The sequence below is a fragment of the Brassica napus genome, chromosome C4 (assembly GCF_020379485.1).
Source record: "Brassica napus cultivar Da-Ae chromosome C4, Da-Ae, whole genome shotgun sequence".
Classification (NCBI taxonomy): Eukaryota; Viridiplantae; Streptophyta; class Magnoliopsida; order Brassicales; family Brassicaceae; genus Brassica; species Brassica napus.
Window position 1 is genome coordinate 24,711,550 of NC_063447.1, and position 70,155 is coordinate 24,781,704.

Sequence of the window (70,155 nt, forward strand, 5' to 3'; positions counted from 1 at the left end):
AACTCTTAAATGTAGTAGCTTAACTTAAAGATTTTTATTCTTAGAAGCTTGCACTTTTAGGATAACCGTTCTAGTTGCTCAAAAAAAAGGATAACCGTTCTCAATCAAGTTGCACTAGCATTATTTAAGGAGTTCAGTGATCAATCTTACCTTTGGTGCGGAAATGGAAAAATTGCTAAACATGACATACAACAAGATTCAAGCTAATAGATTTGATTAGAAAAATGAAACTAAAATTTAAGGAATTGCTATTGTATAAATGGATGTAGTCTTGGACGTATGTAAGGAAGAAGGGAAGCACATGGTATCAAGTGATAAAGAAGCCTATGAGGCTGTGTAGAGATAGAGTGATCTCTTCCATCTACCACACTTCAATTATGTGGAGAGAAAAAAGTGAGAGTGATGGAACATATGAGAATTAAAAATGTCTCCTTTGTTGCTTAAAACTTATAGTGCTGTGACTAAGATTTGGGGCCATGTGCACTTGGTGGCACACTAACAGAGATTTATGGACCGATTGGTTGTAATTGTTGACCTTTTGTCTCATTTGAAGTCTCTAAAACTTTATAACCAAATCGAAATAAATATGAAGATTGAGAGAATGGGAGAATGTAAAATTTACAACCTCATGGCTGACTAAATAGTCAATTTCCATCCTTGATTTATTTTACAATTTTAACTAAACATATAGTCATGCCCACGTGGAAGAATCAGATTGGGCAACACACTCACGTGGAAGAATTTAGCTCCTTGGAAGATTTGTTTTCGTCAACAGAGAAGAGACCATTGGAGCGTTGAGACAGAGAAGAATCCTCATCGCTTGTGTCCAATACAAACATTGGTTGTGTTGGCTTAGGAAGATCCATTGTGGAAGTCAGCATCGACATAACTTGTTTGATGGTTGGTCTATCAATAGCTTGATGTTGAACACAGAGCAAACCAATATGAACACATCTCCCTACTTCAACTGTATCAACCGAATCATCATAATCAACAAGATCTTCATCCAGTAGATTCACTCCTCCAGTTTCACTCCAAGATTCCCATGCCTGTTACAACAAATCAAAAACCCGCGAAAGCATGTGAGAATTTAGAATCAAATCTAGACCCTGCAAAGTGTTTAAGACATGTTCTTACATATGAGAGAAGGTTTTTGCCATCTTTTCCGTAGCTAAAGCTCGAAATCTCCTTTCCGGTGATGATTTCGAGCATCAGAACTCCGAAGCTGTAAATGTCGGATTTCTCAGAGAACGTCCCTGTCCAAGCATATTCGGGAGACATGTATCCTCTGTTCACATATCAATTTACAAGTTAGTCAAGTTAAACATAAAGAAAGAGTTTTTACTGAGCATGTCGGAAGATTAGGATTGGTTTCTTACAGAGTTCCTACAACACTGCCAGTGCTGTCTTGATGTTGCTTTCCATGAAACATCCGAGCCAATCCAAAATCCGATATCTTAGGGTCCATTTTCTCATCCAAGAGAATGTTGCTGACCTTCAGATCACGGTGAACAACTCTGAGTAATGAATCGCGGTGGAGATAGAGAAGTCCACGAGCAATTCCTTGAATGATATTGTATCTCTTAGGCCAATCAATCTCAACCTTCTTCTTCAAATCTGTTACAGCCAAACTGATCAGAATAAAGAACTTTCTATTATCATGAGCAAAGAGGAGGCTTACCAAAGAGAAAAGTATCAAGGCTTTTGTTCACCATATATTCAAAGACCAATAACTTCTCTTCTCCATCGATGCAGCATCCCAAAAGCCGAACCAAGTTTCTGTGCTGTAGTTTTGAGATAAGTTTTATCTCATTCATGAACTCCTCTTTACCCTGAACAGAGCTGGTGGAAAGACGCTTTACAGCTATTTCCTTCCCATCGTGAAGCTTCCCCTGAAGTCAACATAGTTGCAGACAGTCATATAAAGAAGCAAAAATATCAAAACGAGGAAGAGCTTCTTACTATATAGAAGGAACCGTATCTCTTACCTTGTAAACCGTACCGAACCCACCCTGACCAAGTTTATTCGACGCGCTGAAATTGTTTGCGGCGGTTTGTAAGGTTTGAATCTCAAAGAAGTTTAAACCTGAGACATGTTGTGATTCCAAATCACTCTTCCAAGAGCCTTCTACATTTTCCTTGGAGACAAGACTTGAATCTAATAAACATAAGCAACGATGTGTTAGCACCAATGTATTGAGCTAAAGCTCAAATAGACGCCTGAAAGCAAAAGCAGAAGGAAGTTATTTGTATTCTCACCATTTTGTTTCATTCTGTATCTCCAACACCCATATGCAGCAAGCACCAAGATCAAGCAAATAGAGAGGCTGAGAGTGGCAATAGTAATAACCTTGATTCGCTTGCTTCCAGCTGAAAGGGAAACACAACAACATTGTTAAGACTCAAGACAGTTAAGAGATTACAAGAAAGGCTCTTTATGAAGGCTTACTCAATTCAGAATGTGCAAGACGAAGGGAAAGAGTCTCTCCTCCGGCAGCAAATTTCACGGTGTCTAACAGCTCCCGGTCCCAGAGCAAACATCCTATTCCTTTAATAAATGAAAAGGCTGTGCAAGAACAGTTCCTTAGACAGCCCTGGTGGCACTGTTCTTCATTGCTAAAGCTTGCTAATTCGTAAGAATCTGGAGGCTTTACGTTGGCAACATGATAGAAGAGGTCTCTTTCTTTCCCCTGTGTTTCTTCAGAAGAGTTCTCTCGGCAAGATAAGTCCGTGCGCCTCGCACACCCACGGCTCCAGTTCCCGCTTCTCCACTCCTCATCTGACTTTGGCTCAAACCCTTTCAAGCACTGGCACGTTGGAGTCTCGGACCTCACACACAAACCAAAAGGTCCACATGTACCGTAAAGATCACACGAGCTCACCGGACCTTCAAAGTGCTTAATCCATTTGGTTCCCTCATAGCGTTGAATCCTCAACGATCCCTCTGACGTTAGCTTGATGGATGACAAATTGAAATTTCTCAGTACACAGAAAGCGAAAACACCAGTGCCGTTGACTACATCTTGAACCATTCCCAACGGATTTATATATGATTCATCCATTTCAGGTATCCCAGTGAACCTCGTTCCCGCCCATGGTCCGCTTCTCCAATAAGGCGACGAGCCTTTCCATATAACGCCTTGCGAGGGAACTTGTGGTGTGATCTCAGCTACAAAATCCCCAGGTGATGGATCAGTCTCACTTCTCCAGGAAGTCAAAACACGTTTCTTGTTGTGAGGAGTATCATACATCAGAGACGTGAGTGGTAGCATAGTATCACCAAGATGCTCAAAACTCTGCCACAAATACTCTCCAGTAACGTTATCCACGAGGACGAGATTCCCGGTGTCTAAAAGCTCAGCACGACACTTGTTTGAAGTGAGATCTCCTTCTGATGACCACACGTGATCTTGCTTGCCATCGAACAAGACAAGACTTCCGTTGCTACTGATTGTGAGACTCGCCATGGGGCTGGAGACTGGCTTCTCTCTGTTAGCCACCCAAACAATAACACGAGGAGTGACTTTCTGGAACCAGATTCCAACATACTGGTTCCTTGAATTGTTGGTAGTGAAGAAGCCTAGCTCAAAAGATCCACCAGGAGAGCTGAGAGTTTGGCCTACTGACAAAGGACTCGAAGAGGTTATAGCTGCATAGCCAGAGTTGAAGAACAAGGTTGTTATCAAGAGCAAGCATACAACCATACCCATCTTGAGATATGAACAAATAAATTTTATTTTGGTGGAATTTAAAGAACAATCCTCCTATAGAGTTTGATCTATAAACGTAGAAACTGATGTCTTCTTCTGCTACTTAAAGAGACACCTAAAGTTGACCAGGTTTTTAGATCGCAATACTTGACTTTTTCAAAGTTTCCTTTAACTTTGTATGGTGCAATAATGTATCACTATCAATAATCTATTCTTCAAGTTGCTTTCTATTTTCTACAATTAAACAGAAATAAAGAATGAGAGGTTGAAACAATCCATTTGCGCTAAGTCTACATAGAAGTCAAAATTCTCTCCAAGCGCTGAAAAATATTTTTCAAAATTCACACTCACTTTCCATGAAAGAGGGTCCATATGCAGAAGTTACCTGGATGCTACGGAACCTTTGCATATCTGAAATATTTCCTTCAAACTATCATTTAAATCACACAAATTGAAATTGCAATAATAATAATAATAATCGCGCATAGATAAATCAGCTTGAATAACTCAAGTACATAACTATATACGTCGGATCAAACAAGATTTTGGATTTCTTGCAAGAACACAACTAAGAGAAATCTAAAGTACCTATATTTTCACGAAGTCAAAACTCCGTCAGTCATTTCGTCAAACATAAACACTGCGCCCCTCCCTTATTGAAGAAGCGGTCAAGCAGAGACCCAAAGGAAAATCAAAAAAGTTTAAAAAAGTAATTGTGATTAGTCATACTGAGATCATCTGGGCGTAAGCGTTTGGATCAAAAGTTTGCGACTTTAACTGAGAAACTTGCGTAAACAAACCACACAATTTTTGATGACGCGAGAAAGCAGGAAAAAGAAGAATTTTGAAGATGATGATATTTTGCAAGGCCGTGAACAACACTCTGGATTTGTCTCTTTTCTTTGAATATCTGAGCCATTAAGCCTTCTCTGTCTCTGGCGTAGACACAAAAAAAGTCAAAAACACGTGCGGTTTGGACATTGAAGCCGTACTTCTTTGGCCATGTTAAAAACAATGCGGCCGCCTCGCCTTTGATATGGGTAAGACCGCATAATTTCCGTGCATAATTTCTGCCTAGACTTTTTAAGTTTTTTTTTCTGTCCGTGTAAAATTGAAACACGGTTGATTATTTTTTACTCATTATTGACAGATTTTGTATAATTATTCATTAATAAATAATTACAATTAGCTATCAAACCCAAAACAAACACATAATTATTTCATTTAAGAATTTTTTCGTACCAAATACACCATAATCTAGATGTTCGACGAATCAAAAAGAATCTGTTTAAAATTATATATAAAAAATTATATAATTATTTCTAAGAACATGTGTCATCGTGTTTAAAATAACTAAATATATTATAAATATATTTAATTGTATTTAAAATTAGGTCCCGCGTAATATTCGAGTATTCTTCGAAAAATCGGTAACTCACTAGGTTCGGGGTTGTCGTCCGACTAGCGCCTACCGTAGTTCCGAATAGGTTCCTGCTTAATCTCCCTCTCTCCGTCGTAAAATTAAATGGCTTTTTTTGGGTCTTCTAACGTTTTTTTTTTTGTTTTCCACTTATGTTCGTTCTTGTTTGTCTTGTTATATTAAAATATCTTAAATCAAGATGACATTTGGCATACATCAAAATGTAAACGAAAGGTGAAGTTTCTACTTCATAGTTTTATAAGACCCTAAAATTCTTTTATTTTAAACATTTTTTAATTTCTTGTGTTAATTCACTTTAAAAAATCAGACTCCAAGAGTGGCAGGCAACAAACAACAAAACTTAGTGTTTTAGGTGATTCAATACATAACCAGCTTATATTAAGCACCAATATCTTCACAATCGTTTCAATTTGTAAACATGGTTTATCATTTGCAAAAGCAATGTTCTTTTATCTACCAAATATAGCACTTTGTGTTATTATCATTCATAGGAATTGTAAAGCGAAAACAGGTTGTTTTGGTCTCAGAAGATCCATTGTTGTAATAAGAAGCATTGACATGAATTGTGCAATGTTGGGTCTATCCACAGCTTGTTGTTGAGTGTAGAACAAACCAATATGTATATATCTCGGTACTTCGGTGTCAGAACCGGAAATGGATATATTTTGAAATTTGATAAACACAAACATATAAGAAACATTTGATCCGTAAATCAAGATTTAAGAACGATAGAAAAAGTAATTTGACGTACATAATCGAGAAGACTTAATTTGGCCTTCCTCTCCAATAGTGAAGTTTTCGAAATCCTCTTTCATGTTATGGTTTCCAGTACTATAACTCCCAATGCATAGATGTAGGATTTCTCAAAGATCATTCATGTTCATTCATACTCTGGAGGCATATATATGTACCAAACTACTTACTCGGGTTGATAATGTAAGAAAGTAAAGAGTTTGTTTGAGATGTTATCCATATAAATAAAGGAGGCATATAGATACATACAGATTTCCAACAACTCTGTGAGTGTTGGCTTGATGTTGTGTTCCTTAGAACATCCGAGCCAACCCAACACTCGCAGAGTGACTGGCTTTTCACTATCAGTAGCAATGGGAGCCTTATCTTGTTCTTCTCCTCATGTAAAATAAGGCTCTCATTTCTACTGATAGTGAGATTCACGCTTGTTTTTGTGACTTGCTTATCTCTATTAGCAACCTAAACAACGATCTGAGTAATGTTCTTGAACCAGATCCCAACATACAACTGAGGTTTCCTAACTCATAAGGATTTGCTTTGGATATAGCTGCATAGCCATTACTTGGGAATATGATCAGCAAGAAGAGAAAGGAAGCAAATAAAACAATATCAATCTTGCCCCATACGTACAAGAGCTTTTCAACAGATTTAAGTTTATGAAAAAACCATCTAGACCACATTGACCTTCTAGAATCACTCTCTTTCCATTCACACCAAATAAAACAAAAAACATATTTATATTTTCCGTATTTTATATTCCATGTTGCCTTGGCAGAGAACTTTGAATATTATTCATAATAGAATAGAAGCCAACAACTTTCCATCTAACCAATCACATCAGAAATAAAGCATCAAAAATAAAGCAAAAACAAAACAGAGCTAGATTTATGCAACATCCTACTTGCATTATTCAAGGATTCAACAATATTAATCAGCTCTGACACATAAACCAATACGTTTCAAGTGATTTAAAAATTCTGAAAGCGTAAGCAGTGGAATTTGGAAGATCAAAAAATCATTAAAAATCCTCACCTTATTGCTGATAGTGGAGGTATGACTTTGATGGGCGGCTTCAACAATTGGTCCCTACTGCTAGACTTCAAAACTTGACATCTCATTCAGGCAAGATAAGATGATATCAACAAGTACAAAAATGCCTGTGATGCACAATGAATAACAGTATTAACCTGTTTTGAGTATTGACCAAGTCAACGAAAGGATAACAAAACATGAGATCTCAAAATCTTAGGCTCATGAATTATATATAATAAGAGCTTTTATCGTCCTTGGATCACAGAGTGTGTCAAGTCATTGACAGAGAAAAGATATTTAGACGATGACACATCGTTAGAAGTTTCCATTGAGTTTGCACCGCAAATATTGGCTGCTTTGGAATTGGAAGATCTGTTGTTGAAGTAATCATAGACAGTACTTCAAGAATGTTTGGTCTAGCTGCAGCGTCCTGCTGAACACATAGAAGACCAACCTGAACACATCTTGCAACTTCAATGGCGTTGCAAGAATAATCAAGATCTCTATCCAGAAGATTAGTTCCCCCGGACTCGTACCAAGATTCCCAAGCCTGAATATACTAATAACAAATTTGTAAGGGTGCCTGGAAATGTCTACAATTGAAGAAAAATCAAAATCATTTTTACTTACATATGCAAGAAGGCCTTTGCTCTCATCACCACCAAAGGCGAACCTTGAAATCTTCTTTCCGCTGATGATTTCCAACATCAGAACTCCGAAGCTATAGATGTCAGACTTCTCAGAGAATAACCCTGCCATTGCATACTCTGGAGAGTGGAGACATATATCCACTGTTCAAATATCAAACAGTTTCACCAGATGTTGATTATAGGATGATAAAGAACGAATCCTTGTTAAGGTTTTAGCTGAAGACAGGTTCTTACAAAGTTCCTGCAACCCTTAGAGTGTTGTCCTGAAACTGGGTTCCCTGGAACATCCGAGCCAATCCAAAGTCCGATATTTTTGGGTTCATCTTCTCATCCAGAAGAATATTGCAAACCTTCAGATCTAGGTGAATGACCCTAAGGCGGGAGTCACGGTGGAGATAGAGGAGTCCACGTGCAATACCTTGAATGATGTCGAATCTCTTTGGCCAATCGATCTCAAGCTTTAGAGTTGAATCTAGCCAATAACATAGACTAATATTAGTGACAGTAACACACCAACTATTACCATATAATGAGAAGGAAAAGAGAAATGAAATAAAGGACAGACCAAAGAGGAATATATCAAGGCTTTTGTTCACCATAAACTCGGAAATCAATAGCTTCTCTTCCCTTTCTATGCAGTATCCCAAAAGCCGAACCAAGTTTCTATGTTGTAGTTTTGAGATTAATGTTATCTCATTCATGAACTCCTCTGTACCCTGACCAGAGCTACTAGAAAGGCGTTTAACGGCTATTTCCTTCCCATCTAGCAGGTTTCCCTGGAAGAATAGTTTAAGATAAAATCTGGAGAAGAAGAAATATAGAGAGGAGAAGCAAATAGAACAGAATATAACATACCTTGTACACTGGACCAAATCCACCTTGACCAATCGGAAAGAAATTTACACCTAATATATCTTGTGGCTCGAAATCATTCTTCGATGCATCTTGCACCAGTTAGTGTAAAGCTGATTAAGAACAAAATACTGGGACATGGAAAGAGAACGAGAGAAATAAAGCTGCTAAGGTTTTCACTGTCTCACCATTTTTCCCATTTCTGTATCTCCATAACATATATGCGGCAACAACCAATATCACGAAAATGGAAAGGCTTGAAGCAGTACCAACAATAATCCTGGCTAAACTGCTTTCAGCTGGTACATAAAATTATAAAGAAAGTTGAATCTTCAAAGTAATAACATCTCTAGAAGAAATATGTTTGATTCTAACCCAATTCCGAACGTGCAAGACGGAGGGAGAGAGTTTCCCCACTAGACAAAAAATGAACTGTGTCCAGTAGCTTTCCATTCCACACTAAGCATCCAATCCCACTTATATAGGCAAATGCTGTGCAAGAACAGTTGCGCAGGCAACCTTGGTAGCACATTTTGCATCGAGGAAGCTTGCAAATTGGTGCATATCCGGAGTCTTTACATTGGTCATACGATAGAAGCCGTCTGTCTCTTTGGCTTGAGAGTTCGCCTGGCAAGATAACTGTTTACGTCTCACACACCCACTTGTCCATTTCCTTCTTCTCCACTCCTCATCTGACTTGGGTACAAACCCTTTCATGCATATACACTTCGGGGTACTGGATCTCACACACAAACCAAAAGGCCCGCAGGTACCGTCTAAATCACAATGGTGTTCTGGTTCCGCAAGGTGATGCATCCATCTTTTGCCTTGATCCCAGTATATCTTCATCTCCCCCTCTGATGTTAGGGTAATATACGATAGATTAAAATTTCTTAGCGTGGAATAAGAGAAAGATCCTGTGCCGGTTGCTAAATCTTGGACAACCGTGAATGGACTTACATATGTTTCATCAAACTGTGGAAACCCAGTGAATCTTGTTTCTGCCCATGGACCAGTTCTCCAGTAAGGCAGTGAGTCTCTTCTTATAAGGCCTTGCAAGGGGACTTGTGGTGTAATCTCCGGTGAGAAACTCCCAGGAGATGGATCGCTATTACTTTTCCATGAAGTCAATACACGCTTCGTGCCATGGGAAAGATCATACATCAACGATGAGTGAGGCAGCATAGTATCACCAAGATTCTCGAAGCTTTGCCATATCGTTGTTCCTGAAACATCATCAATAATGAAAAAACGCTGCGTTTTGGTGAGAGAAAAATAAGGCGATTTTGAGTGCGACTGCGATTTGGGTTTTTTAGTTACGATGGAGACGGCGATTCCGCCGGATCTGACGGTTGTTCCGGAAGGAGTTCGGGGGGAAGAGACTGCGGAGGTTGGTAGATCTCAGATCGAGAAGAAATTGGATCAAAGCTGGGTATCTGTAGCTCAAGATAAGAAATCGCTGCGAAAATACGAGGTTGAGATATCGACTAAAGGGGGGAAGCAAAAGGTGGAGATTCCGGATGCGGTGGTCACTGATTCGACGCCGCTGTGGGATGATTTCGTTATAGGAAAGTTTCTGGATCTGGCTCCTCATCTTGCCAAGGTCCACATGGTCCTTAACAAAATTTGGCGATATGGTGATCTATCTGCAAAGGTTGAAGTATACGAAGTAATGCGACAACGATGCAATTCAAAATCTCAGATCCTAAAGCTCGAGAGAAGATTCTAAGGCAGGGTATGTGGAATATTGCAGGGGTTCCGATGGTAGTAACAAAATGGAATCCAAGAATAGAGGAGGAGAAACATGAAGAGGAGTCGATTCCCATGTGGATTCATCTCACAAAGGTCCCTTTGAATATGTTCTCTTGGGAGGGTCTCAGTCTTATTGCTAGTCCTGTGGGAGTTCCAGTAAAGCTACACCCTGAGACAATTGCTTGTTCGAGTTTCAAAGTCGCAAAAGTTTTTGTGAATGTGGATGTGTCTAAAGCATTACCGAAGGAGATGAACTTCTCAAGCAAAGGGAAGGAGTTCATGGTGGAGTTTCACTATCCGTGGCTTCCTTCAAGATGTCAACACTGTGACAAATGGGGTCATGGTGAGAAAGTCTGTTCTCTGAAGAGGAAAGGAAAAGAGAAGGAAGCTAGTTCAGCTTCTAAATCGAAGGAAGTAGAGGGAAGTAAAGAGGTAGTAGATGTTGGAGATACATGTAAGGAAGGAAAAGAGGTTATGATGGGGGAGTCCTCTACTTATAGGGTGGAGGAAGCAGCTCTGAATACAAGAACAGATGATGTGGTGAAATGGCTACAGGTCTCTCCGGGAAAGGTTGGTAGATCGGCTCCGAAGATAGATGACTCTAAAATCCAAATCTCGGCATCAAAGTTTACAGTGTTGAGCATCAATGATGAGTAAGAAGGTGAAATTCCTGAAGAGGCACAAGATTTTGAGACTGATGATTTGGAAGTGGGTGATGAGAAATTGGAGATATTTGAAGAAGAGATGCTGGAAGATAGGTTATTGGAAGGAAGTACAAGAAAGGATAAAGCAAATATGCAGAGAGGTAGAAAGAAAGGCCAGAAGGCTAAAGCTCGTGATGAAAATCCTATTAAGAGCAAAAGGTCTTCTCGACGGAAAAACTAATATGGAGGGGTTCTTCTGGAATGTGCGCGGATTCAACAAATTTTTGAAACATACCATCTTCAAAGAGTGGGTTAGAAGCAGTGATATGAAGTTTGGATGTGTTTTGGAAACTAGGGTGAAAGAAAGGAAAGCGGGAGAAATTTTGAATTCGGTGTTCAAGGATTGGTCAGCAATGATGAACTATGAACATAGTCAGGGAGGAAGGATTTGGCTAGTTTGGAGAGAGTCAGTTCGTATGACTCATGTGTACAAGTCAGACCAACTTATTACTTGCTCGATAGGGTTTCAAAATGAGGAAGAGTTTTTTTGCTCCTTTATCTATGCGAGCAATGGGGCAGAAGAGAGAAAGGTCTTATGGGGAGATCTATGTGACCATCATTCTTCTCCAATGTTCAAAAACAAAGCTTGGCTGTTAATGGGTGATTTTAATGAGATTCTTGATGGTGAGGAGAGTACTGGGTTCACAAGATTGCTTAGGCCTCCGAGTGGAATGAGAGATTTCCAAAGGATGGTCCTAGATTGTAATCTCTCTGACATGGGATATCAGGGGCCGCTTCATACTTGGTACAACAAGAGGGAAGAGGGTGTGATCTGCAAGAAGTTAGATAGAGTTTTGATGAATAATGCGGCTCTCAATAGGTTCCCAAATGGATTTGCAAAATTTGAGCCAGGGGGATGTTCTGATCACTTAAGATGCAAGATCCATCTGATGCCATCAAGTGAAAAAATAAAACGGCCATTCAAGTATGTGAATGCTATTGGGAGTCTACCGAGTTTCATCCCTAATATTGGGAATCTACGGAGGTGCTATTTCACTCAACTTCTGCTATATTCAGATTCTCCAAGAAACTCAAAAACCTTAAGCCTCATATAAGAGAACTGGGAAGAGAGAAGCTAGGGAATCTAACATTGAGAACCAAGGAAGCTTATGGTACCTTATGTGAGAAGCAGAAGAATACTCTGGTGCAACCTACAGAAGTTAGTGTTCATGAGGAAGCGGAAGCCTATGAGAAATGGCTACATATTGCGGGGTTGGAAGAAGAACACCTAAAGCAGAAGGCAAAGCTTCATTGGCTGGAAGTGGAAGACTTAAATAACAAAACATTCCACAATTCTATTAGAGCTCGCAAAGCTCAGAACACCATTCGAGAGATAAGAAGCTCAAATGGAGTTGTTCTTAGAATGCATGAGGAGATAAAAGTGGAGGCAGTGAGATATTTCTCGGAGTTTTTGAACCTGAGCCCGGATAATCATCAAGAAGCTACTGTGGCAGAGTTAAAGGAGCTAATGAAATATAGATGCACGAAAGAAGATTGCAGACAATTGGAGGGTGAGGCTTCAGAAGAGGAAATAAGGAAAGTGTTGTTCTCCATACCTTCACATAAATCTCCAGGGCCCGATGGGTCTCTGAGTGAATTCTTCAGAACTGCTTGGCCAGTCATCGGAGCTGACTTCATTGTAGCAGTTCAATCTGTATTCAAGTATGGGTTCCTGCCAAAAGAAGTCAACTCAACCATACTTGTCTTAGTTCCCAAGAAAGTTGATTCCATGGAGATGAAGGACTATAGGCCCATTGCCTGCTGCAATGTGTTGTACAAAGTGGTGTCAAAGATCTTGGCGAACAGACTGAAGAAGATATTGCCTAGTGTAATAACAAAGAATAAATCTGCTTTCATCAAAGGGAGATTGTTGATGGAGAATGTGCTTCTGGCTTCGGAATTGGTGAAAGACTACCATAAGGATTCTGTTACTCATAGGGGGTGATGAAGATAGACATATCCAAAGCTTTTGATTCTGTTCAATGGACATTTGTTTTGAGGAGTCTAGAAGCTTTGGGAATTCCGGAGAGGTTCATTAGATGGATTAGGTTGTGTATCACCACTCCATCATTCTCGGTGCAGGTGAATGGAGACTTGGCTGGCTACTTTCAAAGCTCAAGAGGTTTGCGCCAAGGATGCTCACTTTCTCCTTATCTCTTTGTGCTGTGTATGAATGTTCTGTCGCTAAAAATCGATCAAGCAGTGGCAGAGAAGAAGTTCAAGTTTCATCCTCGTTGTAAGTTGCTTTCTATAACTCACCTATGCTTTGCGGATGATATGATGGTGTTTGTGGAGGGGTCAAAAGAGTCTGTTTAGGGAGCTCTATCAGTATTTGATAAATTTGCTGAGTGGTCTGGTCTGAATATAAGCATAGTGAAATCTACATTATATTTAGCGGGGGTCTCTGAGGTGGAGGAAGGGAGAATACTGTCAAATTTTCCATTTGCAAAAGGAGAGCTTCCTGTTAGATACCTTGGTCTTCCTTTGATGACTAAAGCTATGCGTAAACAAGACTATTTCCCGTTGGTTGAGAAGATCAGGGGCAGAATCAGTACCTGGACAAGTAGATTTCTCTCTTATGCCGGTAGACTTCAATTGATTAAATCGGTATTATTGAGTTTGGTGAATTTCTGGGCCACTGTCTATCTTCTTCCTAGTAAGTGTATACAGGAAATAGAGAGTCTTTGTGGGGCTTTTCTCTGGACAGGACCTGAGTTAAAAGTCACGGGAGCTAAGGTGGCTTGGAGTGTTGTATGTCAGACAAAGTATGAAGGAGGATTGAGAATCCGAGCTCTTAAGGTTGTCAATAGAGTTGCTTACATATGCAAGAAGGGTTTTTCCTTATTCGCCATAGCTGAATCTTGAGATTTTCTCTCCACTAATGATTTCTAACAGTAGAACTCCGAGGCTGTAGATGTCTAACTTCTCAGAGAACCTCCCAGTCTATGCATACTCATGAGCCATATATCCTCTGTGCAAATATAAAATTTCTGAATCAAGTTTGATATATTATTATGACTATGAATGTTTTGGAAATGGATTCTTACAAAGTTCCTACAATCCTGCGAGTGTGGTCCTGATATTCGGTTCCCTGATACATCTGAGCAAATCCAAAATCTGATATTTTTGGGTTCATCTTCTCACCAAGAAGGATATTGGCCACCTTCAGGTCTCAGTGAATGACTTTGAGGCATGAATAACGGTGGAGATAGAGAAGTCCGCGGGCAATACTTTGGATGATACTGAATCTTTTCGGGTAGTCAATCTTGAGCTTTCTTCTTGGATCTAAGAGTACGGTGTTAAAAATATCAGAATTCTATACAAAGTGGAAAACTGACGAAAGTAAAGGAATGAGGCAAAAATGGATCATGCAAAGAGAAAAGTGTCAAGGCTTTTGTTCACCATAAACTCATAAATCAACGGCCTCTCTTCTATCTCTCCCCCCTCTGAACCCACTGCTCCAAATCAAAATGGACCGCAACCTACGGCCTAGACTCCCCAACCTAAGAATCCAGAAACAACCCAGGCCCAACCAACACCACAAACAGAAAACTAGGCCCAATCAATAACAGAAGACCCGGCCAAAGTCTCACAACCTATAATTCATTGCCCATCCCCTCTTCTTCGTCATCATCCTCTTCGCCATCGTCCTCAGCTCAACCATTAAACAACCCAGAAATTGAACCAAATCAAAACAATATCCATCTAATGCTGACTCGCGCCAAAGCTGGAATTCGAAAACCCAATGAAAAGACCTCTATGCCTCCAACCTAACCCAAAACACTGAACCCAAAACGATTAATCAAGCTCTAGCGGTTGAAAAATGGCGTCAAGCAGCCATGAAAGAATTCAATGCTCAAATCGCGAATCACACGTGGGAGCTTGATCCACCACCATCACAGAATGTTACCATTGTTGGTAATCGATGGCTCTTCACGACAAAATACAACCCTGACGGTACGGTTCATTGTCCCAAAGTTCATCTGGTAGCCACAGGCTACAATCAACGTCCAGGCCTCGATTATGCTGAGACACTCAGCCCCGTCATCAAGTCCACGAATATACGAATAGTTCCCAGGGTAGCGGTTGATGCAACTGGACAATTCGACAAGTAGACGTCAATAACACTTTTCTCCAAGGTACTTTGTCAGATGAAGTTTACATGTCACAATCTAAAGGCTTTGTTGATATTGATAGACCGCACCATGTTTGCTGCTTATGCAAGGCCATTTACGGTCTCAAGAAAGCGCCCATAACGTGGTATGTTTAACTCCAAGCCTATCTCATTCAGTCTGGTTTTATTAACTATGTTTCCGACACGTCGTTTTTTATCGTCAACCTTGGGAAATCAGTGGTCTATGTTCTAGTGTATGTTGACGACATACTTGTGACTGGAAATGATAACAACCTCATCCAACAAACACTTAATGCTCTTGCTCAACGGTTCTCAGTCAAAGATCATGAAGAGCTACACTATGTTCTTGGCATTGAAGTCAAGCGTAACAAGAAGGGTAGGCACTTATGTCAGAGACGCTACATGTTGGATCTCTTGGAACAAACCAACATGCTCAACGCAAAACCCGTCACTACTCCAATGGCAACATCTCCAAAGTTGACTCTGTTCTCTGGCAAACATATTTTGGATCTTACAGAAGAGCGGCGGGTGGTTGGAAGTCTGCAATATCTAGCATTCATTCGTCCGGATCTCTAGTATGCGGTTAATCGACTTTCACAGTTCATGCATGCTCCAACCGTCGATCATTGGAATGCAGTTAAGAGAACTCTGCGATACTTAGCAGGCACTACAGATCATGGCATTCTACTCTGCTGCAACAACTCCATGGTTCTTCATGCATTTTCAGATGCGGACTGGGATGGTGATGCTGATGACTACGTGTCCACAAATGGGTACATTATTTACATTGGTCATCATCTGGTCTCTTGGTCCTCCAAGAAGCAGAATACGATTGCTCGATCATCTATGTAGGCAGATGATACCACTCATATTACCCTAGGGAGTGAATTACTCTCTCAAATAAGAGGTTTAATTGCAGTACTTAGGGATTGAATCCACAAGGAGCTAGGGAACCTATTAAATCTAGTAAATTATTAATTCTGAGTGTTTGTTGTTTTATGGTTTAAAAGTAAATAGCAATCCTAATTGAGCAAGTCTATTGCTCGACTAACAAGATGATTGGGGTGTAACTTATTTGAAGATATTAGATGCAGGGTTTCTATTCAGGTGTTGGAGATTATAATCCTATAGATGCCGAACAGTTGCATGCATGATATATTAGAGCTCAACTCCATAATCACAGTGATCAGCGATGACAATGTTTCATTGGTTAACTAACTAGATCTTGGATCTCAACTGTCGTCTTTTGATCACAAGAAAGTGTCGATCGATGGTCCTATAGGGATATCAATCGATACACCTTTCGCAAATATCGATCGATTGCCAGAAGACAATATCGATCGATGCTTCTAGTTAAGCCCTAGGCGCAGGTTGATAATGCTCACTAGTGTGGGAACCGAAATTCGCACTGTCGATTTCCGTTTAAATTAGGAAAATTAAGAAAACCTTAATTTCCCAGAGGTCCCGGATATCTGTTAAACCACACGCCAAGCAAGACGAAAAGAAATAAGAAATCGTAAAAGAGAGCAAAAGGAGTTTTATTCCGAATTCGCGTATGAGCGTTACAACAAGGTAGAAGCCTCGGCTATGAGAGCTGTCGGCGAGATTCCTAGTTCTAATAACCTAAGACTGCAAAACCTAGTTGAGTCGCAGCTCGAAATAACAAAAACGGAAAGTTGCCTAATTGCTCCAAGTGCTAAGTTTTCTCTGAAAAAGTCTCTCTCCATGCTTCTCGCCTAGGACTCCTTATATACTGGATCCTAGGTCGGTTTGCGTTTTTCTTCTTCTGCCCTTAAGCCGTCATAGCGTAAAAATGGAGATATTCCATTTTTTCTGATCTTCGTAATTATCATCAAAATTTCGTATTTATCCGCGGAAACTTGACATTTATCTTTTCTTTGCGAACCAAGCGTAAAACGTCATGAGGCTTACGGGCTGTTGGTTAAAAAATCATAAGTTGGGCCTCGAGTCATGTCTTAGGTCCCTTTGGGCCGTCTTCTGACTCGAAGCGTTTATTACGGCTTCTTTCGATAAAGAACGAACTTTCAGCGGTTTTTACCGTAAAGTTTGATCGATGACTTAGAATGGCGGAAAACATGAAATGGGTTCGCTACGGTCTTCGGGAGATAGCATCGAACGGTAGACGAGAATGCATGGACTAATGTCGTATCAACGTTTCGGAAGAGCTCGGTCGCTACGTAGCGACCGAGCGGAATGGACGCTCGGTCGCTACGACGCTCGGTTGCTATGTAGCGACCGAGCTTTGGCGAGCTCTGTCGCTACGTAGCGACCGAGCGGAACACGCGTTCGGTCGTTGTGTAGCGACCTTTTTCGAGCTCTTGTCCGATGTCTCGTGTTTCCTCTGCAAAGCTTTTCGTAAGAAAGAATCTATTTCGAAAAAGTATTTGTCTAAGAAATTTCTCATTTTCTTCGGACGTTTTGAATGTTAACTTCGTCGTAACCGATTTAGACCCCAACAGTTAGCCCCCAGCTCGTTAGAACCATGACCTTCTAGCGTGAGGTTTTAGCGAGTATCTTGGCAAGTTAGGTGAGTTAGGCAGAATTAATGGTCGAAAAGGTCCGTGGTAAGTGGTCTTCTCGCTCTTCTAAAAGTAGAACGCGATAAGATTGGGGCTGCGCCTTATGACGGCTGCCTACGTAGCCTTGTTGAAGGGATCAAGCCTTTCGTAGTTCGTCTTGGAGTTAAGGTTCGTTTGACTAGTTTTCTAGCGAGACCTTTACGGTCTAGTTTTTATGTAGAGGTTATCAGGCGTGTTGCTGCCGATGGCATTTTATATGGGTGTAGAAGGAAGACTATGAGTTGTCATCTTGTAATCTAACTCTATGTGAACTGCTATATCCGTGATCTATTTCGAGAGTTTTCCGCAGTGTGCAAACTTGCGGGATTTCTGAAGACGCTCGAATATTGGCAGAGACAAATTTTGGGATCTCGTATCAAGGTTTTTAATACTATGCCTAGAGATGTTAGAGACCAGTGCGCTGGGTTTAATGCAAGACCTAGGTTTACTCCTGGTTTTAGAGGGTGTGATAACTAATTCGACTTACGTATCCCGTTTCAGTTTCATCCTGATTCCATACCGATTTAAAGTCCGCGATAGGTTCTTGGCTTATACGACTTGTATGGTTGGAACCGAGCATCTCTCCAAGGACAATTTTTAAGCCTCCTGGAAGTGCTGACCACAAATTTTGCTTTTTTTTATGGCGCTATTATCCTTGTGTCGGATGTACGAGAGTCATCTCTACGAGATGGCTAAGTCTGTTTAGGACGTTAAGAGTTTGTTGTGATCAGCAACAAACTTAATGGTTAAAATTATCGTTTCGAAGACGGATATATTTTGAGAAGATGTTAGTGCGTATGACTGTCTGGTCTTCCAAGAAAGTGTTTTTATCGAGGAAGAAAATTTCGTCGAAGAACGAATCTTCATGCGTCTGCGACGTCTCGCGATGCTGAAGATTTGTTATTCTTTCGTATGTCGCGTTTCGTGCTTGAAATGTTCGCGGGCTTGAAGATGTTTCGCGATGTTGCAAGGGTTTAGTCTTAGCCCTGCGTTTGAGAAACATTCTGGTTTGACTACGGATGTTTGCAGCCAAAATTGTTGTTCTTGTTTGGATGCTAATAATTTGATTTGCGATCGACGAATTAGGACTGAGGTGTCGCGTAAATTTGTCTGTGGGAAGAAGCTTTTTCCTTCATAGTGCTTTGTGAAGTGTTGTCCTCCCGAGATCTATTTCGTGCATTTTTGAGGATATTTCGTATAGCTCGAGAAGCTTGTTACAAATTCTTCCTTACATGCCGCATATTATGGGTAAAACATAGCGGGCTTAAAGTGAATTGTAGAATGTATCGAACTTGGTCGATTGTCGACAAGTTTTGGTTTTCCGTTAACCGTTTGGTTGTTAGAACTGAGTTTCGTTACGAAAAATTTATCATATGATTTCCGACCGTGGGTTGTACGATAATTATTCTCTTAAAAGTCTCACGACGTTTTTAGACAAAATCGTAGATTGTCGTTTAGCCGTTAAGTGATGGAGCGATGGTTTCTCAAATAATTTAGCTTGGCATGAAGGATGTGTTTTCTCAGATAGCCAAGGATGTTGTAGGTCGATGATTAAACCATGGTTATGTTAGTTTACGATCGTCCTTAAAGGGGATGGCAAATTCTGGCTTGGACCTTTACTGGAAGGCGTAATTGACCGAGGGCCAAAGAGCGCTTGTCGAGATTGATAGGCCAAGTTTGCCAGAGTTATTTGTGCTAATATGGCCGATAGTCGTAGAAAATGATTCTATGCTTTAGGTTTCAGTTATTTGATGAATGTTTCGTATAATGTTACCTATAGTCTTATGAGAATTGATTCGTTTTTGTCTGAGGAAGACGTAGCCTAAGAGGTTTGATACAGAACCAGTGCGGAGTCAGTTGCGGGACGATTGCCTGCTCGGATGTGACCGAGGGGAACGAAACGCAGAAGCCAGTGAGCCGCATGGCTAAAATACGAGATATGTTAAATCGTAATGCAAAGATCTCTCTCTTTAGATTGGTCAGTCAGATTTTACAGCTTTGTATTTGCTATACAAAATATACTTCTTCGTAAAACCAGTTATGTTTACTTTCTGTTTACTTTCAAAAGTTTATTCGTAAGACTTGGTCTAATTGTACGAAGGATTTTCGTGTAAGTAATCGGGACCGGTTTTACGAATATTGTAAATCGGTGATATGTATACACATGTCAAAGTAGCGTTGTTTCCGCGGGTTTTACGAGAAACGTTTATGCTGTGATTTCGATTTTAGGTGAAAGTTGCTTGGAGTTACTCATGGAGTGTTACCGAAGTTTATTTCACTACGATCTAGTCGCATAACGTTTTTCATAGGCTTTTTGAGAGAATTCTCATGACACATTCATTTCTGGAACGAATTGGTAACCCTGAGGTACATCTAGCCAACGATCGGGAAGAAAGTGTTCCCTTTAATGTGCTCGATGCTACATTTATTCTCGAGTTTTCTTCGTCGCAAATGTTTTCGATACTTTTCCGTAACTCACTTGGTTCAACGGAAATTGACTGAAATTCCTTGATGCTTGAAGATTTCTCGTAGAAATTTTTATACGAAACTGGCTTTATAAAGCCGGAAAGGGCTTCAAGACTTTGGCTAATCGTCGAGTTTTAATTTGATATTGGTACAGGTTTTCTATACGCATGATTGCGACAAGAAATGTTGTATAGTTTTCAAGATTATGTTCATGATCGTCTGGATATGTTGCTAGCGTTTAGAAGAATTTTAGATTGTCGTTTGCCTTTTTGGGACGATTTTATGGAGGCATTGTATTGCCTAAATGTTTTTCTGCCCATTGTTGCGAGAGTTTGCTTTGACGAAAGCGTTTTCTTGATGACAAGGAAAAAGTTTTTGAAGTTTGGGAGTATACGAGTATAGTATATGTACCTACTCCCCCCCTTTTTTACGAAAGAAAACGTTTGAACCGATACTTTGAAGGGTTGTGTACGTTTCTTCTTCCGAGGTTTAGAATGATCGACAATCCGGGTCGATTTAAAGACGACGCTGGGACTGTGATTTGGTTGTTTCCAGGTTGACGACTTGGGATATGTCGGTTTTGAGAAAATCGCTGGAAACAAATCGGTTTTAAGACGACGTTCATGTCTCTAGTTTTTTCTCTCTTTAGGAAGCGAGCTTGATATGCGTGGCGATCGTTTCTCGATTTTCGGAGAGTTTAGATCGGTTTGCCAGACCTGGCTGAACAGTTATGGAACGATATATCGAGACAGGAAAAACCACCTAAGACTTAGTTCGCTAGACTATCCACCTAGGTTTTACGTTCCCTAAAGTTCTATGGCAGTCTCAAAGGCGTTTTTATTTCTTAGTATTTTCCTACGAAAATTCCAAGTCTGATTTCAAAAATTTCAAGTCGGAAATACCATAGTTCCCTCGAAGATGCAGTTTTGTCTCTTCTCAGTTTTGCTTGCTTATTTCCCCTTCCTCTTCTCGTGTATGTTCGCCATTTTCGATATTGGTGTTTATCCGTTGAGACTTGACATTTATCTTTCGAACTTGACTGTTATCTTCTCCTTAGATTCGACATCAATTTTTATAAAAAGGTTCAACGTAATCGTATATACTCGAGGCGGCTAAGGTGTTAAGTTGACCGTTGCCGTTTTATACGATTAATTTGAATCCATGCGAGAAAACAAGTCTTTGCGGTTTTTTTATTTATTTATTTTTTTTAATTTTTTTATCGTAAAGTTTCAATGGTAACTCCAATCGAGACGATACAAGAGATATTTCGATCGAGATTCGAAGGAGAACGCAAAGATGGAGGTAAGGGCGAGCAAGCCAAGGAGTTTAGACGAGTCTAACTTGTTTTCGTCGTAAAATCTCAACGGAAACACCGATTGAGACGGAACGAAAAGCATTTCGATCGGGATTCAAAAGAGAATACAATGGAGGAAATTTTTGAGGTGTGACAGGTCGCTATGTAGCGAGCTGGAGGTCTGACAGGTCGCTATGTAGCGAGCTGGAGGTCTGACAGGTCGCTATGTAGCGAGTAGAAGCAAGCAAAGAAGAGTCCTACTTGTTTTCGTCGTAAAATCTCAACGGAAACTCCGATTGAGACGAAACGAAAAGCGTTTTGATGAGGATTCAAAAGAGAACGCAAAGGAGGACCTTTCTGTGGCCTTACAGGTCGCTACGTAGCGATTGGAGAGTTGGCTTGAGCTTGGTCGCTACGTAGCGACCGAGCCGTTTGCGTGCTCGGTCGCTACGTAGCGACCGAGCTATGTAATCAATTTGTTGCGCTTCCTTTTTCCGCGATTAACCTAGGGGTTTTCTGCACTTTTTGGGAGAACCTGTTTTACCCTTCCGAAATGTTTTCGGAAAACGTGTTTTGGTAAAATCCTTACGCATCAAGATTTCTTTTGTTCGGTAATGAGCCAAACTTACGGGGTTTGATAAGAGCCAAACTTGCGGGGTTTGATAAGATTTATCGTTTCCCTTTATGTTTAGGAAGAGAAATCGCGAGCTTGTTTCACTTCACTTCCTGTGGCGAAAAGTCGCAGCAAGGTTTTCGATTTTCTCAAGAACTGTGGCGTTTGCGTAGACGTTGGCCATAGGCGCAGTGGCGGCTGGGGTTGTCTTACCAGCATTATTGCGAACTGCAATTTTGTCTTTCGTATTTCCAGACATTGTTTTGATCAAGCGTTTTGTGGCTATGAGTTAGAGTAATCCGTACCCCCCCCCCTCCTTCTAGCGCCAAACTGTGGGAACCGAAATTCGCACTGTCGATTTCTGTTTAAATTAGGAAAATTAGGAAAACCATAATTTCCCAGAGGTCCCGGATATCTGTTAACCACACGCCAAGCAATCAGAACACACAATTAAAGACGAAAAGAAATAAGAAATCGTAAAAGAGAGCAAAAAGAGTTTTATTCCGAATTCGCGTAAGAGCGTTACAACAAGGTAGAAGCCTCGGCTATGAGAGATGTCGGCAAGATTCCTACTTCTAACAACCTAAGACTGCAAAACCTAGTTGAGTCGCAGCTCGAAATAACAAAAACGGAAAGTTGCCTAATTGTTCTAAGTGCTAAGTTTTCTCTGAAAAAGTCCCTTTCCATGCTTCTCGCCTAGGACTCCTTATATACTGGCTCCTAGGTCGGTTTGCGCTTTTCCTCTTCTGCCCTTAAGCCGTCATAGCGTAAAAATGGAGATATTCCATTTTTTCCGATATTCGTTATTATCATCAAAATTTCGTATTTATCCGCGGAAACTTGACATTTATCTTTCCTTTGCGAACCAAACGTAAACCGTCATGCGGCTTACGGGCTCTTGGTTAAGAAATCATAAGTTGGGCCTCGAGTCATGTCTTAGGTCCCTTTTGGCCGTCTTCTGACTCGAAGCGTTTATTACGGCTTCTTTCGATAAAGAACGAACTTTCTGCGGTTTTAACCGTAAAGTTTGATCGATGACTTAGAATGGCGGGAAACATGAAATGGGTTCGCTACGGTCTTTGGGAGATAGCATCGAAGGGTAGACGAGAATGCATGGACTAATGTCGTATCAACGTTTCGGAAGAGCTCAGTCGCTACGTAGCGACCGAGCGGAACAGACGCTCGGTCGCTACGACGCTCGATCGCTACGTAGCGACCGAGCTTGGCTCGAGATCGGTCGCTACGTAGCGACCGAGCGGAATAGACGCTTGGTCGCTACATAGCGACCGAGCTTGGCTCGAGATCGGTCGTTACGTAGCGAGCGGAACGGATGCTCGGTCGCTACGTAGCGATCGAGCTTGGCTCGAGCTCGGTCGCTACGTAGCGATCGAGCTTGGCTCGAGCTCGGTCGCTACGTAGCGATCAAGCTTGGCTCGAGCTCGGTCGCTACGTAGCGACCGAGCGGAACGGACACTCGGTCGCTACGTAGCGACCGAGCGGACCGGACAAGATGTACATCGATCGATCATAATCTTCACTCGTCGAGACCTTTCTTCTGTATCGATCGACGGCACTGGATGTGTATCGATCGATTGCGTCTTCTTCGTATCGACCTCTAATGGTCAGCTCGGATGAAATCTCTTTTAAGCTCCTAAATGCTCCATAATTATCACTTTACTCCAAGATACTCCTGAAGCTGAAAACATACCTAATAGAATATAATATAATATATAGAAAGTAAAATACTTATATACCATGAATAAAAATGGGTCAAATCCATGGTATATCAGCAGAATATCGCATAGTTGCAAACACATCTTCTGAGCTTACGTGGATACTCTCCCTTCTACAAGAACTTGGTCTTCCTCCAAGACAGAATCTCCAAAAAAAATCTACTGTGATAATGTCGGTGCTACATACTTATTAGAGATCAATCATATCATTGATTGAGTTTGGAATCTTCTACTTATGTAAAGACAATATTCTCTCATTAAACTCTCCTTGTAAAGCCCTAGAGCTCAGCCGTGTATATAAGGCTCTCTTGTACATTACGTATAGATATAACACTCAATATATTCTTACATCTTCTCCTTAAATGCAACATCCAAAAATCCGAACTAAGTTTTTGTGTTGTAATTTTGAGATGAGTACTATTTATTTCATGAACTCCTCTTTGCCTTGCCCCGACCTGCTAGAAAGCCGTTTTACAGCAATTTCTTTTCCATCTTGCAGCTTCCCCTGAAACAGTTCGTACAACATCGTCATCTTGAGAACATAAACAGAGAATATAAAAGAGCAACGAGGACAGGAATTATATTACCTTGTACCAAATCAACCTTGTCCGAGTTTATTTGACAGGCTGAAATCATTGGTAGCAGTTTCAATGGATTTTATCTCAAAGAAATTTAAACCAGGGACATCTTGTGGCTTTAGACCATTCCTCCATGCATCTTTTGAGACGTCCTTTGATTTACTAGCTGGATTAAAGTTACAAGAATAGAAATATAGCTATTAAATTCATCAGTGTGTTACCGCTAGCGAACGAGAGAGAGAGAGAGAGAGAGAGAGAGATAGTTACCGTTACGTTTTACTTTGTATCTACAGAAACCAAACACAGAAGAACCCAAAATTACAAAGAAAGAAAGGCTAACAACAACGACATAAATTGTTTTCTTGTGATTACTTTTACCTGAAATATATTGAAGAAAAAACAAATTGATATTAAGCAATGCAAGAAGTAGCTACTTTGTGTTACTTTTTATCTATACCTAGTTCATAGCGTGCAAGACGATTGGAAAGAAGCTCCCCTCCTACATAAAACTGTGTTACGTCCATCAGCTCTTGGTTCCATATTAAGCACCCAATTCCACGAATATAAGAAAAGGCCAAGTAAGAACAATTGTGGAGGCAATGCCGGTAGCAGTCTTCAGCATCCATAGAGCTTACAAATGCGTAAAAGTCTGGAAGATTTATGTTGGCAACAGGATGGAAGATGTTTGAAATTTTTCCAGTGGAGTTTCCTTGGCAATCTAGTTGGGTACATATAGTTCGGTACGCCTTACACAACCATCAGTCCAGTTTCCTATTTTCCACTCCTCTGAGGATTTTGGTACAAACCCTTTGAAGCATTTACACTTTGGAGATCCTGACATTCTGCACAACCCAAAAGGTCCATATACACCATAAAAATCGCATGAATTGGCTGGAGCCTGATAGCTTTCTCCCCATTTGGTCCCACTGTGCCGAAATCTCTTTAGTGAACCCTCTGATGTTAAACTTAGATATGAAAGTTTTGAGCTTCTATCTACATAAGAGAAATACCACGACCAATTTGCATCTTGCTGAAAGCTATATGGACTTAGAAGAAAACGCTTCAACCGGAAGAGATTTTGTGAAAGTATCGGCGATCTGCTGATGATTGGGGATGTGCTTCACCTCAAGAGCTCCCAACACAACTCTCTCTCTAACCTAATGGTAATCGAGAGCAAAGTGCTTCGTGTGAGAGTGAAACGAGGGATTGGCAGAGAGCAAGACCGCCGACAAGTTGTCACAGAGGAGCAACGGAGTACTAAGCAGAGGAATGCCCAATTCACGAAAGATAGAACACAACTAGGTAATCTCATGATGTTTCTGATAGAGTGCGGTACTAGGCTTTGGTTGAGCTTTTAGTACTGTAGGTTGCTTTCGCAATGACCAAGAGATTAGCTTTTTGCCTAGAAATGTTATATAACCACCAGTTGATCTTCGAGTGATGTTACAGCCAGCCCAATCACTATCACTGTAGGCAGTGACGGTAAAATCAGTGCCTTTATGTAGAGAGATTCCCATGGTGATAGTGCCTTTGACATATCCTAGAATTCGTTTCAGGAGAGTGAAGTCAGAGAGAGTTGGAGCATGCATCTTCTGACATACATAGTTGACGGCAAATTGAATGTCAGGCCTTGTCAACGCCAGGTATTGAAGCTTTCCTGCTAAACTTCTTAAATATGTAGGGTTTGAGAATGGCACATCTTGATCTTAATTGTACCTTGTTGAGCTGCAGGAGAAGAGGAATTGGCATAGGAGAGCAGTCTGACATTGCCGCCACAGCAAGTAAGTCTTCAAACATACTTCTGTTGACACAAGAATAGACCTTTCTCAAGACTTTTAACTTGAATGCCAAGAAAATAGTGGATTCTTCTCTTGTCCTTCATTCGAAATTCTTTGTTGAGTTGTTGCAGAAGTGTTGTCAGAATATCTGAGTTATTTCCTGTCACAACCATGTCATCTACGTATAGTAGTAAGATGATGATATCTTTCTCTTTTGTGTAGACAAACAAGGATGGATCAGACTTCGAGCAACGGAATCCAAAATCAATGAGAAATGAGCTGAACTTATCAAATCAGGCTCTTGGAGCCTGTTTGAGACCGTAGATCGCCTTGTTGAGCCCCATACATGATCAGGTTTCTCCTTATCAACGAAGCCATCTGGTTGCTTTGTGAAGACAGTCTCATGTAGATCAACATGTAATAACGCGTTCTTTACATCCATCTGTTTAATTACCCAATTTAAAACATTAGCCATATGTAGAATTGTCCTCACTGATGCCATTTGATATACCATGGATTTTACCCACTTTTAGCCATGGTATATATGTGTTTTAGGAACTATCCATTATATTTTGGAGTCCTTTTAACAATTTTATTGGTTCAGGGATGACTTGGAAAAAAGTGATGATTTGGGTGCATTTTGGAGATAAAATGAGAGGAAGCTCGAAGCTGACCATCGAACTAGTTCGAGGTCAACATTTAGAGTCCACCATCGATCGATGCACACTCTGTGCCATCGATCCACAGCGAAGCGTGCAAAGCCAAGCCGGCTTAAAACCCAAGTCAAGACATAAGTACAGAAATACCCCTGGCCGACTTTTTAACCTAATATTTATGTGCTCAGCCATTGTTCTAGGCAACACACAGTTTCTACTCTTTCCTACTCTTCTAGTTTTACACATCAAAAGGTTTTTAATAGATTTGGAGAGAAGATCCAAGACTCCTTCAGAGATTTGTATTGGAACTCCAATATTTTTAACCTTAATATATTTATGCATTCCTTTATGTTATTTGTTATGAATTTCTTTTCTATGTCTGAGTAGTTCACCTTGTTAGGTTTAGGATTTAAATAGGATTATGAAGGATTAGCCCCAAATATAGATTGATGAGTCGTTTGTGATATCCATCAGTTGAATTGCTCTTATTTCTTGTGTTCTAGAGTAGCTAACTAGAACCCTGATATTAGGATAATTAGGCGTAAGCGGAAGCCTGATATTTTACCTGAAATAATTTATATTGTGCTAGGATTGTTAGAAACAAACATAAGTTGATTTAGGAAACCTAGTGAACATAGTTCAAACCCACTCGGTGAAGCTTGCTGGAAGGAACATCGATCGACAACCCTATAGGTGTATCGATCGACTTTCTGAAAGGTGTATCGATTGACTATCCATCGATAGCATCGATCGATACTTTCTCCAGATAACCAAACGACAGTTGAGATCGGAGATCCAGACAATAGATATTCTAAACAAACGAAAGTTGATAATTTATTACTTTTTTGAGTTATAGAATATCCAATAAACTACTCTAGCTTCTATGTTATTATAATCATGATTACCTGAATAGAAACCCTAAGTCTAACGCTTTCTCTTTCTCATATTGATTACAAAACTTCAAAACCAATTAACCGAACAACTGCCTTTTTCACCACTGCAATTTATTATTTCCATAATTAACCTAGCTTAATTATAAATTGTTTAAGATCTTTTGTGTGCCCCAGCTCCTTGTGGATTCGATCCCTAGGTACCACAAATCGACCTCTTCTTTGAGAGAATAATCAGTTAGGTTAATTTGAGTGATATGAAATTTGGCGCCGTTGCTGGGGAGCTTTGTTCGCCATTAGACCTTGTCTAGGCAGTTTTAAGTCAAGGTTTTTCTGTTACTCAAAAACTGATAAAATATTTTCTTAATTTCTTCAAGGTGCATTCCCAGCAGTACCAGAAGCAACAAGGAAAACTCACTGATTTACTCAGACCCTGCACTCTTGGAACGCACGATCCGCAAAGAAAAGAGATCCACATCGATCGACACCAACATCTGTTCGTCGACCGACACTTCTCAGCAAAAGTCGACCGATACTCCTAATCTGTCTAGCGACTGTTGTGAGCTACCGCCGATCGACACTTCAAACCGAACATCGATCGACATCCATTCGCGAGACATGGTTGCGACACTAATTCTAGAGAGGGATGAGAATGGAGACCTTCATGACCAGGAGCGTCATCTGCGTAATGCAGCATGTCAGAGGTTAGATGATCGGAGGGCTGTAATTCCTGATCAAGATGAAGATATCGCTGCAGCTGCTCAAGCTATAGAGGATGCTGCTCGAACTAGAACGTTGACTGACTACAATCGTCCATATCAGTACTATGCCAACAGATATTCTATTTGTCCTCCTGCCACTCAGAGGACAGATTTCTAGCTGAAACCCCAGTACTTTACACTCGTGGCTCAGACACCCTGTTGTGGTTTGTCACACGAGCATCATATGGACCATCTGGAGCGGTTCGAGGATTTGGTTTCTGCCATTAAAGCTAATGCAGTCCCTGAGGATTTTCTTTTCTGCAAGCTCTTCCATTACTCACTGGCTGGAAAAGCTTTGCATTGGCTTAAGCAGTTACGACCAGGATCTCTCACATCCTGGGCTGACATCAAGAATGCATTCCTGCGTAATTTCTTTGATGAGTTACGAGCTGAGGACTTAAGGAGCAAGATTGCTAAATTCACTCAGGAGCCTACAAAGTCATTCAAAAGCTCTTGGATAAGATTCAAGTCCTATCAGAGAGAGGCATCGCACTGGCATATCAGATGGCTCTGGACATAACTAGTGAAGGGAACTTCAACACTAGGAATCCAGAAGAGGCTGTGAGACTGATTGAGAACTTGGTGTTTAGAAATAGCACCAATAACACTGATTTTGAGAGGAGAAAATCGGCCACCCTTGGAAAGGAGGAGTTGGACGATGTTAAGGCTAAGTTGGACAGTGTTCACAAGCTTCTCAAGAAGCAAGTTAGCTTTGCAGAGGATATGTAAGCTGTAGAAATGAACAGTGTTGAATATTTAGAAGAGGATGTGAATTTCATCAGTGGTACTGGTTTTCAGAATCAGAAACCTGGGAATAAGAGTGGATACAGAAAATCATATAGGAATGGTCAGAGGAGTAACTTCAACCAGAGTTCACAGTTCCAGAAACCCTACAACAACAACTTCAAAAACAGCAACAACATGAACTATGGAAATTCTTCCTACCAGAACGTGCCACCACAGACTCCAGAGAGCAAGATAGAAGCAATGATTGATCAAGTTCTTGAGGGTCAACAAAAGCTTATGGTGAATGTCGATGGGAAGATAGATGTTGTCTACACTGAGCTGAATGCAAAGTTTGTGACTCTGAACACATATGTGAAGAAGTTGGAGACACAAGTGGTTCAGACAGGAGAAATTGTTAAGAAGCAAAAAACCTTCATAAAGGGTAATGAAGCACTGAAGTACCACGTGAATGCTATCATAGATGATGATTTTTGGCAAGTGGTTAAGGAGGGGGATTTCGATGTCGAAAGCTCCATGAGCTTCGGCAGTTCACATTGGTGTTGTCCGACACCAAGAGATGACCATCGATCGATGGAATGGGATGAACACCGATCGACATCGGATGTTCAATTTCGATCGACGGAGTCAGCTGCATCATGCGAGATGGTCAGTATCATGACCCATGAAGAATTCGCAGCTAAGCACCCTAATCAACCCAAACCCTTTATTGCAAACATCGATCGAGATAGTGAGCAGACCGCCGATCGACAGAGAGATTCAACCAACGATCGACAATCAACCTCAGTCATCGATCGACGTGCACCTCTCTTCTACCGAGTGTAACTCCCAAAAATTGATGTAACACAATTGAATGCATTCAGAAACCCATCTCAACCTTCAGAAACATCAATGGAAAACAAAAATTAACAATCAGAAGATGCCGCAGTGCCTATGCAAGTTGATCAGGCTACTGTGGGAAGGACCTTGAGAAAGAGGAAGGAAAAGGTTCCCAAGCATCTGAAGAGAGGAGCCAATGATAAGGAGATGGAGTGTTTCAGAAAGAGGATTTTAAGGATCCCATTAGATAGGCCATTTGAGGAGGCTTACTTTACCCACAAGCTGTGAATGTTCTTCAAAGAAACCAAGGAAACTGAAGAGGACATAAGGAGAATGTTCAACCAGGTCAGAGAGAAGATGAAACAGAGGAATACACTGAAGAAGAGGATTACACTGAAGAAGAAGAGTGATCCTGAAAAGTTTGTGGTACCCTGCTTTATACGAGGCATTGACTACCCTAGTGCGCTTTGCGACACAGGATCTTCAGTCAGCATTCTACCTAAGGTGATGGAAGATCATCTAGGTCTGAAGATAGAGCCTTCAGAGGATTCATTCACATTTGTGGATTGTTCTCAGAAGAACTCAGGAGGATTCATCAGAAACCTTGAGGTGCAGATTGGTAATGCCCTAGTTCCAGTAGACTTCCATGTCCTGGACATCAAGCTCAACTGGAATTCTTCTCTATTACTTGGGAGCATTCATGGATACTGTAGGAGCAGTATGCGACATGCAGACTAACAAGTTGTGCCTGATACTAATAGACCCTACTGTCTATTATGATCCAGTGAGAGTTGTCAAGCAACAGATAGGCTACATGGAGATTGGAGACAATCCAGGATTCATTGCAGTATGCCACTGCGACCATGAAGCTGATGAGCAATCGGAGGCTGAAACATCGATCGCCACTCAACCAAAGATATCGATCGACGAGAAGCTTGTACTGATGATCGACAATGAGTTGGAAGAACCGATCGACAGTAACCATGCGAATGAGATAGACGATTTTCAAGAAGGATCTCTCAACAGTTGGGAGAATGATTGCTACCAACCTAGCTTCGCTGTTCACACTGCTATACCTTCAAAGAGGAAGATGAGCGCAATGGAACCTTATGAGTATGATGAAGACTACAGAGAAGAAGAGATCATTGAGTATCGTGGTCTTTCCATGGAAGAAGCAGGAGTTCTCCAGATTTCCCATGAGACCATAAGGGAAACATCGATCGACGGGAACAACAAGATATCGATCGATACTCATCACGGAATAGAGCCAGACGCTAGAACAGAAGATTCGACATCGATCGACAGGAGAGGTCAGCCATTGATCGACGTATTGATCGAATTTGGAAAAAGAGCTTATGATTCCGACGGCAAAAGATTATTTGAGTGGGAAAAGAAAGATGAATACAGTTTATACATAGACGAGCATGGATATGCACGAGCACCAGATGGAAGAATCATTCATGTGTCAAGGGATGACATCATAGATATTCTGGAAAGAGCTACAATGCATGGATAAGCTAGTATCTGTCTAACAGAGCATGCAGAGAAGTTCACCAGAATCTTGCCAAGGCTAAGAAGCTACAGCAAAGAAGATATGGATGACATTGTACGTGTGATTTCCAGAGCCCAAGAGATGTCACTGGATGATACCTACAAGAGGCTCGAAGATGTCTACTACTCACTTAATGACAGCATTGACAGGCTGACTACACGCATGGATGAGCTGGAACAGGAGATGGACATGATCCGGAGACAGAATGCAATCCGATCTGAAGCATCGCTCGACGGTCTTACTCGACCATCGATCGACGGTGGATATGAATATTTGAAAAAGAGGCTGGTAACAGTGAAGTTGTTAGAAGACAAGCTTGATGAGATTAATTTTTCTCAAGACTTGATGCGAGAAGACTTTTCCCAGAGATTGGAGGACCTTGATGAAACAACTCAAGCCAGACTTGGAATGCACCAGCACATCATCAATAACCTTTAGAATAGGATGCATGTCATTGGGGTTGATAAGGAGATACTGAAAAATCAGTGGACCAGAGGAGATGAATCCATAAGAAGCTTCATTGGTACATGGTTTCAGATGAGCAAGGAAGATGTAGACACTTGTTTCCCAACAAGTAGTCATCCACCTCCTTACTAGCCAACCTGCTTCCAAAGTCAAGCTAAATGACTATAACAAAGCGCTGAGTGGGAGGAAACCCACTATTAGGTAATTTTACTTAGTTTTATACTTAATTTATTATTGATTTTTGTATTAATTTATTGCAGGTAAAAAAACCCCAAAAAAGAGACCCGAGGAGACGATAAGACCAGGTCGACATCGATCGATAAGACCAGGTCGACATCGATCGACAGTACCAGATCCGAATCGACCGACGAACAGTTTACTGTGTTGATCGACGTCAACCATCAGCGAGCAGATATATCGTTCTACCTTGATACATTGTGTACTTATGATTTATTTCTCACCTACCTTTGACTAGATGCACACTAGGGACAGTGTAATCTAGGTCGGGGGTGGGGGGGGGGGAGGTTTACCTATATCTAGTTTTTTGTATGAGTTTTACAAAATGTTTTTCAAAATTTTTTATTGAGTCAAGAATGGGATAATGAACTTTACAATTTCACTTATTATCTAACCACTCTCTAGCACCACTCTTAGATTTATTGACTGCAGAGTGTATTAGAGATACCAAAGTGGATCACCTACCCATTATCCACACTTGCTGAGAACGTTTGAAGGAACCAAAGCTGATCTTCAACCTAATTGAGTTTAAACTGCTTGTCTTGGGACTTGGTATACATTAGATCGAATCCCTCCTGCAAGTCTGGAAGGCAAAAGTCTGTGTGTTTCTGATTCCTTTCTCTCTCTCTCTCTCTCTCTTCGGCATATATACGAATAAAAGATTGAAATGATTTCCTACGATTTAGAGGGGTAGGAGTGTCTCATGCGACCCCATTATTCTACTCTAATGGAATGATCACACATCGTTGGATGCGAGAGGTAAGAGTGTCTCATGTGACCCCATTATTCGCCTTCACTTTGTCAATAAAAAAAGAAGAGAAAGATAAATAAAAAATCGAAAAGAAGGTGAATAAAGATGGACTGTATCAGTATCATTGTTCATTGGAATTGAGATTCAGAGAAGAGAGAAAGAGGGAAGAAATGGATCACATAAGACTACATGTGTGTTCAGAAACTTGCTTGAGTAAGAGTCCATGTGTCTTTTGATTGATACTCCCAAGATAAAGCCTACACTTTTTATATATGTATTAAATGAGATCAGTAGAGGGACAAGTCGGACACTATTAGGTAAGTTGCTGGTTAGATGGATTTGGTTGTTAAGCTAGGATGTGGTATACCTCTGAAGTTAGAATTGATTTGATGTGGCTTGTAACATTGTAGATGTGATGATATGAGTTCTTGAATTGTGTAAGTCTCTGCTCTTTTTAAAACCTCTTTGCAAAGACTACTATTTATTTTGCTTGAGGTCAACCCCCAACATAAATTAAAATACTTTTATATAGTATGGATGAGACTTTTTTCATGAAACTAAAATTTTATCTTATCTTAATTCACGTCCACATGTTTAATAGTAAACTTTATAACATGTTTAATAGTAAACTTTATAAAAAATGAGAAAAACACATAAATTATGTAAATTTTCTTAAATAAAAATTGTCAACAAAAATAATTCCGTGTGTCGATAAAAAAATAAAAAAAATAATTCTATGTTTTGAAAGTGCGGATTAAAATCTAGTATTCATTATAATAAGTTTTACCCAATTTTAGAATGGGCTAAACAAGGGAAAGAGACCTCATCATACAAAAGACTAAACCATTTATATAGGCAAAGGCCGTGCAAGAACCGCTTCCTACTTTCCTAGACAATCTCATATTTGCAGCACTGTTCTGTATTTGAGAAAGCTTGCAAAATTGGTACAGATCCGAAGGGCCTGGATTTTACTAAGCAAGTGATATTTCATCTAATCTGGACTTATTAGGAAACTTCACCACAACACATTTAAAAAAAATATCCAAAGATTTTCATCTTGTTGATGAGAAATGTAAACTTGGAAGTAAAAAAAAAACATGGAAGTAAAAAAACTTGGAAGTAATTTTCTGTTTTCTACAATAAAACAAAAAATTTAACCGAAGCTTATTCATTCAAAAATAAATATAAATAAATAAACTGAAGCTTAAAGTTATCAACATTGAAAATATGATCACCTTAAAAGAGCATCAATTCTACAATCTTTATCACACCTTATTTCTTAACGCCCAAGAATCAGAGACTGTGTCATCTCATTGACACTGATCAAACCCTTAGACACGGGTTCTTCATTTCGCGTGTTCACTACAAATGTGGGCTGTTTAGGTGACGGAAGATCTGATGTTGTGGTGAGCATACACAGTAACTCAAGTGTGTTGGGTCTATCGGCAGGTTGGTGTTGAACACAGAGCAAACCAATCTGAACACATCTCTTAACTTCTGATGGCTGACATGAGTCAGAAATATCTTTATCCAAAAGATCAATTCCTCCATTTTTACACCAAGATTCCCACGCCTGTTGTTTAGTTTAATATCTTAAGAATATAATAGCAAAAACATTTCTAAAGCTCTGAAAGTGTATGAAAAAAATCAAGTCTGACTTACATAAGCTATAAGAGTTTTTCCTTCTACGCCATAGCTGAATCTTGAAATCTTCTCTCCACTGATGATTTCCAACAGCAGCACTCCAAAGCTATAGATGTCTGATTTCTCAGAAAACATACCACTCCATGCATACTCGGGAGACATATATCCTCTGTGCAAAAATTGGAACTAAATATATGATTATGACTATGAATCTTATTAAGTGTGTTTTTGAAGTCAGAGTCTTACAGAGTTCCTACAACCCTGCGAGTATTATCCTGATATTCGGTTCCTTGATACATCCGAGCCAATCCAAAATCTGATATTTTTGGGTTCATCTTCTCATCCAAAAGAATATTGCTTACCTTTAAATCCCGGTGAATAACCTTGAGGTGTGAGTCACGGTGGAGATAGAGAAGTCCACGCGCAATAGCTTGGATGATACTTAATCTTTTAGGCCAGTCAATCTCAAGCTTTCTTCTTGAATCTAAGCAATAATACAGTGTAAAAACTATAAGCAAAGCTGTTATAGATGAAGAGAAAACTGCTACATTAAAAAGGAGGCAAGTAGAGACCTACCGAAGAGAAAAGTATCAAGGCTTTTGTTCAACATGAACTCATAAATCAATAGCCTCTCTTCTCCTTCAATGCAACATCCCAATATCCGAACTAAGTTTTTGTGTTGTAATTTTGAGATGAGTACTATTTCATTCATAAACTCTTCTTTGCCCTGTCCTGAGGTGCTAGAAAGACGTTTTACAGCTATTTTTTTCTCATCTTGCAGCATTCCCTGAAACAAATTGGTGAATATCATCTAGAGAACATAAACAGTGAATACATAAGAGCAAAGAAGGAAGACTAATTCTCATACCTTGTAAACTGAACCAAAGCCACCTTGTCCAAGTTTATTAGACAGACTGAAATTATTGGTGGCAGTTTTAATGGTATTCATCTCAAAGAAATTTAAACCTGAGACATCCTGTCGTTCTAGACCATTCCTCCATGCATCTTGTGAGGCTTCCTTTGATATAATAGCTGAGATTAGAGCTACAAGTTATTAGATAGATAGACACTAACCTTATCAATGTGTATCTATTAATTAGCAAGAAAATGTAACATTATGTTTGCTACCATTATGTTTAACTCTGCATCTCCAGAAACCAAACGAAGCAGAACCCAATATTACGAAAAGAGAGAGGCTCACAACAATAGCAACGATGGTCTTCTTGCTATTATTTCCACCTTAGATATATAAAACAAACAAAAATTAAACAGTAAGCAATGCTACTACCAAAAGAACAATATCAGTACAGTTGAAGATAAATGTGTAAATGATTATACCTACTTCAGAGCTTGCAAGACGAATGGACAGAAGCTCTCCACCTTCAGAAAACTGCACTACGTCCATTAGCTCCTGGTTCCACACTAAACACCCTATTCCATTAATAAAAGAAAAGGCCAAGCAAGAACAATTCTCCAGGCAACTTCGGTGGCAGTCTTTAGCATGAGAAGCACTTGTAAATTCGTAATTATCTGGAGGCTTTGTGTTGGCAATAGGATGGAAGATGTTTTCATTGGTAACATTGCCTTGACAAAGTAGTTCGGTACGTCTCACACAACCATCTGTCCAGATTCCTCTTTCCCACTCCTCAATGGATTTTGGTACAAACCCTTTGAAGCATTTACACGTTAGAGATGATGACATAACACACAGTCCAAAAGGTCCACATACACCATAATGATCACATGGATTCGCTGGAACCTCAAAGTCTAACTCCCACTCGATCCCATTATGCTGAAAAATCTTCACTGGGCCCTCCGATGTTATCATTACACGTGGAGGTTTGATGTTTCTGTCTACATAAGTGAAAGATACTGACCCGTTTGCATCCTGCTCAAGGCTAAATGGACTTGTTAATGACGCATCCATTAGCGGTATACCAATGAACCTTGTTTTAGCCCATGGACCGCTTCTCCAATAAGACGCAGAACCTCTCTTAGTAAACAGCTGCGATGGCACTTGCGGTGTAATCTCGACCATGAAGTCACCAGGCGATGGATCGGTGTCACTTTTCCACGAAGTCAACACCTGCTTCTCTCCGGTGGTGAGATTATACGCGAGGGTTGAGAAAGGGAGCATAGTATTACCAAGATGCTCAAAGCTTTCCCATAGAATTCTTCCTGTAACATTTTCTGTGATAATAAAATTTCCTTCGTTCGAAAGTTCTGCATGAGACCGGTTAGATGCAAAAGTTCCTTCGGTGGACCACACAACGCCATCTTTACCGTTTGATAACAGAAGACTTCCATTGCTGCTAATAGTTAGATTAGCCAAGGGGTCTGTAACAGGATCTTCTCTATTTGCCACCCACACAACCACCTGGGGAGTAGTACCCTTCAACCAGATTCCAACATATTGATCTTGGGTGTTATGAGGACTAAAGAACCCCAATTCATAAACATCGTTAGAGGAGCTGAGAGTTTGGCCTATTGACAAAGGATTTGTTGGCGTTATAGATCCATGGCTAAACTTTAAGAGCATGGTAAGCAATAGCAAGCAAGCAAACCTCGTTGTCCTCATGTGGATAAAACAATTAAGAGTATGCTTCTTGTGTCTCCAAGAATATATTTCAGAAAAGTGTACGAGAACATTTATTCAATAGAAAGTAAGCTAAGAAAACAAATTTGAGGACGTAATGAAGATTATTCCCAAGCACGTCAATGTTGACCACATCGCCCATTTTTCCAAGGTTCTGTATCACTGTATTCACAATCAACTAATCTTGTTTTTCTCTTGAATCTAGAAACATTGTGTTGCTTTCAGGTCCTTCTCAACTTGTTGACCCCATAATGCAACGATATAAGACGCCACCAGTCAGATTCATTCAAAAGATAAATTTAACACTTCCAGGGAATAATTCAAACGTTCAAAAGCTTTGAAAATCTACAGAGCTAGTGCATACTGGCAGAGGCGTGATTACCTTGTTATGAGAAAGGCAAAATTGTCTTAGGCCCCAACTTGTATAACACATTTTAGGGCCCCATTTAATTCCACTTTAAATTAGTTATATTTTATATATAAACTTCTCTTAGTTTTGGATTTAAACAATAATTTATTTATGCTATTTAGACTTATTTTATTCTATTTTAGACTTTTAGATTTAATTTATCATCTAACTTCATAAAACCATTACTTTATTTATTTAATTTTTAGACTTTAAATTATAATTTTTTAGCATGTATGATTTTATTTTTACTATTGTAGTAATACATTTATAAGCTTACCATTTAACATATCTAAATAAGCACATATTTAATTAAACAATTATAAAATCTTCATAGATAATTTGAAATCTTGCATTTTTGGTTTAATAAACTATGTATTTTGTATTCTTTTAAGAAATAATATGTTCACTTTTTCATATGAATCTATAAATATTAAATACATAATTTTTTGTAAAGTTTTATGTAATAGATATTTATTACTAATTATGAAAACTTTTTTACTCTAACCTGAGGCCCCCAAACACCTAGGCACGGCACTGCATACTGGTGGGTTCTATCTGTAGGGAACCGAAGCTAGTTCCTAGCTAGGGTTTTATCCTGAATGGTTTTTGCCTAAAATGGTAATCATTTTCAAAGGGTATGAGCTGTGGTTGTGAATTTCACGGTGACGCCATAATAAGCTTCACAACTATTGTTGAAAGAAAACACTAGCAAACGAGGTGCTGCTGATATTTATCTCGTTAAATCTTCTCAAGCTCTAATCTTCTTAAAGAATCCAACCAAGCATTGATGGAACCTGATCATTTTGATCATCCAAATACCCATCCATAATTTTTTCAGGAAAAAAAAAACACCCATACATAATATAGGATCACACATTTATCTCATTTATGACATCTGACTAAAAAACTGTCTTCAATTGGATGTAAATTTTAAAGATTATTTATGTGGAATGAATCGTGTATGGAAGTTCTAAAAAAATAAGTAATCATTTGAACTGAGAGACGAATAATTGTTTTTAGTAAAAAAAAGTTAACAAACATTCAGATTTCACACACAAAAACAATTGGGAAAAAGATGAAAGTAAAGTAAATCTTTTATATACTAAAAGAGAAGCACTGTAATAAATGCGTTCACACTAAACTGGACACATGTCTCGTGTAGAAGCATTGTAATAAATGCGTTCACACAAAATGAACACATGTCACATGTAAAGAGTTTCTCAGCCAAACTCTACATAAATATGTTTACACTATGTACTTTACGTTTTTAATATAAAACTCACATGTATGGTTCTTCTTTACGTTATTTTTACTCTTTACAAATAGAGTTGGACAAATTATTCATAAACGATTTGTTATCCGTTTTGATTCGAACCGAAAAATCTGGATATCCGTTACTCTACGGAGCAAATCAAATACTAAAATGCAATATCCGTAAAAAAAAAGCAAATCACAAATATCAATATTTATATGAACATATATCCAATTAGATCCGTTATATGCATATATATACATATATTTAAATAATTATATATAAGTTATATATTATAGTTTATATAAATTTTACAATATTTTGTTTTTAAATAATTTCATTTTAAGAATTTTATTTTTCATGTATTATTTTGAAAAAATGTCATTTAATATTAATTAACAGTATCTTTATATATTTATCAATCATCTTTATATACTTTTACATACACATACATGTGCACATTGACGTGAACACCTTATAACGAAGTATTTACTACAACTGAAATATCTATTTTTTGGATGTTAAAATATTATTTTTCTTAATGCTTATTTTCACTATCGACCAAATTGTAGTAAACTGATTTGTCTTAATAATTTTTTTTTTAACTATTATCCGTTTAGAAACTATAATATGAAACCATTGGAAACAAACAAATAATAGTAATTTTTGATTATCACAGGAAAAAAAAAACAAAAACATCAAAAATTTTAACCGAACAAACCAAATAAATATTGATTTAAAATGATAGTTATATTTTCGGAGATTAAAAACTAAAACAGTCTCTTTACTAAAAAATAACGAAACTAATAATCACATTTCGCACAAGGCGCAGATTATTACCTAGTTAAAAATGACTGGCCTTACGCAACATTATCATTTTTCCTGTCCTTTCCACAATCTAACATAAAGAATCCAACATTTTCGTAAACGACGGATTGCTTGACAACTATCTTTCGCAAGGCGGTTACTACTTATAAATACGGCCGTCCACAGTCTCACAAACTTGTGGATGTTGGTATATAGCCTTCCCAAGCAATGCATTAAGGAAATTGATCATCTCTTCTTCAGTTGTTCGTATTCTCAGCAAATATGGATGGGAGTAACAAAAAATCTGCTTCGAAATGGTTCACCACGGACTGGAATAGCATTTTGGATTTGTTAGTAAATAATAGAGGGAATGGTAATGACATGTTTCTTCTGAGATGTTTCACACTATTTGGAGGAAAAGGAATGGGAGAAAGCATGGATAAAGGCCTCAGACCTCTACCGCTATAATAACGTTCATTGACAAAGGAGTTAGGAACCGTATTTCGTCGCTATGCATGGTTGGAAGTAAAATATTCGCCACTGCATTGCAATCTTGGTTTGCAAGCCGGAAGTAGTCACAACTCACTAGGAGATTCTTTGATTATATTTCACCTTTTAAACTTTTCTTAATTCAAACTTAAGAAACATAGTCAATCAAGTTGTACAAAGGTTTTTTTTATATGAATAATTTAACACTTTCAAAAGACCGTGTCGTTTCAATGTTAAATATCTAGACTCTGCATCAACCTAAAAGATGACTAAATGAATAAATCAGATAATCATATCAGTCTTACATCACACTTTAAATGTTAACGGATTCACCAGAGCAAAGACCAAAGCTGTGAGAGAAACTAATATGACATTGAAATCTATTAAATCTCATATCAAAAAGATAACATCCAAAGCTGAATTTTTCTCTTGTTACTTAATGATCATCTTACAACAAAAAGGAACGAAATTAAGGGTATCAACAGTGACAATCTAACACACAACAATTGCACAAATTTGAATTCAATCACACATTCGTTTCTTAACGCCCTTGGATCACAGATTGTGGCATTTCATTAATGCCGATCAAGTCCTTAGATGTGGATTCGCCATATCTCGCATGCACTACAAATATGGGTTGTTTTGGTGATGGAAGATCTGATTTCTTGGTTAGCATAGACAACAGCTCTAGTGTGCTTGGTCTGTCTACAGGTTGGTGTTGAACACATAGCAGACCAATCTGAACACATCGTCCAACTTCAGATGGATGACATGAATTAGCAACCTCTCGGTCCAAAAAATCAACTCCTTTGGTTTCACACCATGATTCCCATGCCTGTTGTTTAGTTTCAGATCAGCCAAATATGCATATAAGTAAATGCAAGAAAAGCTTTGAGACCTCAATTAGTCTTGCTTACATATGCAAGAAAGCCTTTGCACTAGTTGTCATAACTCAACCTTGAGATCTTATCTCCGCTGATGGTTTCTGTTGGGGTCAAAAATAGTACCTCTCAAAATCAACATCTAAGATTGCTTCTCTTAACGAATTTCTTCAAAATAATTTCAGAAAAGTACCAAAGAAGAAATCTTCGAAATATCAAAAGAGTTGCATCCTCGTCGACCTCGCCATAAGACGAGTGAGACGATCAAGTCCAGCTCGCCATATGGCGGGATGGTCCAAGTCCAGCTCGTCATATGGCGAGCAGGACAGATCAAGTCCAGCTCGCCATATAGCGAGCGGGACGATCAAGTCCAGCTCGCCATATGGCGAGCAGGACGAACTGTACAGTGACCAAATCTCTTTCTTCGTGTCTCGACTGCAGCATCCCTCGTTTCGTCTCGATTGAAGTTATCGTTAAAACTTTATGATAAAAATCGCAAAGACTACTTTCTTCTTCGAATCAATCGTATAAACGCTTAAGTCGAAAAACGGTTCGAAAAGGTCTAAAACGTGGCTAAGACCCACTTACGAATTTACACGAGAGTGAGCCCAAGATTACTATGGCGGTCTATCTTTTATTCGTAGGAGAAGATAAATTTCAAGTTTCAAGGGATAATTACGAAGATCAGGAAAATTGGAATATTTCCGCGAATAGACAAACTTGGGCCCAAAGGTAAGAGGAAAAAGGTGACAGACCTTGAAGACATATATACTGGGGGGAGGGGGGGGGGAATAAAGCAAGGAGCACATGGACGATTCTTTTAGACTCTTAGAACTTTCTGCACTTAGGATTTTAGGCATTATTCTCGACATGCTTAGTTTCTAACGCAATTTTTGGAAGAATAGCATAACAGATCTTACGATGAACTGTCTTAAATAATTTTCGTATAACCAAAAACGAAGCTCCTTGCAGGTCGCTGACTTCTGCCCTTCACTTCCCTCGGTTACATCCAAGCAGGAAGTCGGCCCGCAACTGACTCCGCACGAGTTATGTGTCGAGCCTCTTAGGCTTCGTCTCCCTCGGACTAAAAGAAAAAAAATTACATACGACTAAAGGAAACATTATCCGAAGCATTCATCGTATAACTGAAACCTAAAGTGGAAGATCGTTTTCTAAAAACATGGGCCATCTTAAAGCAGAAAGTTCCGGCATACCTGGCCTATCAATCTCGACAAACGCTATTTGGCCCTTGGCCAACTACGCCTTCCCATAAAGCCTGAACTAGAATTTGGCATTCCCTTTAAGGACAATCGTAAACTAACATGACTTTAGTGTTAACACGAAAGTGCGATGGTCTAGTCCTTTACCAACAATGTCTCTGGATATACGGCCGAACACAGCCTTCATACCAAGCAAAAACAATTGAGCGACCACCGCTCCAATCACTTAACGACTAAACGACAATCCACGATTTGTCATAAAACGCCAAGAGAGGATTACACAAACAATTTGTCGTATAACCCAGAAGCGGAAATCATACGATAAAATTCTTCATAACAAAACTCAGTCCTAACAACCAAACGGTTAATGAGAGATTTGAACTTATCAACAATCAACTAAGTTTTGTATGCTCCACAATTCACTTTAATCCCGCAGGGTTTTACCCGTAAAATATGACATGTAAAGAAACATTCGTAACAAAGCTCCTAGAGCTATACGAGCCATCCTTAAAAATACACTAAATAAACTTCGGAAGTCCAACACTTCACAAAGCACAGTGGAGAAAGACGCTTCTTCCCAGGGACAAATTTACGCGACCCCTCGGTCTAAATTCCTTGATCAAATATCAAACAGTTTACCATCCAAACAGAAACAACAGTTTTGGCTGTGAACATCCGCAAACAAACCAAAACGTTTTTTTGCCGTAAGGTAAGGACAAAACCCTTGCGACACCACTCTTCAAGCCCGTAAACATTTCAACCACAAAATATGGCATAAGGAAAACTCAACCTTCGGCATCGCGAGACGTCACTAATGCTCGAAGAACTGTTTTCCGTCTAAATTTCCCAGACGGAACCCTCTTCTCAGAAACTCGAAACAGTCAAAATGCACTAACACCTCTAAACGGTAACACACCTCTGAACGGTAACATTTATCATTTTTTTGTTGCTGATCACAACAAACGAACTCTAACGGCCTACACAGACTTAGTCATCCCCATAAGGATAGGCTCTCGTACATCCGACAAGGATAACATAGCGCGATATACAAGAAATCCAAAATTTTGGTCATCACCTGTAAACAATCTTTGGAAGTAGCTCGGTTCCTACCAAGAAAAGTCATATAAGCCGATAACAATTCGCAGACTTTAAATCGGTACGAATTAGGTTAAAATCGCAAACAGGTAAAACGAAAGCCGATTAGTCGTCGCAAAACCTTAAGGAGAGAGTAAACCTAGGCCTTTTCCCTAAACCCAGCACTCTGGTCTCTAACATCTCAAAGGAAAAGTATCAACACCCCAATACGAGATCCCAAAATTTGTCTCTTCATTTATATATGCACGTTTATGAGTCTCCGCGAACTAAAAAACTTTGAGTACTTTCATCTTGCACAACGCCAGATTTGGTGATCGTCTTAGTGACAGGAATGATATGACAACTCACATCCTGCCCCTGTAACTCTGTAAATGGCAGTTCTCTTGATTTGTAAAACCATAATTTTATAGATACGAGCAAAACGGCACGGATTCGAAGCCATACGCTATCAGTCCAGAAATATAAATACAGCCACACTTGGTCAAAGCAAACAGCCAACGAGGCTAGGCCTGAGGCCAACATAGGTCGAATGTAAAATGCCATCCGCAGCAACATGCTCGAAAGTCTTTACACGATACATAACCAGACCATAAAGGTCTCGCTGGAAAACAGGTCATAAAAACCTTAACTCCAAAATGAACTACGTAAGGCTTAATCCCTTTGACAAGGGTACGTAGGCAGCGTTCATAAGGCGCAGCCCCAATCTTATAACATTATATTCTTACGAGGAATAAAGAATCAAAATCCAACACCTTATAGGAATATGAGGATGAGATTAATCTCCACAATAAAATGATCTCGACAAAAGTTTTCGAGAGAAAAAAGAAAAGCATACCTAGCCGTAGATTCCAATTAAAAACATCATTCGCCCGCAAGAATCATACTCAAAACTTGCAGGCAGGGGGCTAACTGTTGGGGTCAAAAACAGTACTCTCGAAATCAACGTCTAAGATTGCTTCTCTTAGGGAATCCCCTCCAAATAATTTTGGAAAAGCACCAAAGTAGAAATCTTCGAGAAATCAAAATAGCTGCATCCTCGTCGACCTCGCCATATGGCGACCGGGACGATCAAGTCCACAAAGAAACCGAGCAACACATACAAAACATGATGCCTCATTAGATTTAAAGAAATTTGATACTTATTTTTCATACTCAAACCACATAGCACATGTTAGGTGTTGTTCATTTACTCACCTAGGTGATCTAGGGTGAAGAAGCAAATCAATGTTCGTTTATTGCATTATAGTGCAACATCCGGATGGATCACCCAACTACATTTGTGTAAACTCCCCTCAAATTTTTACCCAAATGAAGATGAGTTTTCATGGTGCATATGGATGCATCTAGTTCAGTCTAAAATTATAAATGACAAAAATAACCTTTTAAACCAAAATATTTATTTTTAAAAACAAAAATCCTATTTTTATGCAAATATATTTTTCATCAAAACTGAAAACGTACTTTTCCGCAAAACCGTAACAACGCATTTTCCGTTAAGACCGTAAAAACGCATTTTCCAACAAAGACACATTTTCCCGCCAAAACAGCAAAATGCATTTTCCCGCCAAAAATGCAAAACACATTTTCCCGCCAAAATCGCAAAAAACACATTTTCCGTTAAAAACGTAAAACGCGTTTTTTAGCCAAAACTGTAAAACACACATTTTCTGTCAAAACCGTAAAAACGCACTTTCCGTCAAAACTGCAAAAACACATTTTTCCGTCAAAACCGCAAAAAGTACTTTTTCGAGAAAAAAAACGGAAAAATGCATTTTTGTCAAAACCGCAAAATGCACTTTCTGTCAAAACCGTTAAACGCAGTTTTCCGTCAAACTCACGAAAATGTACTTTCCGTCAAGACCGCAAAAAACACTTTCCATTAAAACCGCAAAAACACACTTTCCGACAAAAAATCGTAAAAACGCATTTTCCGCCGAAGCACTTTTCCGTCAAAAATGCTAAAATGCAGTTTCCCGCCAAACCGCAAAAATGCACTTTTTTGTAAAAACCGTAAAAACTAACTTTTCCGCCAAAACCATAAAACATTATTTCTCATCAAAACCACAAAACACACTTTCCGCCAAAACCTTAAAAATGTTTTTTCTGACGTAAAAACAAGTCTATTTTAGTAATTTTAGTAATAAGTTGATAGACCATGGATTTTACCCATTTTTAACCATGGTTTATGAATGTTTTAAGATATATTATTACTATATAGAGTTTATTTTGAGTGATTACAGGTTCATGTACTATCTGGAAGAAAATGATGTATTTGAAGCTTTTTGGAGATCTTTTAAGCTTCGCTGGAAGCAAGAGATGGTCGACGGTCGCAATTCAGTATCGACCGACAGTTACCACCAAATATCGATCGATGTTGGGTTCCTTACATCGATCAATTATGAAGCCATCCGAGAATTAATGACAAATTAGAAGATTTCAAGTTTCACAAAGTTCTTAATAATTACATCATTAGTCTCTGGCCGCTTGTTAGGCTATTTATTAGGGTTTTGTATCATTTTAGAGCCAGACTTGCCTAGAGACCTTTTTAAACCTAGTTTGGAGGAGGCAAGAAGCCACCATTGAAAGATGAGAGCTTAGGATTGGAGAGATAGATCATCTACTGCAAAACAGAGAAGATCTTGAACTCCCTTGTTTTCATTATTTCTGTTACTTTTACTATTTATTTTATCTAAGTATTATTCAGACCATCATAATCATGTGTTCCATGAATATGTCTGAGTAGTCCTTACTGTTAGATTTAGGTTTCTCAAATGGGTTGATAAAGGTAATACTGACTTAACAATTGCTAGGGTGTTTAGAAATATAGTTCATTCATCTAGTTGTGCTTAAAGCTAAGTTTAGGATTGATCACCCTTTAAACTTAGATCTTAGGATTAATTGGGATCAAGCCATTGCTTGACTCAATACCTTAAAATAAATAGAATGATCTAACTGACTAGATGCAGACGAGAATTGGTCTAGTGAGTTAGAGAATACTATATCAAACTTGTCCGTAAAGCTTTCTAGAAGAAATATCGATCGACGCAGCGAGAGCCCTGTCGATCAATATTTTGAAAGGTGTATCGATCGATCTTCACAAAGAATTATCGATCGACACTTTCTCGTGATTAAAATACGAGAGTTGAGATCTGGGATCCAGATTAGATAATCAAATAGATTATATCCTAGTTTGAATTCAAGAACAATTAATATTAATAAACCCCTAATTCTCAAGTTAAGTTTTACTTATCATACCTGAGAATATACCTGAATCTAGCTACTTCAACCAACTGTTAACAACCTCAAAACAATCAATCGAGCACTAAATTTGCTCACCAATCCATTTACTGCTTCTAAAACTTATAAACCATTTAATCTAGATTTATTTAAAGACCATAATCTACTGTGTAATCCTAGAGGCTCTGTGGATTCGATCCCTAAGTACTACATCCGAACCTCTTATTTGAGAGAGTAATTCACTCCTTAGGGTAATTTGAGTGATATCAAATTTGGCGCCGTTGCCGAGGACTCTTTCTTATTACCATTAGATTACGTTTAGAATTTAATCTAGATTTTGTTACTAAATTTGCTAAAAGTTTTCTCTCTTTTCCTGCTGACACAGGAGCTTCAAGATGGAAAACATGGATTTCGGCCGGACATCGATCAACGAGGTGAGAGCAATATCGAGCGACAAGTCGGCAGCAATATCGGTCGACGTCGAACATCCAACATCGATCGACAACACCCCGTCGGAAGCAGGTAAGTTTTCTCTTACCAATGATGCTAATGAGGGAGTAGTCCTAGGAGAACCTCAAAGTCAGCTAAGCAACGCAAATAACCAAATTATGAATGAACAGGGTACTGAAATCCCTGTTCAAATTAAATCTATCTCAGAAAGAGATAATGAATGGAAATTGCCTTTGCAAGACTACTTAAACCCTGGAAGGACCTATTCCAATAGGTCCGCAATTAGACTACCAAAAGATGATACCAAGAGATTCGGGATCAGTCCTGAATACTTAATTATGGTACGTCAAAACCCTTTCCGTGGGACCGTCTCAGAGCGACCGCACGGCTACATCGAGTATCTAGAAGAATTAATGGATGATGAATACAATCGTTGTAAACTCTTACCATTTTCCTTAGAAGGCGACGCCAGAAAATGGTTTGACCAAATACCAACATGATCTTTGACCTGTTGGAAGGAGATAAGGAGTGCCTTTATCAATCAATTCTTCGATGAGGCGCACTACTGGGATGTAAGAAAGAAAATCTCCACATTCTGTCAAGGTCCATGGTAATCGTTCAGAAACGCTTGGGAGAGATTCAAGAGCTACCAACTTGAATGCCCCCACCATGGCTATTCAAAGCCACAGCTCATTAATACCTTTTACGGAGGTATTAATCTTCATTACCAAATTACGCTCGACACAGCCAGTGAAGGGAACTTCAGTACTAGAAACCCTAAAGAAGTGTAGCGTTTGATCAAGAATATAGCTACGGGAAGATCCTACGAAATGATGGACGTAGAGTTAGGAAGGAAAGTTGACTCAGTTGATGAGTCACCTTTACTCGAAATTAAAGAACATCTAGACTCACCCCATCTTGCTTTTGAAGGACAGAACCAATTTGGAGTTTACCAAATTGATGATGTTACCCTATCTGAGCTAGAACAGCAAATAAATTTTGTAGATAGCCAAACCTTGGAAAATAAGTATCCTAGCCCTGATAGCTTTACCCAAAATTATGATGCTACTGTTGGATCACGCCGAGGCAGAGCGAAATTTTGGCTAAACCAAGCTTTCACGGGAAATAGCAAATTGGCCACTGACCTGAACGGAAAGATAGACTTAATCTTTAGTGAGCTGACGAGGAAGTTCGACACTTTGAGTGAACACATTAAGAGACTGGACAGTTGGGTCGCGGAAAACGCAATCGCCATCAAAAGAGAGACAGGACGTCTCCCTGGGCGGGCTGACGCGAACCCAAAACGTCAAGTTAATGTCGTGTTATTGAGAAGCGGAAAACGCCTCATTCCGAGCACAATAGAAATCAACAACACAGAGAAACATGTTGTAGTTGAGGAAGCCGGTGAAAATAGGTCACGCCCTATAATCCTCGATGATCCCAACACCGAGTCAGAAATACCTCGAGAGAAAGAGCGACCCAACACTGAGAAAGAGGCCATCGACCTTGAGGAGGAAGAGGGAGAATTGGGAGAAGATGTCGAAATCGATCGACAAGAAAGAACGAACAATGTCTATCGACTCTCGACTCCTGTTGAACCCACTATAGAAAGAGTGTATAGGACTCTACCACCCTTCCCTCCTAACAAAACTCAGACTAAGCGAGAGCTAGATAAAGCGATCTGCAAAAAAGCATTCGATAAGATCATTTTGGAAATGCCATTGAGTGATGCAATAAAAGTTTCACCTTCAATAAAAAAATATGCAAAAGATATGGTATCCAACAGTTTTCCAGCCGCTGAGCGCAGCGTCATGATGGTTTCAGAGGAAGTAAGTGCAATAATCCAAGGCGAGATCCCAATCAAGAGACCCGATCAGGGCAGTTTTGTTTTGAATTGCAATATACGGAACAAAACATTATCTCGATCCCTTTGTGACCTAGGTTCCAGCGTGAACCTCATGCCACATTCTGTCGCAACAGCCTTAGGATACGACAAGTTCAAACCTACCAACATAACTTTGGTTCTGGCCGATAGATCCATTAGATTACCTGAGGGAGTGCTTGACGACGTGCCAATAAGAATTAACGGCTGTCGCGTTCCAACAGATTTCGTGGCACTGAAATACCAGAATGAACCAAAGGACCCCCTTATTTTGGGTAGACCATTCCTAGCTACTGCAGGTGCGATCTACTGTGTCAAAGAGGGTAGGATATGTCTAAACATTGGAAACATTCCGATGACTTTCAACATGGATAACCTGATAAGATGATCCTTGATCGATAAACAGACTTCCTACGTGGACGATATCTGTGAATTGACTGAAGAATCTTTCATAAACTGGTGCTCAGACGACCCACTGGAGATAGTTCTCACAGCTAGTGAAGAAGAAACTTTCAGTGTCGACAGTAGAGCTGAAGAATACACACGATTAATGGACGCGAGCATGGAAACAGAAAGCATTGATGACATAGAGGATGACGCTTGGGCAATCAACGTCGATCGATATTTAATAAGATCTGTCGATCGACAACCATCCTCCTTGAAGGAATGGGATCCCGAAAAAGCACCAAAGATTGAGTTAAAACAGCTGCCCGCTGTACTCAAATATGCTTTTCTCTATACAGATTCATATCCAGTAATCGTGAACGCCAACCTCACAAACAGAGAACTTGCGTTGTTATTAAATAAACTACGCAAATACAGGAAAGCCCTGGGGTACTCTCTCGAAGATATTCCTGGCATTTCTCCAGATCTGTGCATGCACCAGATTCACCTAGAAAACGGATCAAAATTGTCAGTGGAACGACAAAGGCGACTGAACCCAAACTTGAAAGAAGTTGTTAAAAAGAAAATAATTAAACTTCTAGATGTCGGAGTCATTTACCCGATTTCGGATAGTAATTGGGTTAGCCCCGTGCATGTTGTACCAAAAAAGGGTGGAATCACTGTGGTGAAGAATGACAAAGACGAACTCATTCCCACGCAAACCGTCACTGGACATCAAATGTGTATCGATTATAGAAGGCTAAACGATACTACTAGAAAAAATCACTTCCCTTTACCTTTCATTGATCAAATGTTAGAAAGATTGGCAAATCACCAATACTACTGTTTTCTTGATGGATACTCTGGATTTTTCCAAATCCCTATACATCCTGACGATCAAGAAAAGACCACCTTTACATGCCCTTACGGAACATTCACATACCGCATAATGCCATTCGGTATTTGTAATGCCCTTGCCACTTTCCAACGGTGCATGATGTCAATTTTTACTGATATGATAGAAGACTTCATGGAAGTCTTCATGGATGATTTCTCAGTATATGGATCCAATTTGAAAAACTGTCTCGATAACCTATGTAAATTTTTGGCAAGATGCGAAGAAAAGAATCTCGTTCTAAATTGGGAAAAATGCCACTTTATGGTTAACGATGGAATCGTCTTAGGACATAAAGTGTCTGCTGCTGGTATAGAAGTAGATCGGGCAAAGATTGAGGTAATGACCGGCCTGCCGGCACCCACAAAAGTGAAAGATGTGAGAAGTTTTCTCGAGCATGCCGGATTTTGCAGGAGGTTCATACAAGATTTTAGCAAAATCGCTAGACCTCTCACCTCCCTCCTCTGTAAAGAAGTTAAATTCGATTTCACACCTGAATGCGTAAAGTCTTTTGAGGAAATAAAGAAAGCCTTGATAACCGCCCCCATCGTACAAGCACCTGACTGGAATCTTCCTTTCGAAATCATATGCGATGCAAGCGATTTCGCTGTAGGAGCAGTTCTGGGCCAAAGGAAAGACAAAAAGCTACATGCAGTCTATTATGCCAGTCGAACTCTCGACGACGCACAATGAAATTACGCAACAACAAAAAAAGAACTACTAGTCATGGTTTATGCATTCGAAAAACTCCGTCAATACCTGGTCGGATCGCGAGTCATCGTCCACACCGACCACGCTGCAATTAAATACTTGATGCAAAAGAAAGACGCAAAACCACGACTCATGTGATCGATCCTTCTACTTCAAGAATTCGACATCGAGATCAAAGATAAAAGAGGAGTACAAAACGGAGTTGCAGATCATCTTTCCCGGATAAGAATAGAAAACGACGTCCCTATCGATGATTTCTTACCAACTGAAAACGTTTACCAAACGGAATCATTCATCGGGAAAGTATGTCTCACTTCCGAGGATCTATCGATCGATGATAACGATCTAATGTCGATCGATTACGACAATACCAGATCGATCGACGACGACGACAGTATGTCGATCGACACTTCAGACATTCTGAGCGAAGATACTAATCCCAAAACCCTCACCTTCGTTATAAAAGTTAACATCGCGCACAACAAGCTGTGCCCTGACCGTGGTTCCCCCGTGGATGAAAGTCTGCATCGAGGAGTGCATGTAGTCGGACAAGGTTCAAAGGACATACCTTGGTACGCTGATATAGTAAACTATTTAGCTGCCGACATAGAACCCGAAAAGTTGAGAGGGTACACAAGAAAGAAAATCTTACGAGAAGTTAGGAGATATCACTGGGACGAACCATATCTCTACAAACACTGCTCTGACGGGATGTATTGACGCTGCGTCGCCGAAACTTAAATACACGATATTTTATTTCAATGCCATGGATCAGATTATGCTGGGCATTTTGCTAATTTTAAAACAGTATCAAAAATTCTTCAAGCAGGATTCTGGTGGCCAACCATGTTTCGCGATGCTCATGCATTCATAGCACGATGCGACAGATGCCAACGAAGGGGGAAAATCAGTAAAAGACACGAAATGGAACAGAAATCTATTCAAGAGGTAGAAGTCTTTGACTGTTGGGGAATAGATTTCATGGGCCCTTTTCCTTCTTCGTACGGAAATAAATACATCCTAGTCGCTGTTGACTATGTGTCAAAGTGGGTCGAAGCGGTAGCTTCCCCAACAAACGACGCATCTGTAGTCATTAAGCTTTTCAAAAGCATTATCTTCCCGAGATTCGGAATACCCCGAATAGTCATAAGTGACGGTGGTTCCCATTTCATCAACAAAGTTTTTGAAGGACTACTCCGTAAGAACGGAGTACATCATAGAGTTGCTACACCCTACCACCCGCAGACGAATGGGCAGGTAGAAGTCTCAAATCGACAGATCGAAGAAATCTTAGAAAAGACCGTGGGCACATCCAGAAAAGATTGGTCTAGAAAATTGGACAATGCACTCTGGGCCTATCAGACTGCCTTCAAAACCCCTTTAGGAACCACCCCATTTCACCTGCTATATGGAAAATCATGTCACTTACCAGTTGAGCTGGAATACAAAGCAGCCTGGGCCATTAAATTATTAAATTTCAACATCAAACCAGCTGCCGAAAGAAGGCTCATACAGCTTAACGAACTGGACGAGATTAGACATTTAGCCTATGAGAGTTCAAAGATATACAAAGAAAAAATGAAAGCATATCATGATAAAAAAGATCATTTCCAGACACTTCGAACCAAATGATCAAGTATTACTGTATAACTCTCGGCTAACGCTGTTTACTAGAAAAAACTGATCTCGTTGGTCTGGTCCTTTTACTGTTGTGAATGCCCATCCCTATGGAGCCATTACGCTCACAAATAATAAAAGAGACAAATTCACGGTAAATAGCCAACGAGTAAAGCACTATTGGGCTAAACCGCCAAATATTGAGCCCAAAAACTTAGGCCCCCTTCCCGATAATTAGAAAATTCGAATATCAAGTCAAGCTAAAGACTTAAAATAAGCGCTGAATGGGAGGCAACCCATATTTAATTTTAGGATTTTTAGAAATTTTTAGGACTTAAAAAAAAAAAATTAAGTATCGGAAAACAAAGCGTCTGTTGATCGACGATGACGACTCGTCGTCGATCGACATCGAATGAACAGACACGGGGTCACTTAAGTCGACACTTAAGTCAACATTCACACAAACCCGAAAACCCTACGAAAACATTCCCATCTCTTTTATCTCTCTTTTTTCACCCAAATCCGACGATCCTTGCGCTCAATCCACTAAAATTTCAACCCTCTCTCCGTTTAGATCACTTAACTCACGCATCATCATGGTATGAACACGAAATTTTCTAAATTTTTGTTCTTCCTAGGGTTGAAATAGAAATCGGATTTGAACTGAGATTTTAGAGCTTATATCGATCGATTTTTGTTTAAGGTACAATATAATAAGGAATACCGATCGATTTAACGGATTTTTTGTACCATGCAAATCGAATCGCATAATTGGGTTTTTACAGGTTTTCATGCATGAGATATCGATCGATAACAATCGGTTTTATTGATTGATTTTCTCAATGGCTCGTCGATTGACAGAGATGCGGTGATATCGATCGATTATGCGGTGTACATGTTGATCGATCCTCGAGACAGAGGGTAACACATTCTTTTCTCTTGTCTAACATTTTAACTTAGTAGTTATTATTAACTTTCTAACCAACCAACCTTAGACTGAATATCACTGGGGACAGTGAAGTTTAAGTCTGGGGGAGGTACTTAGTGATATTAGTTTATTCATGAATTTTTAAATATTTCCACACAAATTTTTTTTTATTGAGTCAAGAAGGGAATAATGATCTTATCAGATTTTTGCTTGTTATCTAACCATTCTTTTAGCACCATTTTAAACTTTCTGATTGCACATAGTACTAAAGATACTAAAGTGGATCAACCTGTCAACTGTCCACATTTGCTGAGATTGTTTGAAGGAACGAAAGCTGACCTCCAACACTAAACTTGACACAATTGCTTGTCTTGGGGCTTGATATACATGGGATCGGATTCTTCAAACAAGTCTGGAAGGTAAAGTCTTGTGTAGATTTATCACCTTTTATCTCTCTATTTCGACCCTAGATTAATAGGTAGATTGAAAAAAAAAATTATAAAAAAAATTAATTAATTTTATTAATTAGGCGGTAGTTAGGTGGAATTCGAACATGACTTGGTGGCTACAACTATTAAGGCTTACTTCATAAGGATTCCAACAAAAAGAATTCGAACGGGACTTGGTGGCGGCAATCATCAAGGTTCGATTCATATGAATTCTTGGATATAGGTCAAAAAGAAGTGAACAGGACTTAGTGGCAATCATCATTACGGCTTGCTTCATGGAAGCCTGTCCAATCTTGGTCAATCAACCTGCAATTAGTAGACTTTGACTAAAGAGAAAAAAAGATAGAAACTAACTTTTAACTGCAGATCTAGATACTTGTTTGAGAATCCTTGCATTTTGTGATCGATACTCCCAAGGTAAAGCTTACACTTTTATTTATGCAAAGAAATGAGGTTGGTAGAGGGGAATGTAAGACAAGATTTGGTTAAGTTGCTGGCTAGATGAATTTGGTTGCTAAGCTAGGATATGGTATAAAGTGCTTTTGTGATTAGGACTTTTTATATATGGATTGCAATATTGTAGAGGTGATGATTCTGAGTTTTAGATCATGAGAGTTCCTGATGTTTTCAAACCTGTCTCAGAGAGACTGCTCTGTTGTGTTTTGCTTGAGGACAAGCAAAAAAGTAAGTCTGGGGGAGTTGATAGACCATGGATTTTACCCATTTTTAACCATGGTTTATGAATGTTTTAAGATATATTATCACTATATAGAGTCTATTTAGAACAATTACAGGTTCAGGTACTATCTGGAAGAAAATGATGTATTTGAAGCTTTTTGGAGATCTTTTGAGCTTCGTTGGAAGCAAGAGATGGTCAACGGTCGCAATTCAGTATCGACCGACAGTTACCACCAAATATCGATCGATGTTGAGTTCCTTACATCGATCGATTATGAAGCCATCCAAGAATTAATGACAAATTAAAAGGTTTCAAGTTTCACAAAAGTCTTAATAATTACATCATTAGCCCATGGTCGCTTGTTAGGCTATTTGTTAGGATTTTGTATCATTTTATAGGCAGACTTGCCTAGAGACCTTTTTAGACCTAGTTTGGAGGAGGCAAGATGCCACCATTGAAAGAGGAGAGATAGATCATCTACTGCAAAACAGAGAAGATCTTGAACTCCCTTGTTTTCATTATTTCTGTTACTTTTACTATTTATTTTATCTAAGTATTATTCAGACCATCATAACCATGTGTTCCATGAATATGTCTGAGTAGTCCTTACTGTTAGATTTAGGTTTCTCAAATGGGTTGATAAATGTAATACTGACATAACAATTGCTAGGGTGTTTAGAAATATAGTTCTTTCATCTAATTGTGCTTAAAGCTAAGTTTAGGATTGATCACCCTTTAAGCTTAGATCTAAGGATTAATTGGGATCAAGCCATTGCTTCACTCAATACCTGAAAATAACTAGAATTATCTAACTGACTAGATACAGACGAGATTTGGTCAAGTGTGTTAGAGAATACTATATCAAACTTGTCCGTAAAGATTTCTGGAAGAAATATCGATCGACGCAGCGAGAGCCCTGTCGATCGATATTTTGAAAGGTGTATCAATCGATATTCACAAAGAATTGTCGATCGAAACTTTCTCGTGATTAAAATACGAGAGTTGAGATCTAAGATCCAAATTAGATAAGATAATCAAATAGATTATATCCTAGTTTGAATTCAAGAACAATTAATATTAATAAACCCCTAATTTCCCAAGTTAAGTTTTACTTATCATACCTGAGAATATACCTGAATCTAGCTACTTCAACCAACTGTTAACAGCCTCAAAACAATCAATCGAGCACTAAATTTGCTCACCAATCCATTTACTGCTTTTAAAACTTATAAACCATTTAATCTAGATTTATTTAAAAACCACAATCTACTGTGTAATCCTAGAGTCTCTGTGGATTCGATCCCTAAGTACTACATCCGAACCTGTTATTTGAGAGAGTAATTCACTTCTTAGGGTAATTTGAGTGATATCACAAGTCCATCTGGATGCTAATGCAGGTTCAAAATAATAAAAAAGCAAACAAACATAGTTGCATTCAGATGATTTATCTGGATGCATGGACGAAATACACAAACAACAACATCTAGATGGAGCATCTGGATAAGGCATCTAGATAGACCATCTAGATGCATCTTTCAAATGTACAAACGAACATGGCCTTAAACGCATATCACTAAATCATAAAAATAAAATAGTATACAATTAAATGGTGATTAAAATATACATTATCTCACGAATAGTTAATTTTATCTTAGTTAAAAATCTTCCTTTTGCCTTAAGATTTTTCTAAAGGTCCAACATTCACAACCTCACTATTAATATCTAAAATACAAAACATTAGAACGAACAACTAAGGAACAAAGAGAGCATAAATAAGACACATCAATTAAAAATACAATATGATATAAATAAAAAAACTCACCTACTAAGACTTATTTTTCATACTCGTCCAAATATTTCTTTAAATTTTTTGAAATAATTATTTTCAACTTTTAATTTCAAAAAATCATGACAGTGAGTGATTTTAGTTGTTATATAGAAGTTTATCTTAAAAGCATATTCTATATTATGTGGTTTACTCACGGGTAATGAAATTATTCAGAATAAAAAAAAAATCTTTGAGATAACTTAGATCGGAAGTACCAAAAAAACTTTCATCAATAGAAGCATGAATCTTCTTTCCCTAATTTTTATTTTGATAAAAACAAGTGACTAACATGAAATCGACTAATTAATGAAAATCAATAACAAAATAGAAAATACTAAAAATGAGTTAAAAAAAAAAAATAGAAAATACTATACTTATAATGGTACCAACCAATACCAATTCACTCGAAACGATTTTTTAATTTTTCCATGTATTCTAAGATTTCAATACTCTAACTTTAATCTTGTAGCAGTCTCTAACCAGATCAATATCTCCGATAAGAACAAGAGAAATGGGTTTCCTCTTAAAAACATCGTTTAAAATTTATAATTTGTGCTGAAAAGTTTTGTAAATTTTTTTTGTATTGTCAATTAAATATATGATGACAACTGTATATACTAATATAGAGTCGGTACAGTATTATTATAATATAATATTAAGATATATACTAAAATATAATCAGTATTATTGATGGATTCAAACATATTATTATAATATAAAATAGATTACGATAAATATCACTTACATATTATATTTTTTTTTTATTTTTTTTTGTCGACGCCCATCTTTTAAGATCAAGTGGTAGTCGGGCTTGAGTCGTTCCGAAGAGACGCTCTATCCGGCTGAGTCTGATCTATATGGGAAAAAAGAACACCGGTACACCTTGCCTCCTTGGCGAGAGAATCTGCACGAGAATTCCTAGTCCTCGGTATATGGCTGATGTTGAACTCCAAGAAACCGGCTCGTTGAAATCGGAAGGAAGCTAACTCAGAGGCAAAGGCCGGCCAGTCAGTAGGGTTAGCAATCATATCTACCATGTCGGAACAGTCCGTCTCGATATGAATCACGGTGTACTGTAATTCTCGCAAACATGACATCGCCCATATGAGTCCTTCCATCTCTGCATGGAGGCTTGATAGGCTTTTCCTGCAACCTTGTAGTCCAAATCTTTCGACTCCCATTTGATCTTTGTAGAACCACCCTAAGCCACTAACCGTGCTATTATCGATCCATGATGCATCGATTTGGCAGGTCGGACGTTGGGGGTCGACAGGAAGAGGCGAAACCAGCGATGGAGCAAGATGTTGCTCCTCTTCTTCTCCCTCCTCCAGTAAATTAGCTTTTCTCCAACATTCAGCTTCAAGGGAAGCTAGCTGAAGGGTATCCAAAGGGGAGATATCCTTACCATTGAAAATTTTATCATTGCGAGCCTTCCAAATGTATCATAAGATCCATGGGAAAGTCTCAATAAGTGGTTCCATAGAGGCCACGTTTCTCTTCTTCCAAAAAAGGAAGTTCATGTTTTGATAAACAGAGGTACTCGGGAAGTAACCCGGAAGGGACGGATAGTCCGATAAAGCCCACACCTGGAGGGCTGGGGGGCATTCAAAGAGGAGGTGGTTAATGGTTTCCTCAGGGTCACCACATCTAGGATAGCTCCTATCGGTGCCCAAGTGTCTATAGGCGAGTCTTTCAGTTGTCGCTATACATCCTGTCAAAGCTTGCCACATAAAGTGTTTCATCTTCCTAGGAGCGGGGATACTCCACACATGGCTCTGTAAACCAGTAATACTCGGTTGTACAATATGAGCTTCATCATCACCCAATTTCGCCTTTTGTAAATGGTGATATCCTGATTTTACTGAATAAGCGCCCGATTTTGTAAAGTTCCACGCGTATCCATCGACCACGTATTACTTGGTCGTAGTTTGAGTATTAACGGGATATCCTCAGGATGAAAGTATTCTAGTAACATGTTAGTATCCCAATCCCTTGTATCACGCCTAATGAAGGAATGGACAAGGAGTTTTGGGTGTCTATGAGTAATTCGATCAGACGGTCTCGGTGGGCGAGCCTCAATGTCCGGGATCCAAGGCTCGGACCAAACACATGTGTTTTGTCCTGCCCCAATAGTCTTTCGTAGGCCCGATTTTAGGAGTGGTTTTGCTGCCATAATACTACGCCAGCCATATGAGGGTGAGTAGACCTTCCGATCCTCCAAAGGGCATGATCGATTGTAATACCGTCCTCTCAAGACTCGGGCGAGCAATGAGTTTGGAAACTGAATCAATCTCCAAAGTTGTTTTGCTAATAGGGCAATATTAAAGTCATGTAAATCCAAGAAGCCAAGTCCACCTTGATCATGTGGAACGCATATCTTGTCCCATGCAATCCAGTGTAACCCTCGGTTGTTTTGGCTCGAGCTCCACCAAAAATTTGAGATAGCACTCTTTAGTTTTTCCACAATGCCTTGTGGAAGCAAGTAGCACGACATACTGTATGTCGGCACAGATTGCGCCACAGATTTTATTTGAACCTCTTTACCCCCTTTCGAGAGTAATCTAGCTGACCACGAGGTGACACATCCGTTGAGACGGTCTTGTACGTAAGAGAAAACTTTCATCTTCGAGCCACAAATTTCCTCAGGGAGACCAAGATATTTGCCCATCCCACCTTCAGTAGTAATCCCAAGAATGGTCTTTATATCCTGTTTTATGTTTTGGCCGACCTTATTTCCAAAAATGATGGAAGATTTAGTTGCATTTAGTTGTTGTCCCGAGGCCTTTCCATATGAGTCCAAGATGTCTAAAATTTCCTTGCACTGTCTCACTTCTGCTTTACAGAAAAAAAGGCTGTCGTCCGCAAAGAGAAGGTGAGATATCCGGGGGCTGGCCCGAGCAACACGTAGTCCTAAGATGCGCTGCTCATCCTCCGCTCCTTTAAGGAGGGAGATCAGAGCTTCAGTGCACAAAATGAAAAGGAATGGGGATAATGGATCTCCCTGCCTCAAACCTCTCGTGGGTATAATTCTACCCCTGGGTTCTCCATTAATGATCACTTGATAGGAAACTGATGTAACACAAAACATAAGGAGATCAACCATCTTCTCTGCAAACCCCAAGCGTAGCATCAAACTTCGGATAAAACTCCATTCCACCCTGTCGTATGCTTTGCTCATGTCCGTCTTAATGGCCATAAATTCTTCTCTAGCTCTAGTGTTTGTCCGAATGGCGTGGAAGTTCTCTTGCGCAAGTAGAATATTATATGTGATCAACCGTCGTGCCACAAAGGCAGATTGAGTCTCTGAAATCAGCTCAGGGAGAACTCTCTTGAGTCTTTTAGATAGCAGTTTCGAGATGATCTTGTAACTGACGTTACATAGGCTAATAGGTCTGAATTCCGTCATTTCTCTCGGTCTTTCCTTCTTTGGGATCAAACAAATATTGGTCTGATTCAGTCTCGGGTCAAAATTCCCATCAATAAAGAAGTCTTTCACTAATCTGATGATATCTTTTTGCATAACATGCCAAAATCTCTGGAAAAGTCTGCTCGTCATACCATCTGGGCCTGGGGCTTTATCCGGGTTAATATCAAATAAAGCTTTTTTGATTTCCTGCTCCGTCGGTTCAGCTGTAAGAGTGTCATTTGTGGTTGCTGATACTTTATTTTTTATAAAGCGCAAAGAAGCATCCATATCTGTAGGTATAGAGGTAGAGAAGAGATCTTGGAAATACTCGACAGCCACCTTTTCTATTCCGCCATCGCTCTCTACCATCCTGCCCTCTTTATCCTTGATACAAATGACCCGATTCCTAGCTCGTCTTTGTTTGGTGATCCCATGGTGAAATTTTGTGTTTCTATCACCTGCTCGATGCCATTGTGTTCTACTTTTTTGTTGCCAGTATTCGTCCTCTTCTCTGAAAGCGGTGATAAGTTGACGGCGTAAATCTTCTAACTCCTCAAGGGTAGTATGGTCATCTTCCTGGGCTATATCAATCTTACTTTTCAGCTCTTCAATAAGTCTTGCTGAGTTTGTCGAATTATTCTTTCGCCAAGAAATTATGTTTCGTCGGCAAGAGGCAACTTTATGGTGAAAGTCCATATCATGGGCTTCACTGAAAGGGCCCCAACCTGAAACAATTGCCTCCTTAAATCCGGGTTTTCCCAGAAATCTTTTGTCAAATCTAAAACTCTTCTTCGATCTTCTGTATACGGATTGTATACGTGCTAACACCGGTCGGTGATCTGATCCCCAAAGCTGTAGAAACTCCACATTGGTGGCCGGGAAGAGTGAGTGCCATTCTTCATTCGCCACGGCTCTGTCTAATTTACATTTTACTTTTCCAGATCGTCTCCTTCCCACCCACGAAAATGAGTTTCCCTTATATGGAAAGGTAAGCATCCCACAGTTATCCAGCATGGTGCGGAAGGGGAGGAAAGAATTTTCCGGTCTCCTCCTTCCTCCTCTCTTTTCATGATTTCCCGTAATCTCGTTGAAATCACCAATCATAAACCAAGCTTGGTTCCGGTTTAAACTCATTCGTGTTAGTCGCTCCCAAACCAAATCACGATTTCTTATAACCGGATCACTATAAACAAAGGTCATATAGATAAAATGTCCTTCAAAAGTAGATTCAATATCAATCATGTGCTCATCCGCATACAAAATAGTAACACCAGGATCATCCATATAAAAAAGAGCTAAACCACCGCTGCGAACACGTGGATCGACGGTGTAGACTCGATCATATCCATAAGAAACTTGCACATCTTGCAAAAAAGGTCGATTGTTTTTTGTCTCCGATAAAAATAAAAACCTAGGTAGAAAACAGTGATGAAGTTCTTGAAGGTGTTCCTTTGTCAATGGAGCCCCAGCTCCTTGACAATTCCAAGCAATAGTATTCATCACGGGACTTTCGGTGGCCTTCCACTTGCCACTTTAGAGTTAGTGTTCTTGAGCGATGCTGCGTCTCGGGCTTTTCTCTGATTAGTTGAGGGAGATGGGCCTGATTGTTTTGCTTTTGATCCATTTGGCCCAGAGCCTGCTGAGAGGAACTTTGGAGATCCAAGCCCAGCTTTGAGATTGCGCTGTCTTAGCGAAACTCCAAAGGTCGACGGACTACGCGACCCTCTCTTTTTCTTCACAGACGCCGATGAACCTGAGACATGATCTGATGAAAAACTGGCCCCTTTCGTAGGTGTTTTTTCCTCTGAGTCGACAGTGGAATCAACCACCTTGCCCGATCCAGAGCCAGAGCCGTCTGTGATATCTAGATTCGCTCCTCCTTCAGCCCTTACGATTCCAGAATCATCAATTTGGAGATGCTTCTCGTTCTCAATCCGTAGCTCCTCACCAAGTAGGTCGTCCTCCTCCATCAAATCAATATCTTCTTCTTCAAATTCGTTGCCATCTACATCCCCAAAGTCATTCCCATCATCCAACCAGTCTTCTTCTTCCAGGATTCTCTCAGTTAGTGGTAATGTACTATTGTTTGAAATCAGTGGGGGGGCTTTTGAGTTCATCGCTTCTTCAGTCATAGAACCCTCCTCTTCTAGTGTCAATTCATACCAGCTTTTACGAGTTTCCTTGATTGATGTCTCTTGGGCCAGTGTGATAGGTAGATTGACAGAAGGTGGGTCTGAAGGAGCTTCAAAGTTTAAGCTTTTCCTAGCAGAGCTTCCCTCGTCTGAAACCTTATCTTCATCTAAATTTTTTTTTTTAAGTTTCAGGTCTGTGGAGGCTTTCTTTTGGAGGTTCAGACTGAAAGGTCTGTCTCTGGTGAGTTCTGGAGAAACTGTAACTTGTCTTGCTGGTACAACCGTGGGAATGGGCACTGGCACTGATCGCTGGGGGAGGGAGCTGCAACAGCAAGGGGTTCACGAGTAAATTCCTTTGCCAAATCCCGAGTGTCGATCTTGCTAGGTGAGATTTCTCTGTCCTTTCCTTTGTCTCTCTCCCTGCGTGATGCCTCTCTTTGTTTACTTGAGAGAAAAGACTCATCATATCTTCGTTTATTATAGGAGTCACGGATAGGAGGATCCCTTTGACGATCAACAGGTTTGCTATCATGTCGGTGATCATATTTGGAGGATGGGCGAGGGTCAACTCGTGGATCATACCGAGAGTCAATGCGTTTCCAAACGCTATCTCGGGTGTCCCTGTGAGTGTCCTCCCCACTGCGTCTGTCTTTGAACTGTTGAGGTAAGGGTCGCTTCGAGGTCTCTCCCTTTCTTTGAGCATCAATTCTGTTAAAATTTGGAAGGTCCCTATCTTCCTCCAATCTTGAGCTTTTCTCTGTTCTTTCAGCTTCAGAGAGTTGTGGGCAAGACTCCACCTCATGAGAAACATGGCGACAGTGCCTACAGTAGCGATGGAGGTTAGAGTAAACAAGCTTTACCGGGACGATCTCACCCGTGGGCAGCTGGGCTCGGAGGGCAAATCTTAGAGGACGATCCATGTTTATTTCAACTTGAACTTTAGCGGCTCTAGCATCAATAAGCCCCACATTGCCAAGCCTTCCGCCCAGGGAATCGAAAATAGGATCCATCCAGAAGTGTGTTGGGATGCCGCTGACACTGATCCAGAAAGTCATGGTATTAGGAAAGGTGTCGCCGACATGAGGAATCCACCGTTCCAAAGCAAAGGCCCATTTGTTGAAATGGCATGGCCTCTTGTTTAAGACTTTAACGAGGTCAGCCTCTGATTCAAAATCAAACTGAAATCTGTGGTTTCCTAGATCCAGTCCTCTAACCCTTCCCTCCACATCCCAAATGTTAGGTCGAGGGAGTAGAGAGATGAGAGCCTTGACGCTGCGGCGTTCAGTATTGAAGATTCTTCCTACCAGACTGAGTTTGAATTGAGCAATCAGCTCGGAGTTATCGACGTTTGGTAAGATGACAAGGTCATCCACTTCTTCTTCCTGTTCTTGTGTTAAGTTACCATGAAGATTTGAGAGCGTTGTAGACATCGTTTCGAGAAGGCTCGAGAGTGGACTTGAGAGAACAGGCCGAGCCGAGAACTTGTGCGAAAGTTATCAAAGAAGGACTAAAGAAGAAACCCGAAACCGCACACCACAAGAGCCGTCCTTTCTAGGAGCTTGGACCTAGATAAGGAGAAGAAGATCTAATGTTCTAGTAAAGTTGCAGCGATGAAAGGAAAAAAGTTGTCAAAGGTTTGATGGAAAGACATTGTAGATCTGTTTCAAACTCTCCAGGCACTGGTAAAGAGGAGCACACAGGTGGAATCAGTGGTTCAGGAGCTTCCCGGATCTGCACTCATCAAAAGAAAAGACCTCGCCATGACGGAGCCGTACAATGTCCGTACCGTTGTCGCCGTTGAGGGGGCGAGAGCTTTTTTGTGAAAATTATATGGCATATATATATATATATATATATATATATATACATATTATATATATATTATTATTTAACTATAATATAAGATAGATTATGTTACATGTGGATAACATAAAATTATTGAGAGCATGACATATAATAAAAATCAAATTTAAAATTTAAATTTATTAATTAATGATAAATAAGAAAAATTACCTAAAATTATGGAGAAAATGAAAAAATAAGCAAAATTACCTAAAATTATTGAGAACATGACATATAATCAAAATCAAATTTAAATTGATAAATAAACAAAATTACCTAAAATTATGGAGAACTTGACAAATAAGCAAAATTACCTAAAACTATGAAAAACTATCATCAAGAAAATCACTTATTAACCTGATAAATAAGCAAAATTTCCTAAGACTATGAAAAACATGACAAATCAGCAAATTCACTTTTTTTTTGAACAAATCAACAAACTCACTTAATAAATAATAGTATAGATATATTATCTCCTAAACATTATTTGTGAAGTGATTTCACACATGTCATCTCTACAATCATTTTCACCAAAAAAATATGACAATGCATATTAAAATTGATGACATGACCTACGGTTAAAAGTGATATGGACAACTACATTTAGTGTCAATTTCAATTTTTGTTAACTTTTGATAATATGGTAATAACTCATTAGTCACCATTAAAGTACATCTATTCAAATATGTCATTAAATAATATGATAAGGGAAATATGAAATATTTTTTAAATTTCGAAATAATATTTAAATAGATTTTAATAATCATAAAAAATATTATTAATAAAAAATATTTTCAAAATTTTATACAATGTTCTTTTCTAAAAATTTTAAATTTATAATTGTAGTTTCATTTGTTTATTTTTGATATCTACAAATTTTAGAAATTGTTTTTAATTTTATATTTTGATAATTATAAAAAAAAATTATATCAATTTTACTTCACACAAGTTAATTTAATATATCTTAACCAAAATAAATAAATGAAAATCTATCTAAATTATAATTTTAAATAAATCAAATTATTTATTTTATCTTAAATCTATGTTTAATTAAATTAGTATTTAGTATTTATATTAAAATATCTACAATACTAAAAGCCGGATATGGTGAGCAGAGAGCGTGCCACGTAGGATCAGTAATTCGGACCAATCAGGGAGTTTCTATCCCTCTCCACGTCGACATTTAATTTTAACCAATCGGAAGAGACCGCGTTCTACGGTCGATCTGAACTGCCCGAATAATCAGGCTAGATGTTGGGCCATTTAAGTAAATAAATGATATTATTCTCTCACTCAGCCCAAACGTCACCCTCCGGCCTCCATCTTCCTCGAGGTTTCCAAACCCTTTCAAGCGTATAGCTGAACCGTAACCATGAAGGTAAAGATTCAAAGCCAGATTATTCAATTCTGAATTGAATAGTGTAACGGCTTCCTCCATTAAAATTGCCCATCAAAACTCTGTAGAACTTCTCCTCCCGTATGACATCCAAACGCTTCACCTTCATCCAAACTACACCTATATATAACCGAGCTCAAGATCAGTTCATGTGTTACAAAAAAACATCCACCATCGACGTATCTACAGCCGTTCTCTTTGAAGATGTTGTTCCCAGAGTGTCCGAGGAGGCGGCGTTGATTTTTTGGATGTTCGAAATCAAGTAAAAGCCGCCTGAGCTTCTTAACTCAGTCAATTTCTCCACCTCTTATATTTCTACTCTTATCAATCAGCCACATCCAGTTATGCAAGGATTTATCGCAGCTTCTTCACGAAGAACTACAGGGTCACTCACCACAAATACAACCTTGGCTTCAGTCACATCTTAATCTCCTTTGATTTTTTCTGTTCTTATTGTTTTTTGTTCTTTCTTATTTTTTATGTGTAGCTGTAATCTAAATTATTTACAATGATCTTTATGGTATGTTTGTTTCACATGACCACGTTTTGTTTTTGACCTGCTCTTCACCGACAAAAGGTTAGCCATATTCTCAGTTTATGTATTTCTTAATTTTCTACTTCACAGTTATTTAATTGCTTATAAATTCATATCAGAACTGGATGATGCTGTGTCTATGAATCGGTGATGAATTAATGTGTTAACGATTTCATAATGTTCTATCACAGATTAATGGTTTCTTGGTCCAACAGCCAATCATTTACAACAACAGAAAATCAGCCATATTTAATTATGACTTTGTATATCCAAAGGTTATGTCCTTCACTCTGTTTCATCTGATTTTTGTTAGATGTTTTTTATGTATGTGGCTAAGTTATGTGATGTATCTTCATTTTTGTTAGATTTATGGAGAATCATATTATCACGGCGAAGTGGGGAGATTCAGGTATATTAGTGTTCAAGGGTCATTAATTGGTGGATCCAAGAAAACTATTGGGAGTTGGTTTCTTTCTTTTAAAAGAACCGTCTTTTCACCAATCAGTTTGTATTTGGTTCCATGATCAACTTGGATTATTTCTGCAGAGATGGTTACTTTAAAGGAGCAAAAGTAAGAATGAAGATGAAGAGAGAGAGAGAGAGAGAGAGAGAGAGAGAGAGAGAGAGAGAGAGAGAGAGAGAGAGAGAGAGAGAGAGAGAGAGAGAGAGAGAGAGAGAGAGCATGCATATAGACGAGCTATGAAGACCTTTGTGAAATGGATTCGAGAAAGGTTTTCTTCAAACAAAACAGAAGTCTTCTTTGTACATTTTCTCACGTTCCTTCTTGAGGAAAATAACTATTTCGAAGATGCTTTCAAGGTGTATGAAAGAGGCGTCAAGACATTCAAGTATCCTCATGTGAAAGACATATGGGTAAGACAAAGCTGGAGCGTGCCAGAGTTTGTTCGAGTATGATGCTTCAATGGTAATCTAATCAATCTTTTGGACGCATTGTTTCTGGTTAAAAGGTTGTTTTGTGTAATCTATCGTTTTGTGCTAGATCTAACTTCTCCTATCTTTCTTTCAAGCCCTATCAGATGCTGACAGGACCTTATACCTTCAATAAACCAAGCTAGAAGAGGATTACGGTCTGGCCAAGCGAGCTATGAATGTTTATGAAAAAACCAAAGAGGTTTCTGAAGGCCAAATGTCACAAGTATGAGGTGCATCATGGGAATGAAAACACATACAGAAAAATGCTTCGGATCAAGAGAAGTTTCGCAAGTTACAGTCAGGTTTGCTCTCCAGTTCTTACAGTCAGGTGATTTTGCTGGTTTCCATTGTTTTCAGCTCAGAAACAACTGTTTGTTGTCAATTTTGAGGATCCATCTGTTGTACTTTTAGCAGTTGGAAGCTGAATGACCTGACCGTATTTATTATTTTTGGTTCAGATTTATTTCACTCTGCCATAGAACATGATGCAAAAAGACAAGATGGTAGATATGGAGGGGCAAAAGGCGAGCTGAAGAAACCAGGTTTCACAGAAGATTAAATGGCAGCTCATGCCCGCAACATCTGCCACAATTATATCAAAAGATGGTGGAATGCAACTCGGGTTTGTGAACACTTTGCTTCCTTAAGAAAGTAATGATGAGTCGGATGGAGAAGACAAAGTAGAGATGGCTTAGAAAGAAGTCCAAGCTGCTATGTTTGGAGGACTTGCTAGAAAGAGAGACGAAGATGGGGTGAAAACGGTGCAAGCTAAACCAAAACAGCACATAAAATTTAGTACTTAGCACTCGCGTCAACATCATCAATAAAAATAAACTTCAACAAACTTCGTAGATATTATCTAAAGCTTCAAAAAATTATTAAAAAAAAACATAAAAAGCTATAGTATATCACACCACATAAGAGAGAAGAAAGTCAACGACACCAAAAAAAAGAATATCAAACTATACATTACTGATTTTTAATTAAACGACAGATTAGAAATGAACATCAAACTAAATTACTAATCTTCAGGATGATTTCATTTTTGGTTTCATAGATTAGGAACCTACTTTATAATAACAAAAACTTTGTGCTAAAAAGTAAAAATATGGGAAAGCTAAATTCTTAATTTACCACAAAATGACAAAATTATACAGATATTAGTTAAAATGGAAATGTTTTTTTTTTGTTTTAAGAAAAAAGTTCATTTTATTTTTAATGATAAACTAAAAGTTAGCTATAGACTATTATATTTTCTATATAATTATGTTTAGATAATATATTATTGTGAGTTTCAGAAAAGATTAATATATAGTTGTTGATATAAAAGTTTAACATATGTTAAAAATTCATTTTGTATAAAAATATTACATAGTTTACGATTTTAAACTGTTTAACGGTGAATCTGCCTATTTAATATAATTTAGTCATTTTAATTTATATAGTACTTTGATTTTAAAATAAAATTTATATTACTATCATTATGAATTATTAACATTTCAAATATTTATAATGGTATATTTTATAAACAACACATGAACTAGGTCACCATTTTATCTGGTTATACCAAGCTGGCTCTCGAGTTCGGAATCTGACTAGGATTAATATAGCTTATGTTGATGACAAAAGAATATTTATGCATATTTTCATAAAATGCGATATATTTATTTGATTATTGTAAATAATCAAGTAAGTGATATTAAATATTTAAGGAAATGGTTTTAATATGACTTTGCGTATTAGATGTTTTTTAGTGACTCTATTTCAATAGAGTAGATAAGCTTTTTGTTATATTGAACAAAAAAGTTAAAAGTAATGTAGAAAATTAATTAAGTATTAGAATAATACTTGACCAAACTAAAGATTAAAAAAAATAAAAGAAAATAAAAATAAAAATTAGAACCAAACACATTATATAATTATTATAAATGAAATTCGAATCAATTTAAATATGTAATTTATGCGTAGCGCAGAAAAAAACTCTAGGTTGCTCATTTTCCTTTTGTACAAAATCATTGTGCAACTTGATCGAAACCTACAGATTTTAAAACTCAGTTTTTACTTAATCATTATATTGGACCATAAAACTATATTTTCTTTTGTTCAATTGCCATAAAACTGTACCAAATTCAATTTTTTGGTCGATCTATTTCAGAATTTTTTATCTACCACAAATCAATTTTAAAGTCCAGTAAAAATTATAAAATTAAATAATTTTGTAACTATATAATTTAAATATTTTCTAGAGTTATAACTTAAAATAACAGCTTATTACAATTCTATATTTTTAAATTTTGTTTTGGGTAAAATACGAAAAATTATTTAATTTATTGTTAGTGTAAATTATTAAACTTTTAAATACGAATTTAATATCATTTTTCTTACACTATTTAATTTATATACTTACAATTACCTAAGTAAACACTAACCCCCCCCCCCCCCCCCCCCCCTCCACATAAACATCAGCTTTTGAACATGAAAATGCTAATAACGCTAATGGTCAATTAAATCATTACGAATATAAGATATGAAAATATCAACACATATGAATTCTCTGGTCATTCTTATATCAATCTAATCAAGTTGTGTGACTTCTAATGTTCCACTCACCACCATTTTAAATAATACGGAAAAACAAGAGTTAAAAAAAGAACAAACAAAAAAATCTCATACACAAAATTACACAACACATCAACAATATATACGACTCCGTGCTTGTGCGGGGGCTATGCCCCTAGGGAGAGAAAGACAATGAAATGAAGGTTAAGCATTTGCGATATATTTAAATAAATATTTATTTCATATTTGGATATATTTAAATAAATAATTTTAAATATATTATATTCTTAATAATTTTAAAATTACTTAAAAAGAAACTAAATTATTAAAAAATTAATATACAAATAAAACTAAAGCAATATGTTGTAACATCAAAATAATAAATTAATAAAAAATATATCATGTTAATAAAATAGATTTTAGATTTTAAAGACTTCTAATTCATGTAATATTACAAAATTCAAAATTTGTTTATTACAATTAATATTTTACCATTAAATATATTAAAATAATATTCTAGATCGATATTCAATTGTCAGTTTTCAACTATTACATGTAAAAAAATATTATTAAGTACGCTTTTTTTTGAAAATGAGGTTTTATATTTTAAGTAGGTTATTGGAGTACTTTTTCTTTCCGTGAATTTATTCGAGATGAGATTCCGATCTTTTAAACTAATATAATTTATGTTCTATACATAATTATATTTTTTTATATAACTCTAAAATCTCGGACTTGATTCTTCATATTTTATTAGTTAATTATGTTACATATAATAGAAATGCTTACTATAAATTAAAAATATAAAAAAAAATCAAATTTTAAAATTAGTTATTTATATAATTTAACATACAAAAATTCACATACAAATAAAAAAATAATAAATGTAATAAATTTAAATATATTATCCGCGCGTAGCGTGGAAAAAGGATCTAGTTGGTTTAAAGATAGTAA

At 38.7% G+C, this 70,155-nt stretch overlaps 5 protein-coding genes and 2 pseudogenes across 7 annotated transcripts; 3 read left to right on the forward strand and 4 right to left on the reverse strand.

Moving 5' to 3' along the window:
* Positions 1-563: 563 nt before the first annotated feature.
* Positions 564-4,672, reverse strand: LOC106390658 (G-type lectin S-receptor-like serine/threonine-protein kinase At1g61360). 3 transcript variants are annotated; one of them, XM_022700771.2, is made up of 9 exons: positions 4,299-4,672; positions 4,096-4,140; positions 2,450-3,649; positions 2,260-2,370; positions 1,989-2,158; positions 1,682-1,892; positions 1,380-1,617; positions 1,138-1,288; positions 564-1,049 (listed from the first exon to the last, which is right to left on the reverse strand). In XM_022700771.2, the coding sequence occupies exons 3-9, from the start codon at positions 3,465-3,467 to the stop codon at positions 729-731; spliced, it is 2,220 nt and encodes a 739-aa protein (XP_022556492.2). In that variant the 5' UTR covers positions 3,468-3,649; positions 4,096-4,140; positions 4,299-4,672; the 3' UTR covers positions 564-728. The 3 variants fall into 3 exon arrangements, with proteins under 3 accessions (XP_022556492.2, XP_048612086.1, XP_013686618.2); XM_048756129.1 differs by lacking the exon at positions 4,299-4,672 and having other exon boundaries at positions 4,062-4,134; XM_013831164.3 differs by lacking the exons at positions 4,096-4,140; positions 4,299-4,672 and having other exon boundaries at positions 2,450-3,848.
* A 566-nt stretch (positions 4,673-5,238) lies between these two features.
* LOC125585920 lies at positions 5,239-10,032 on the reverse strand (annotated as a pseudogene).
* Positions 10,033-10,121: 89 nt separating this feature from the next.
* On the forward strand, positions 10,122-12,839 carry LOC125585921. Its single transcript, XM_048755641.1, has 4 exons — positions 10,122-10,764; positions 10,852-11,053; positions 11,190-11,819; positions 11,912-12,839. The coding sequence occupies exons 1-4, from the start codon at positions 10,122-10,124 to the stop codon at positions 12,837-12,839; spliced, it is 2,403 nt and encodes an 800-aa protein (XP_048611598.1).
* Positions 12,839-13,759, forward strand: LOC125585922. The gene is made up of 3 exons (XM_048755642.1): positions 12,839-13,130; positions 13,290-13,445; positions 13,602-13,759. Exons 1-3 carry the CDS (start codon positions 12,839-12,841, stop codon positions 13,757-13,759), a joined length of 606 nt encoding a protein of 201 aa, XP_048611599.1.
* Positions 13,760-32,737: 18,978 nt separating this feature from the next.
* LOC106392402 lies at positions 32,738-38,808 on the reverse strand (annotated as a pseudogene).
* Positions 38,809-47,858: 9,050 nt separating this feature from the next.
* LOC125585923 lies at positions 47,859-49,295 on the forward strand. The gene has a single exon (XM_048755644.1). It carries the CDS (start codon positions 47,859-47,861, stop codon positions 49,293-49,295), a length of 1,437 nt encoding a protein of 478 aa, XP_048611601.1.
* Positions 49,296-61,915: 12,620 nt separating this feature from the next.
* LOC125586248 lies at positions 61,916-63,723 on the reverse strand. The gene has a single exon (XM_048756130.1). The coding sequence runs from the start codon at positions 63,364-63,366 to the stop codon at positions 62,155-62,157; it is 1,212 nt and encodes a 403-aa protein (XP_048612087.1). The 5' UTR covers positions 63,367-63,723; the 3' UTR covers positions 61,916-62,154.
* Positions 63,724-70,155: the final 6,432 nt, after the last annotated feature.

Coding starts and splice junctions, on each gene's coding strand:
- LOC125585923 (XM_048755644.1), top strand. CDS start 47,859: ATGGACGTAGAGTTAGGAAGGAAAGTTGACTCAGTTGATGAGTCACCT.
- LOC125585921 (XM_048755641.1), top strand. CDS start 10,122: ATGCAATTCAAAATCTCAGATCCTAAAGCTCGAGAGAAGATTCTAAGG. Junction 10,765..10,851: donor GGTCTCTCCGGGAAAGGTTG/GTAGATCGGCTC, acceptor ATGAGTAAGAAG/GTGAAATTCCTGAAGAGGCA. Junction 11,820..11,911: donor AAAATAAAACGGCCATTCAA/GTATGTGAATGC, acceptor TGCTATATTCAG/ATTCTCCAAGAAACTCAAAA.
- LOC125585922 (XM_048755642.1), top strand. CDS start 12,839: ATGAAGATAGACATATCCAAAGCTTTTGATTCTGTTCAATGGACATTT. Junction 13,131..13,289: donor GTTCAAGTTTCATCCTCGTT/GTAAGTTGCTTT, acceptor CATTATATTTAG/CGGGGGTCTCTGAGGTGGAG. Junction 13,446..13,601: donor GAAGATCAGGGGCAGAATCA/GTACCTGGACAA, acceptor TTCTCTGGACAG/GACCTGAGTTAAAAGTCACG.
- LOC125586248 (XM_048756130.1), bottom strand. CDS start 63,366: ATGTCTACAACGCTCTCAAATCTTCATGGTAACTTAACACAAGAACAG.
- LOC106390658 (XM_013831164.3), bottom strand. CDS start 3,710: ATGGGTATGGTTGTATGCTTGCTCTTGATAACAACCTTGTTCTTCAAC. Junction 2,159..2,259: donor ATACAGAATGAAACAAAATG/GTGAGAATACAA, acceptor TATGTTTATTAG/ATTCAAGTCTTGTCTCCAAG. Junction 1,618..1,681: donor CCTTGATACTTTTCTCTTTG/GTAAGCCTCCTC, acceptor TGGCTGTAACAG/ATTTGAAGAAGAAGGTTGAG.